Source organism: Coregonus clupeaformis, unplaced genomic scaffold (genome assembly GCF_020615455.1).
Source record: "Coregonus clupeaformis isolate EN_2021a unplaced genomic scaffold, ASM2061545v1 scaf0291, whole genome shotgun sequence".
Classification (NCBI taxonomy): Eukaryota; Metazoa; Chordata; class Actinopteri; order Salmoniformes; family Salmonidae; genus Coregonus; species Coregonus clupeaformis.
The window spans coordinates 84,422-156,510 of NW_025533746.1; positions in this window are offsets into that span (position 1 = coordinate 84,422).

Here is a 72,089-nt window from a genome sequence, read left to right on the forward strand (position 1 = left end):
GTATACCAATGCAGCAGCTCTGGATTAAGGTTAGGGTTAGAGCTGAGGTTAAGGTTAGTAAATAGTTAGTTGAAATGTCCCCTTAGGGATCACATTTGTCTTTACTGTCCCTTCAAGGAACTGAATTGTCCACACACTGCAGCTCTCCTATCTATAAGAACCATGATGCTGCTCCACTCTCAGTTCTAATCCTGCCCCCATCTGGATCCCTGTTGGTCCTCTTCCTCCTCTCCCACTGGAACTCTGACTGGTAGTCCAGCCGGCTCAGCCTGATATTTCTCACCGCACTCCTCACCAGTGTCTTTCCCCGGGGCTCCCCTTCACTAAACCTCGGGCGAGCTTGGAAATGTCATCCTGCAAGGGCTCCAGCAAAGAGTGTGACAATGTCAGGCCCTGGCTTCAGTATATATTGGCAGGTGAGGAGGATGAGAGTTCAATCCTGCTTCAGTATCGCCATCCTACGGATAATTTCCCCCAGTAACCTCAGCACCGAGAAGAGACCCAGAGAGATCGAGGAAACAACTGTTCTCGATTATAACCTAACCTGCGTGTTACTGGCCTTTAAAAATCACAGATTCTCCTGCTAAATAAAAGAGACAAATGTTTGGTCACATTACTGTGCCATTTACACATTGTCCCTTTTTCTCACCATGCCTCAGAAGGACACACTGTTAAATGGTTTGCTGCCTGACCCAATAGGATTCAGCCAGCCACGCTGGTGTGGACATAGATGTTGTGTCCATGATTAGGCAGAGAGCTCAGCTGTGGGCTGGGGATTACTCCCAGTCTCTGTGTATTGCAGCAACCTTTGGGGGATTAGAGTTAACAGACTCCACTGGTTTAAATCCTTTAACCATGCACACAACGTTGGAGGGAGTTTTTTTAGGGACAGACCGATTTTTTAAACTCTTAGAACATTGAGAAAATGAAGTTCTTGGCTCACATACAGTATCACCAAATGTGCATGTTGTATGCACCAGAGAATACTGGAACCTGTTTGTCTTTGTAAAGTCACTTCCAAACATGTTGGTGAAATCATATAATGACAGATAGTCTTGCGTTGCCATACCTCCAAAATCACGTTATTCACGCCTCCCTTGGAGTTCTGGAGAATTGTGTATTGCAAAAACGGTTTGAATGGTCCGCTGGCTCCTAGCGGCAAGATTTTGATTGGATGTTACCTTTCAAGAACCCTCCTCCCACACGCCCGTAGAAGCGGTGCTGTGTGTTATGTGCGTCACTGTTTTCCATCCGGGTAGTTGATGCTTATGCTAGTTTTAGTTTTAGTTTTCAAGTTATTAAGTGTGTCTGACAGTCTGCGATTTATATTTATTGAAATTGAAAGTAATCTACTTTCAATTTCAATAAATATAGATCGCAGACTGTCAGCCACACTTGATAACTTGAAAGTGGATTACGCTGGTCAAGTCAAACATCACAACATGTTCTAAACTGCTCTGGTGACAAAAACTTTTTGCCTTGTCTTCATTTGTCAACATGGCTGCTGGCTGTGCTTTGCTACCACCAGAAATATCGGGAAGTATGCCCATTATTTCATTTTTGTAAGGACCCAAAAAAATGGAGGCAGTGGGGGAACCTATTCAAGTAAGTAAATAAAAAAATGTAATGTAAAAAAACATATTATTATCTAGCTAGCTAGCTGGCTACAGTAGGCCACTTTGTAGGCTAACTCAACTGAGCTGCTAGCTAGCTAGCCAACTTTACACACTCTCTAGCTAACTTTACACACTGTTTAGCTAAGTGAATTAAATGTAATCAGCTAGCTATTAGCTAGCTATCTTGATGTAATCATTGTAAATCATTGTAAATTAAAAATACAGTCTCCAAATGCATTTGCAGATAACAGCCATGGAAGAGGGTGACATTGTAGCTCCAGCAATATTTTTATTTAACCTTTATTTTGACAGGGAAGTCATACTGAGACAAGGGTCTATTTTACAGATAAGCCCTGCGTAACTACATCAGACACATACAATATACAAAATTACAAAACATATTAAGAAAAACAGGCACAGTTGTCAGTAAAGGGAGAGTGTAGGCTACTGGATAGGGCAGGTCATTTGGTGGGAAGACATTATGAAAAGATTCTCTAGTTCCAGTCCCTAGAGGGGAAAACTTTGAGGACAGAGAGATAATAGCAACAGAATATTCAGTGCTGTCTGATTTATCAGAGAAAGCTTTGAAATCTAGGTCTAATTGCTGCAGAAAAATGTATAGCCATCAATTGGAAAGCCTCATATTTAACCTTAATAGCAAACTGGAGGGCCACACTATCTAGCTAGATACCAATGGATTGTGCATATTCTAAAGTTAAACAAAAACTGGAAGTGTTTGATGAAACCATATGTTGATCACCTTGGGGAATGTATAGTATAGTGGGCGTTTTGTTTTTGTGTTGTTTGTGGGGTGCTGTGATAATTTATTTATATACATAAATAAATTGTCATCAGTGCTTGTTTTGTTGACATTCTTCGTCCTCACGCACTGTTTCTCCTACAGCACTAATCTGGTATGACGTGTTGCAAAGCGTCACTGATTTACAACGGTTTCCGAACCCACTTTAGCTGATTTCTGCCATGGAACTTCCCCAGGCATTTTAGGGAACCTTGGTTCGTGACGAGGCTAAATCACTGACGGATGACAATCACTTCTGATTGGTTATGCTCTGCGGGCTGCAGTAACAAGAAAGTGTAAGCCTCACAGAAGGCAGAATCCTATCTTGAAATATAGAGCCTACAGCAGGTCTGATCAAACTTCAGTGCAAATTCCCCATGAACATCAATGCGTTATTTAAAAAAATTCCAGTACACTGTTTTGTGTTACTTTTCAATTCAGTACACAGTTATTCTCAATGCAACCAGTAATACGATAGATGGGTGTTATACATTTTTCTATTCAAGAATAAATGTTTCAAATATCATTTACACTTTCATGACTGTTTATATTAACATAATTCATCATTTTTGTACACTGAACAAAAATATCAATTCAGCATGCAAAGGGTTGGTCCCATGTTTCACGAGCTGAAATGAAAGATCCCAGAAATGTTCCATACTCACAAAAATATTATTTCTCTAAAACGTTGTGCACCAATGTGTTTACTTCCCTCTTAGTGAGCATTTCTCCTTTGCCAAGATCATTCATCCACCTGACAGGTGTGGCATATCAAGAAGCTGATTAAATAGCATGATCATTACACGGGTGCACCTTGTGCTGGGGACAATAAAAGGCCACTCTATAATGTGCCGTTTTGTCAAACCACACAATGCCACAGATGTCTCAAGTTTTGCGGGAGCGTGCAATTGGCATGTTGACTGCAGGAATGTCCACCAGAGGTGTTGCCATAATATTTAATGTTCATTTCTCTACCATAAGCCGCCTCCAATGCCAACCGTGTGTATGGCATTGTGTCGGCAAGCGGTTTGCTGATGTCAACGTTGTGAACAGAGTGCCCCATGGTGGCGGTGGATTTATGGTATGGGCAGGCATAAGCTACAGAAAACGAACACAATTGCATTTTGCCGAGGGCAATTTAAATGCACAGAGATACCGTTACTTGATAAAGTGTCTCACGCTCCGTGGTATGAGGCCAGTGAAACAGCTAAAAATGTGGGGACAGACGCTGGGAGACTAGAAGCAGGTACAGGGAGTGAATATTTAATATAAACAGACATGAAACAAAACACGGACAGCGTCTAGACAGGGGAAACATAACGACATTAATGCAGACACTGGGATCAAACTGAGGAACAGACATATATAGAAGGGGCAATCAACCAAGTGAAGGAGTCCAGGTGAGTCCAATGAGTGCTGATGCACATACTGATGGTAACAGGTGTGTGTAATGATGGGCAGCCTAGCGCCCTCGAGCGCCAGGGAGGGGGAGCGGGAGCAGGTGTGGCAGTACATTCCTATCCCCCCCTAGCCTGATGGGCTGGCCGAGGTGCGGGAACCTGTTGAGCCTGAGGCGTGGGAGCCTGATGAGCCGGCTGAGGCGTGGAAGCCTGACGATCCGGCTGAGGCTTGGAAGCCTGGCGAGCCGGCTGAGGCGTGGAAGCCTGACGAGGCGGCTGAGGCTTGGAAGTATGACGAGCCAGCTGAGGCTTGGAAGCCTGATGAGCCGGCTGAGGCGTGGAAACCTGACGAGCCGGCTGAGGCGTGGAAGCCTGACGAGCCAGCTGAGGCTTGGAAGTATGACGAGCTGGCTGAGGCTGGGAAGCCTGACGAGCTGGCTGAGGCGTGGAAGCCTGGCGAGCCGGCTGAGGCTTGGAAGTATGACGAGCCGGCTGAGGCTTGGAAGCCTGATGAGCTGGCTGAGGCGTGGAAGCCTGACGAGCAGGCTGAGGCATGGAACCTGACGAGCCGGCTGAAGCGTGGAAGCCTGACGAGCCGGCAGAGGCGTGGAAACCTGACGAGCCGGCTGAGGCGTGGAAACCTGACGAGCCGGCTGAGGTGTGGGATGTGAGGCTGGTCTCGGATTGCTCATCATGGGTGTATTTTGTTTTCTTTGTTCATGCTACAAGAGCTGGCCTCCCAGATGATCTGTTTAAGGACACTTTTTAGCCACATGGGGCAAATGTCTGCTATTTTTAGCCTCCGTTTTTTTTTCTCTTAATCCGGGGGGAAAAAATTAGATTTTGGGGGGATAATTACTACACAGCCTTTTGTAGTAACGGGGTGGGAATACGACAGTTCCTTTCTACATGTGGTTAAATAGGTGGCAGTGTGTAATCATTATCTCACACTTAGTGTTTCACTAACTACATTTTAGGAACAATACCATAGCTCGAGAATGGTTTATAATTATTAGTATTTTCTTGTTATCCTTTGTGTACAGTGGCAATAGGTAGGTAAGAAATATATTCCGTTCTTATTTTGTTTTCTTAATTGGTTCGTTGTGTGTCTACCTCATGTACGCTTGCAAAATGTTGAATTCTGGTCGTCATTACCTCAATAATATCCCCTTTCAGAACCCAATATCAGAGAGTAGCCTTCGCTTTAACTTCTAATCAGTGTATTGGTGAATTATCCCCTTGACTTAGTGGAGAGCTGTAAGCATGCAGGGAGGAAGACTATTGCTCTTCATCATCCTTGGTCAGTGAAAAGACCAATAAATCCCTTTGAGGTTGTCTAGAGAGCGAGGGGGGCAACGAACACAAAATGTCACATTAGTTTAAGTCCACTTTCCCATAGAAGTTGCACTCTCTCGTCCACCTGCTATCCTGCTGATTTTCCCAAGCTGGAGCTACCGAATGGAAATAATAAAAAAGACATCAGTCTCTGCCTGGATAGACCATTCTACTTTACCTCAGGAGTCATCATTAAAAGCCAATTCATCTGTCCTTCTTCACAGTGTGGCCTCCATCCCACACACCCCTTTAGTCCCTCTCTACAGATGTAGTTTACACCACTCCTGAAGTGCCCCAGGCAATCACAGGTTTCATGGCGAAAAGGCTTCGGTGCAGGCTCGCTACCAGGCTCTATCTTACTACACTGGCACTGCAAACACACACACACACACACACACACAGTTGCCCAGCGTGAATTTTTTTATGTGCGTGATGTCAGATTGTTGTGATTGTTACGCAACTGGACAGTTAATCCGTGCTGCCCTCAAACAAAGAAACGCACGCTGCCTGCTAATTATATATAGGCTATATTTCAACTTGAACATTTTAAATTATTTTCGAACAAGTTTTATTTTCTAACAAAAGTTTGAATTGAGGTGTGTTCCGCCTCCTCATTAATTCACATAGACGTAGCCCATTTCGCAGTTGCAGACAATTAATGTTTGAGGCTTACTGGTCCTCTGTAGCTCAGCTGGTAGAGCACGGCGCTTGTAACGCCAAGGTAGTGGGTTCGATCCCTGGGACCACCCATACACAAAAAATGTATGCACGCATGACTGTAAGTCGCTTTGGATAAAAGCGTCTGCTAAATGGCATATTATTATTACTGAACTAGACAAAGTTCTCTCTTCAATGAGAGCCCAAGCACCTAACCAGTGTTTCCCCAGATCAAGTATGCAGACATTTGTGCAGTCTATCACAAACTTTTCCCCCCTGGCACTTTTTCTGGCTGGCGCTCGCATTACCTTCATTGTTGTTTTCCTTACAAATAATAACTTGTGTGCGTTCCAATCAAAGTAAGTGCCTTACTTTCTGTATATCGTGTTGTCGTTTCTACTTTAGCATACCGTATGTACGGAGTATGTATGGAGCATAATGTATTTACTGTTTTATTCACATGTTTTCAAGTACTGGTGACAAATCATGAATTCTGATTATTGCATTGATTCTAATGGACACATATGATGTGTGTAAAATTATTTTTGAAGGTTGTACTGATTATGATGAGCTAATGCTAAGCTATTTGCTAGCTATGTGTGGCGTCATGTTTGTTGACATTATACAATGCATTCTGGGTGTCACGTAAACATCTGTCATACCAAAGATGTAACATAATGAGGTGAGGGATGATTCACTCATCTTTTTAGTAAACTTCCGGAAGTGAATGAAGGGAAGTGAATGATGGTAGACGACAAACCCCCTTCAACATGCATACTGCAAACAGACCGAACTCATCTTGTCTCCTCTTCTTAACTTTGGTTGATCCGAAAAAAAAAAACTAACATGGCAGCATGCACAAACTACCCATTGTCAGGTTACTTTTGACTTTTAGAAAGCGTTTTACTGAATTATGGTAAGCTCACCTGTGATGTGATGAATTGTAAATAGTCATTTCTGTTATCTAAATTATATTATAGTTTCTGTCAGCCGAGAGTTAGCTAAATATGACTGCTTGTGTTAGGTCAATCTTTCCTCAGTTAGCGCTAGGACTAATATAGCCTACATTTTTTTCTGACCAATTTGTTCATCAAAAGCTATTTGCGGGCCAGAAAAAGGATGTTCTTTTAAAATAAAGGCTATAGGTCCATTATCGTTTCTTCTACCTCAGGAGGCTGAATAAATTTGGCTTGGCACCTAAAACCCTAACAAACTTTTCAGATGCATAATTGAGAGCATCCTGTAGGCTGTATCACCAGAGGGTGGTGTGGTCTGCCCAACGCATCACCGGGAGCAAACTACCTGCCCTCCAGGACACCTATAGCACCCGATGTCACAGGAAGGCCAAAAAGATCATCAAGGACAAGAACCACCCAAGCTACTACCTGTTCACCCAGCTATCATCCAGAAGGTGAGGTCAGTACAGGTGCATCAAAGATGGGACCGAGAGACTGAAAAACAGCTTCTATCTCAAGTCCATCAGACTGTTAAACAGCCATCACTAGATGGCTTTCACCCGGTTATGTAACCCTGCACCTTAGAGGCTGCTGCCCCATATATACATTGAAATCACTGGCCACTTTTATAATGGAACACTAGTCACTTTAATAATGTTTACATATTTTTGCTTTACTCATCACATATGTATATACTGTATTATATTCTACTGTATTTTAGTCTATACCACTCCAACATTTCTCATCCTAATATTTATATATTTCTTAATTGCATTCTTTTACTTTTAGATTGTGTGTGTTATGTGTATTGTTGAATTGTTAGATTTTACTGCACTGTTTTGCTAAATATGTGTATGTGACCAATACAATTTTGTTTGATTTTATTTTATGTTTACATACCAGTGGCGGTCAGTGCCATTTATGATAAGGGAGGACCATTTTTTTTTCTTCATGAGGGTGGCCTTATTTCTATTACAGCATGTTGGATGACTGTCATTCATATTCCATTCACCCAGTTCAATGTAACATCGATAGGTCTAGGCTACTACATGATACTAACATTTTCCCTATACTCATGATGAGGTTGCTACAACCTAGCCTATGAAAGTTTACAACGTAGGTGCACACAGGTCGAGAAAACATTTTGAGATGACAGACAGTGACACATTCAATACCACCTTGCACACTCTTGCCTGCATCTAGCTTATCTAGGATGTAATCATTAGTCCAACAGTTGCAAACAATCGTTTTTTTGGGACAAATTCAGGTATTTTTATCCCCGTTTTGTTTGCTTCCGTTTAAGAAATATCTTTCAACAGAATTGGCGGAATGAATACATCCCTGATCACGTATAAACACAGTTCATTTTCATAGCAGCCACATTGTATTCATTCTAGCCTCTATGCACTCTCCTCCTCTCACCTTTTCAGTGGTGGAAAAAGTACCCAAATGTCATACTTGAGTAAAAGTAAAGATACCTTAATAGAAAGTTACTCAAGTCACCCAGTAAAATACTATTTGAGTAAAAGTCTAAAAGTATTTCGTAAAAAAATAAACGTAAGTATCAACAGTAAAAGTAAAAGTAAAAATCATTTCAAATTCCTTATATTAACCAAAGCAGACGGCACCAATTTTATGGATAGCCAGGGGCACACTCCAACACTCCAACACATTATTTACAAAAGATGCATTTGTGTTTAGTGAGTCCACCAGACCATAGGCAGTATGACGATAGACAATTTTCCTGTCCTGCTAAGCATTCGAAATGTAATGAGTACTTTGGGTTGTCAGGGAAAATGTATGGAGTAAAAAGTACAATATTTTCTTTAGGAATATAGTGAAGTAAAAGTTGTCAAAAATATAAATAGTGCAGTAAAGTACAGATACCCCAAAAATCTACTTAAGTAGTACTTTAAAGTAATTTTGCTTAAATACTTTATGCCACTGCACCTTTTCCCAACGTTTGTGGACTTCAATGAGCAACACATCAGCTGTATGTGACCAGACAAGAAAAAGGTTACAAGCCAAACCATGTCATAACTGCTACACATAGCCTACATCGTTGTCCCCATATTAGCTAAAGTAATGACCGAGTCAACGTAGCTAATATAACTAATGCGTTAGTAAACACGCTACAATCATGCAGTAACGTTACAGTGTATAGTCAGTAAGCAGTTCGACCGGCGGGCCCCGGTGGCAATAAATTAATAAACCAAAACCTTATCTTGACATGGAAGATTTCCAGTGTTGTGTTGGATAGTCATACCCAGCTTGCTAACATAGCATCCCTCTGTTTGAGCCAGGTGTTTGAGTAACTAAACTAGCCAGCTGCATTTGCTAGCTAAGTAAGTGAAACTGAAAGTGAAAAAAATATCGAAATCTCTCTCTCTCTCTCTCTCTCTCTCTCGCTTCTCCTTCATTTTTGAATAAATTAATTTGTTGAAAACTGTTTAACTATTGTCTTTCTCTCTCTTTGAGTCAACCACTCACCACATTTTAGGCACTGCAGTGCTAGCTAGCTGTAGCTTATGCTTTCAGTACTAGATTAATTCTCTGATCCTTTGATTGGGTGGACAACATGTCAGTTCATGCTGCAAGAGCTCTGATAGGTTGGAGGGCGTCCTCCGGAAGTTGTCATAATTACTGTGTAAGTCTATGGAATGGGGTGAGAACCAAGAGCCTCCTAGGTTTTGTACTGAAGTCAATGTACCAAGAGGACGACGGAAGCTAGCTGTCCTCCAGCTACACCATGATGCTACCCTACAGAGTACTGTTGAGGCTACTGTAGACCTTCATAGCAAAACAGTGTGTTTTAATCAATTATTTGATGACGTGAATATATTTAGTATAGTTTTATCTAAAAAGGATAACATTTTCAATGTTTTACCATTTTTATTTTTATGCAATTCACTGAGGAGGATGGTCCTCCCCTTCCTCCTCTGATGAGCCTCCACTGCTACATACAGTACTTTCTATCTGGTTTAAGATATTTAGGGATGCACTGATGTGGAAATTCTGGGCCAATACCTATATATGATATTTTCCTTGCAATATCGACCAATTATAGGTATACCTACAGTTGAAGTCGGAGGTTTACATAGACCTTAGCCAAATACATTTAAACTCAGTGTTTCACAATTCCTGACATTTAATCCTAGTAAAAATTCCCTGTCTTAGGTCAGTTAGGATCACCACTTTATTTTAAGAATGTGAAATGTAGTAATAATAGTAGAGAGAATGATTTATTTAAGCTTTTATTTCTTTCATCACATTCCCAGTGGGTCAGAAGTTTACATACACTCAATTAGTATTTGGTAGCATTGCCTTTAAATTGTTTAACTTGGGTCAAACGTTTTGGGTAGCCTTCCACAAGCTTCCCACAATAAGTTGGGTGAATTTTGGCCCATTCCTCCTGACAGAGCTGGTGTAACTGAGCCATTTTGCCACAACTTTTGAAGCATGCTTGGGGTCTTTGTCCATTTGGAAGACCCATTTGTGACCAAGCTTTAACTCCCTGACTGATGTCTTGAGATGTTGCTTCAATATATCCACATACATTTCCATCCTCATAATGCTATCTATTTTGTGAAGTGCACCAGTCCCTCCTGCAGCAAAGCACCCCCACAGCATGATGCTGCCACCCCCGTGCTTCACGGTTGGGATGTTGTTCTTCGGCTTGCAAGCACCCCCTTTTTCCTCCAAACATAACGATTGTTATTATGGCTAAGCAGTGGCTTCTTCCTTGCTGAGCAGCCTTTCAGGTTATGTCGATATAGGACTCGTTTTACTGTGGATATAGATACTTTTGTACCTGTTTCCTCCAGCATCTTCACAAGGTCCTTTGCTGTTGTTCTGGGATTGATTTGCACTTTTCGCACCAAAGTACGTTCATCTCTAGGAGACAGAACGTGTCTCCTTCCTGAGCGGTATGAAGGCTGCGTGGTCCCATGGTGTTTATACTTATGTGCTATTGTTTGTACAGATGAACGTCGTACCTTCAGGCGTTTGGAAATTGCTCCCAATGATGAACCAGACTTGTGGAGGTCTACAATTTTGTTTCTGAGGTCTTGGCTGATTTCCTTTGATTTTCCCATGATGTCAAGCAAAGAGGCGCTGAGTTTGAAGGTAGGCCTTGAAATACATCCACAGGTACACCTCCAATTGACTCAAATGATGTCAATTAGCCTATCAGAAGCTTCTAATGCCATGACATAATTTTCTGGAAATTTCCAAGCTGTTTAAAGGCACAGTCAACTTAGTGTATGTAAACTTCTGACCCACTGGAATTGTGATACAGTGAATTATAAGTGAAATAATCTGTCTGTAAACAATTGTTGGAAGAAATACTTGTGTCATGCAAAACTATAGTTTGTTAACAAGAAATTTGTGGAGTGGTTGAAAAACGAGTTTTAATGACTCCAACCTAAGTGTATATAAACTTCCGACTTCAACTGTATATTTTCTTTTTCATTTTATGGCTTTTTTAACCATTCTAGCACAGACACAAACTGAAACCAAGTTTCTATGTTCGTAACGCTAATAAGAATATATGTCAAATTACTTGAATATGGGAAAGGTGTAACAATTTTAATTTGCATCATAAAGTGTGTGAAATTCATCAGAAAAGTATTGGAAATGTGGAAAAGCTTTAGGGAAGATCATGAGGAAATAATTTTGTGTCGGGAAAAAAGCATGTATTGTTTTCAATTGCGTATTTTTCGCAGTCCCTTCTAATGTGTCCAGCATAGCTTGTGAGCCTCGTAAAAGTCACACAATAGAAGACACATACGTGTTCCTGGGAGTCTTCGCTTTCAGGAACATGTTATAATAGTTAATAGACTGAACCTTTCAAAAGCTAGAGCCAAATTAGGAGGAAGAAAACATAATCCGCACCATTTGTCACAAACAGAGACGGTCACAACCCCTAAATAGTGCACATCGGAGGAAAAGTTCAACGTTAAGCGGAAAAGAAAGGCAAGATAACAGAGAAATTATGCTAGGTTCACGAGGCCCCTGATTATGTGATGCCCCAGGCAATTGCCTGAGTTACCTAATGGTAAGTCCGCCACTGCACACACACGCTAACAGGCTGCACACAAATGGACGCACTCAAACTTTGAGGTAGAGTCACACACGCTCACTCAGAGTGTTCTTTCTGAAAAGATTTTAGATTAAAAAGAAAAATGGAGGTCACTGAAACAACAGGAGAAAACATATCATAAGTAGACTTGTCACATCATTGCACCCACACACATTGTAGGAAGAAATAATACATTAAAGTTAGTGAATGAAGGTCATGCATTGAGCAAAGACAAGACAGTGAGTCACAATTCAAGGGCTGATGATGGATGGTGAAACAAAAGTGAGTTCAGTGGTGAAGGCCTACATGACAATTGTCAAAAGATAAAGAAACAAGTACAGTACATTTTTGATATCCACTAACAGCTGTTTCTATTAACCTGCCCAAACGATTACAGAACAAAGGCTATGTCAATCACTTTGACAGCCAATAATATGGTATTAACAGAAGTTAGGAACTATGGTTCTACGAATATCTGGAAGATACCTCCTAAGAAATAAGAAAGTGTGTGGTATGACATAGGGTTTTATATGAACCATGGGTGAGGTCACGTCCTCCCACACTGTCATGTCACTAAGTGTCACTAAGTGTTGTTATATTTTCTCGACCTGCGCAGAACGCGAGGAATATAGTCCATACTTTCAACAAGGTCTGAAAGGTATGAAATAGAATCAATAATAGTGCAATTACTCACAACAACTATCAAGAGGTTTGTTTTCCAGTTGGACATGAGATAACCTCCATGTCCTACCTCAAAGCACACTTTTTTTTTCTACATCCAAGTCAGTAATACCGTACAACATGTTACAATGAAACTGCGTGCATCCAAAGAATTGGCATATGCTTCAGTCAGATACTGAAGTACAGTATAATGAGTTTGCTATTTATTTCACCACCCGATACATTGAGTATGTACGTCTATCCATACAAACAGATCATATAGGACTCAAAAGCAGATTTGATCATCCTCACCGCACTCAGAGTGCACCTCTTCACATCCTCTCAAATCTCTGTCTCATTGTGCTTCATCTCTCTCTATCGCTCTCTCTCTCTTATTCTCTCTTTCTCGCTCCCTCATTCTCTCTCTCTCATTCTCTTTCTCTCATTCTCGCAGTCTCTAGTCTCATTGCAGTGAAGTCAGTGGAACGAAGAGCCATACCATAAAACATCACTTAGGGCCCCCCTGCCAGCTGCGTGGTTCCAGGCAGAGATAACATATTGGAGCTCTTTGGAGTAAAGCTCCTGTTTAATGAGCTCTAATGTGGCACTGGCTGGAGCAGGGGAGCCCCCGCTGTGATCTGCAGTCTCTCCCCAAAGCACCACTCCAGAGTGACAGCTGGGATGCACAGGGTGCATAGTAAAGCAGGGATACACTGGGCCACTGTGTGGGAATGGGAAACGCCGGTGTGTCGCCAATGTATGTGTGTGTACCTGTGTGTTTGTGCTTTACAATTAGCGTGAATATGGATGTATGCAGAGTGTGTTGTGGGTATTCACAAATACTTTAATGTGCTTATTTGTGTGTGTGCATGTGTATTTGTGTGTGTGGTCTGAGGGATGGTGTAGGCTCTCTAATCCATTCATCGCTGACTGATTCCGTGACCAGGAGGCGAATCCTTCTCTCTCTCCGCCATGGAGGTGCTCTGCCAAGCTGATAAAATGTGAAATGCATCCGCCCAGCTTTCTGTGAAGACACATACACGCACACCCTGCATCCATTTCTCAACCACTGAAGCAAAAGCCTCCCTCACTCACTTTCTTTCCCCCCTTTTTAAAAGGCTTTGCATTAGTGTGATCGCATTTGCGACTCTCTCCTCTCCGAATGATAACCTGTGACATTAGCTGGCCAACTGCTGAAAGATTCAGAACGTAATGGAAGGATGAACACCTGTGGAAACGCACGTGGAAACCAGAGGAATGCTGGTGGGAGTAGCTATAGGAGGATTGTCTCATTGTAAAGACTGGAATGGAATAAATGGAACATATCAAACACATCAAACATATGGAAACCACATGCTTGACTCCGTTAAATTTATTCCATTCCAGCCATTACATTGAGCCCATCCTCCTATAGCTCCTCCTCCCACCATCCTCCTCTGGTGGAAGCTCCTTCTATCTCCACTCAGTAGTTAACGACACAAGCTTTTCTGAGATTTGCCTCGCCTATTTATGTCAAATACAAAATAACCCACATAAAATGGCATCAACAAAATACTTAATGTTGTCTAATGGCGTCATGTTATAAATTAAACTAGATGGATGTATTACATTCACAGAAAATTGCGCTTTTGTTTTTCTCATAAAATGGCTTAAGAGATCCAACTCTTCAAGAGGATTTCACGAGATGGACTACAAGCTAGTCAAGCTTGTAGAGTTTTTCAAACATTCTGATTGGATTTCACCCAAATAAAGGACTGTCTTTATTTTTTATTTTTTTAATCCATAAAAGCCTGTTCGGCAGTTAAGTAGAGGACCCATAAATAGCAATAATGAGTGCTGCTAATTTGCTATAATGCCAGTTGATGGAGCTAATCCATCCTTAGTCTCAGAGTTAGCAGGAAACTGAATTTCATGGAGGACATTCATGTTTAATTGCATGGCACATTCACTTCTTTTGGTACTCAAACGTTATTGGCACACACAGTTGCATTGTCTCTTCTCTTCCCACAGATAGTGGTCGAGTTCCAGGTTGACTATTGCAGACATTTCATTGTATCAACCAATAGTTGCATGCCACGTCATCAACTGTGCTGTCAGGAATCAGATTCATATACTGTATCATATGATGTGGTTATCTTATACACTACATGACCAAAACATCTCATTCCAGAATCATGGGCATTAATTTGGAGTTGGTCCCCCCTTTGCTGCTATAACAGCCTCCACTCATCTGGGAAAGCTTTCCACTAGATGTTGCAACATTGCTGCGGGGACTTGCTTCCATTCAGCCACAAGAGCATTAGTGAGGTCGGGCACTGATGTTGGGCGATTAGGACTGGCTCGCAGTCGGCGTTCCAATTCATCCCAAAGGTGTTCGATGGGGTTGAGGTCAGGGCTCTATGCAGGCCAGTCAAGTTCTTCCACACTGATCTCGACAAATCATTTCTGTATGGACCTCACTTTGTGCACGGGGCATTGTCATGTTGAAACAGCAAAGGGCCTTCCCCAAACTGTTGCCACAAAGTTGGAAGCACAGATTTGTCTAGAATGTCATTGTATGCTGTACCGTTATGATCTCCCTTCACTGGAACTAAGGGGCCTTGCCCGAACCATGAAAAACTGTCCCAGACCATTATTCCTCCTCCACCAAACATTACTGTTGGCACTATGCATTTGAGCAGGTAGCCTTCTCCTGGCTTCCATCAAACCCAGATTCATTCATTTGACGAACTGACTTGTTGGAAAGGTGACATCCAATGATGGTGCAACGTTGAAAGTCACTGAGCTCTTCAGTAGGCCATTTAACTGCCAATGTTTGTCTATGGAGATTGCATGGCTGTGTGCTCGATTTTATACACCTGTCAGCATTGGGTATTGCTGAAATAGCCAAATCCACTCATTTGAAGGGGTGTCCAAATACCTTTGTATATATAGTGTATGTTAAATACCTATCAAGGCTTTGTGAGACCTGGCATGCGTCTGCATTGTAGTCAGCCTAGAACACAGACAGTCCCTTAGACCTGCAGCGGTTGACTCCTATCCAACCATTACATGGTTGCTTCAACCTGTTTACAGCTTTGAAACCGTGACATTACAGTTTACTGAAACATCAAACCTGTGATGTTGTACCATGACAGATAACTGCATTTGTACACACGATTTGAGATGAGAGGTTTTGAAACAACAAACAATATCTGACAGTGTACAAATGAGCCAAGACAAAAAAATTAAAAAATATATTGCCATCATTTGTCTACTCTCTGGATCTAATTATGAGGGGGACAGATTGAGAGATTGTGTGCTCTCGTGAGATGAAAGGGACAACAACATTTCCTGCCGGTTCTGACTGGAAGCTTCTCTCCTCCAGTGTGTCTACGAGAGGGAAATTTGCTCTCAACCATCTAGTGGTGTGCCTCTCCGAGGAAGATCATGGGGGGAGACGGAAAAAATGACATACCCATATCTAACTGCCTGTAGCTCAGGACCTGAAGCAAGGATATGCATATTCTTGATACCATTTGAAAGGAAACACTTTGAAGTTTGTGGAAATGTGAAATTAATGTAGGAGAATATAACACATTATATCTGGTAAAAGATAATACAAACAAAAAAAACATGAGTTTTTTTGTTTTGTTTTGTTCCATCATCTTTGAAATGCAAGAGAAACACTACAATATAATATTGCAGTTTAGGCACAATTTAGACAAAGTTTCAGATTGATCAAGTGAAGCTTTGCAATACTGGACTATTTTGTATCAAGTCTGCCCAAATGTGCCGAATTGGTCAATTGATACATTGTCAAGTACATAACTATAGAGAACATACAAAAATGATATGGCAATACATGATGAATCATTAGCTTATACACTAACTTACACATATCTAGATGGCCGGGCAGGGTGGGTGTGGAGCCAGAGACAGCAGGGGATCAAACTGTAGAACCCAGTTCCTACATTTGAATGTAAAAATTGATTTTTTCAAACAAAACTATGCTACATTTTATCTCTGGGACCCTTAGAATGACAATTCAGAGCAAGATTACTGAATGTAAGTACGTTATTTACCTTCAGAGGTGAATGTATCAAACCAGTTGCCGTGAAACGTTTTTTGTTGTAGTGCACTCTCCTCAAACAATAGCATGGTATTTTTTTCACTGTAATAGATACTGTACATTTGACAGGACAGTACAGTTAGATTAACAAGAATTTAAGCTTTCTGCCCATATCAAATTAAATCAAATCAAATTTTATTGGCCACATGCGCCAAATACAACAGGTGCAGACATTACAGGGACATGTCTATGTTCTGGAAAGTTTGCTGTTACTTACAACAGTCATGCTAATCACATTAGCGCACATTAGCTCACGTATACGGGACACCGATCCCGTAGAGGTTAATACATAGCCTACATTCATATGTAAATGTAGTTCCATGGCCTGTTTATTGCTTCAAACATGCTCAAATTGAAGCCACAGTCAATGTTACAACTTACAATGTAAATTTCAATGAATAGCCTGCATTGATAAACTTTAGGAACCCATAGCCATTTCATTTGGGGATGTCAGCCTTTTGAACCTTTGAATTACAAACGTTTTACCCTCCTTTGACAAGTAATGTTATTTACAGTAGGTATAGTGCCTTGCAAAAGTATTCCAACCCTCCTATTTTATTGCATTACAACCTGTAACTTAAATGGATTTTTATTTGGATTATATGTAATGGACATACACAAAATAGTCCAAATTGGTGAAGTGAAATGAAAAAATAAAATTACGGAAAAGTGGTGCGTGCGTATGTATTCACAACCTTTTGCTATGAAGCCCCTAAATAAGATCTGGTGCAACCAATTACCTTCAGACGTCACATAATTAGTTGAATAAAGTCCACCTGTGTGCAATCTATGTGTCACATGATCTCTCACATGATCTCAGTATATATACACCTACTCTGAAAGGCCCTGGAGTCTGCAACACCACTAAGCAAGGCGCACCACCAAGCAAGCGGCACCATGAAGACCAAGGATCTCTCCAAACAGGTCAGGGACAAAGTTGTGGAGAAGTACAGATCAGGGTTGTGTTATAAAAAAATATCTGAAACTTTGAACATCCCACGGAGCACCATTAAATACATTATTAAAAAATTGAAAGAATATTGCACCACAACAAAACTGCCAAGAGAGGGCCGCCCACCAATACTCACGGACCAGGCAAGGAGGGCATTAATCGGAGAGGCAACAAAGAGACCAAAGATAACCCTGAAGGAGCTGCAAAGCTCACTTTACGACCACTTTAAGCCATACACTCCACAGAGCTGGGCTTTAAGTGGCCAGAAAAAAGCCCTTGCTTAAAGAAAAAAATAAGAAAAAAACTTTTGGTGTTCGCCAAAAGGCATGTGGGAGACTCCCCAAACACATGGAAGAAGGTACTCTGGTCAGATGAGACTAAAATTGAGCTTTTTGACCATCAAGGAAAATGTCTGGCGCAAACCCAACACCTCTCATCACCCCGAGAGCACCATCCTGCTCGTGCTGTGGGGATGTTTTTCATCGGCAGGGTTGGAAACGGGTCAGAATTGAAGGAATGATGGATGGTGCTAAATAAAGGGAAATTCTTGAGGGAAACCTGTTTCAGTCTTCCAGAGATTTGAGACTGGGACGGAGGTTCACCTTCCAGCAGGACAATGACCCTAAGCATACTGCTAAAGCAACACTTGAGTGGTTTAAGGGGAAACATTTAAATGTCTTGAATTGGCCTAGTCAAAGCCCAGACCTCAATCCAATTGAAAATATGTGGTATGACGTAAAGATTGCTGTACACCAGCAGAACCCATCCAACTTGAAGGAGCTGGAGCAGTTTTGCCTTGAAGAATGGGCAAAAATCCCAGTGGTTAGATGTGCCAAGCTTATAGAGACATACCCCGAGACTTGTAGCTGTACTTGACTTTTGGGGGGGTGAATAGTCATGCATGCTCAAGTTTTCTGTTTTTTTAATCTTATTTCTTGTTTGTTTCACAAGAAAAAATATTTTGCATCTTCAAAATGGTAGGCATGTTGTGTAAATCAAATGATACACCCCCCCCAAAATCAATTTTCTTTCTTTCTCTCCTGTCTTTAGATCATTAAGTTTGCCGTAGTTCAGTTCCTGGATGAAAAGAACGATGATGTATGTTATTGGCCACCACTCAGCCTCTGAGAAAATAACAAAAACAATATAGCCATCGAGTGTACGCCACCAGACAGCACCTGGGAAAGAAGTTGTTTAAAGTTCATGAAGGGAGCAGGTAATTTATGTTTCTCATATACCCCCATTTTAACTGTTAGTGTAATTGACTTGCCTGATGTGAAAGTCAGTGTTTTGCGGGATAATCCATGCCTGTATCTTATTATTCACTGGTCTAGACAATTGGGAGAATGCACAGATGTAACGTGAAAGCATTGAGGTGCCAGTGGACGATAGAGTTGGTGGGTTAAAAGCTTCTCTTCTAGACGCACCGCCAGTCCCACCGTATCAGGAGCTTCTATCGAACCATGAAAACATTGCGGTGCCAGCGGACATTAGAGCTGGTATGTAAAACAGACATTTCTGAACCATAATCAGCTTTCATGTTCAATTTCCAAATGTACTTACGTCTTTTTTCTTCTTAGAATTAGTTGTCTCCCCTATAACACAGGAACTACTTCAAGGGGCCAAGAGTCTGAATACAAGTTAGTGATACATTATTCATGAAAAAAACCTGCTAAATGCTGATGGAATTTCAGAGGAGAAACAAGCCCTTTAATTTATATAATCTGTCTTTTAATTAGGACAAGCGTCATATATTCCCCAGAATCATATTCACCACAGCAGCATGTGGAGGACAGCCACAGTATTTCATTTCAATGTATTGTTTAAAACAGGGCCTACAATGAGATTCTTCAACAGGCCAAATTATGGCTGTAGATATGAAGGTAAGAACATACAGACTTAAAATATGAACAGTAACTTTTTTGCACCATGTATGAATGTGACTATATGTACATTCAGAGGAGAAATGAGACCCTTTATTCGTGTAATTTGTCTATCAATTAGAACTCTGGACAGCCCAGCATTATATTCACCACAGCAGCATGTGGAGGACAGCCATGGAGGTATGTAATGAAAATCTAATTTCAAATCAAATTTCATTTGTCACATGCGCCGAATACAACAGGTGTAGACCTTACTGTGAAATGCTTACTCACAAGCCCTTAACCAACAATGCAGTTCAAGAAATAGAGTTAAGAAAATATTTACTAAATAAACTAAAGTAAAAAATTAAATAAAATAAAAAAATAAGATAAGAAAATTAATGTGTGGGGGTAAAGGTTAGTCAAGGTCATTTGTAAAGTTACTATGCATAGATAATAAACAGTGAGTAGAAGCTGTGTAAAAACAGTCTATTACTACTATGGTGACCAATGAGCTAAGATAAAGCGGGGATTTGCCTAGAAAGGATTTATAGATGACCTGGAGCCAGTGGGTTTGGCGACGAATATGTAGTGAGGGCCAGCCAACGAAAGCGTACAGGTCACAATGGTGGGTATTATATGGGGCTTTGGTGACAAAACGGATTGCACTGTGAAAGACTACATGCAATTTCCTGAGTAGAGTGTTGGAAGCTATTTTGTAAATGACATCGCCGAGGTCAAGGATCGGTAGGATAGTCAGTTTTACGAGGGCATGTTTAGCAGCATGAGTGAAGGAGGCTTTGTTGCGAAATAGGAAGCCGATTCTAGATTTAACTTTGGATTGGAGATGCTTAATGTGAGTCTGGAAGGAGAGTTTACAGTCTAACCAGACACCTAGGTATTTGTAGTTGTCCACACATTCTAAGTCAGAGCCGCCGAGAGTAGTGATTCTAGACAGGCAGGCGGGTGCAAGCAGCGTTCGATTGAAGAGCATGCATTTAGTTTTACTAGTGTTTAAGAGCAGTTGGAGGCCACGGAAGGAGTGTTGTATGGCATTGAAGCTCGTTTGGAGGTTTGTTAACACAGTGTCCAATGAAGGGCCAGATGTATGCAAAACGGTGTCGTCTGCGTAGAGGTGGATCTGAGCGTCACCAGCAGCAAGAGCGACATCATTGATATACACAGAGAATAGAGTCCCCCCCCGTGCTTCATGGTTGTGATAGTGGTCTTCGGCTCCAAACATAACGATGGTCATTATGGCCAAACAGTTCTATTTTTGTTTCATCAGACCAGAGGACATTTCTCCAAAAAGTACGATCTTTGTCCCCATGTGCAGTTGCAAACCGTAGTCTGGCTTTTTTATGGCGGTTTTGGAGCAGTGGCTTCTTCCTTGCTGAGTGGCCTTTCAGGTTATGTCGATATAGGACTTGTTTTACTGTGGATATAAGATACTTTTGTACCTGTTTCCTCCAGCATCTTCACAAGGTCCTTTGCTGTTGTTCTGGGATTGATTTACACTTTTCTCACCAAAGTACGTTTATCTCTAGGACACAGAACACGTCTCCTTCCTGTGCGGTATGATGGCTGCGTGGTCCCATGGTGTTTATACTTGCATACTATTGTTTGTACAGATGAACGTGGTACCTACAGGCGTTTGGAAAATGCTCCCAAGGATGAACCAGACTTGTGGAGGTCTACAATTTTTTTTTCTGAGGTCTTGGCTGATTTCCTTTGATTTTCCCATGATGTCAAGCAAAGAGTCACTGAGTTTGAAGGTAGGCCTTGAAATACATCCACAGGTACACCTCCAATTGACTCAAATGATGTCAATTAGCCTATCAGAAGCTTCTAAAGCCATGATATCATTTTCTGGAATTTCCCAAGCTGTTTAAAGGCACAGTCAACTTAGTGAATGTAAACTTCTGACCCACTGGAATTGTGATACAGTGAATTATTAGTGAAATAATCTGTCTGTAAACAATTGTTGGAAAAATTACTTGTGTCATGCACAAAGTAGATGTCCTAACCGACTTGCCAAAACTGTAGTTTGTTAACAAATTTGTGGAGTGGTTGAAAAACGAGTTTTAATGACTCCAACCTAAGTGTATGTAAACTTCAGACTTCAACTGTAGCTGCTCTGTCCTGCCGATACACGGAGAAGCCTGCTAGCGCTATATTATCCATGTCGTCGTTCAGCCACGTCTCAGTGAAACAAAAGATATTACAGTTTTGAATGTCCCGTTGGTAGGATAGTCTTAATCGTAGATCATCCAGTTTGTTTTCCAATGATTGCACATTGGCCAATAATACAGAGGGAGGTGCTGGTTTACCTTCTCGTTGGCAAATTATTACAAGGCACCCCGCCCTCCTCCCCCTTTTCCTCCATCTTTTCTTCACGCTGATGATGGGGATTTGGGCCTTGTCTTGACAAAGCAGTATATCCTTCGCGTTGGACTCATTAAATAAAAGATCTTCATCCTGTTCGAGGTGAGTAATCGCTGTTCTGATATCCAGAAGCTCTTTTCGGTCATAAGACACAGTGGCTGCAACATTATGTACAAATGAGTTACAAACAATGCAAAAAAAAACTAACAAAATAGCACAGTTGGTTAGGAGCCTGTAAAATGGCAGCCATCCCCTTCGGTGCCATTATTCCCCTTATCCCAGATGAGACTTTGCCTAGCTGTTATTTTTTTGCACAGCATTTACATCATTTCGATGCATTTATTGTAGCTGGGGATTTTAGCAAAGCAAATTTGAGGAAAACGCTAAAGAAGTTCTATCAACACATTGACTGTTGTACTCCCACTGAAAAAACGCTTGACCACTGTTACTCCCCCTTCCGGGATGCCTACAAGGCCCTCCCCAACCCTCCCTTCAGCAAATCAGATCACAACTCCATTTTGCTCCTCCCTTCCTATAGGCAGAAACTCAAACAGGAAGTACCCGTGCTATGGTCTATTCAACGCTGGTCTGACCAATCGGAATCCATGCTTCATGATTGTTTTGGTCACGCAGACTGGGATATGTTCCGGGTAGCCACTGAGAATAACATTGACGTATAAAACGGATGACTGAGTTCATCAGGAAGTGTATAGGGGATGTTGTTCCCACTGTGACTATTAAAACCTACCCAAACCAGAAACCGTGGATAGATGGCAGCATTCGAACCACCGCATTTAACCATGGCAAGGTGACTGGGAATATGGTCGAATACAAACAGTGTAGTTATTCCCTCCGTAACGCAATAAAACACGCACAACGTCAGTACAGAGACAAAGTGGAGTCGCAATTCAATGGCTTAGACACAAGACGTATGTGGTAGGGTCTAGAGACAATCACGGATTACAAAGGGAAAACCAGCCATGTAGCGGACACCGACGTTTTGCTCCTGGACAAGCTAAACACCTTCTTCGCCCGCTTTGAGAATAGCACAGTGCCACCGACGCGGCCCGCTCCCAAGGACTGTGGGCTCTCGTTCTCCGTGGCTGACGTGAGTAAGACATTTAATTGTGTTAACCCTCAGAAGGCTTCCGGCCCAGACGACATCCCTAGCCGCATCCTCAGAGCATGCGCAGACCAGCTGGCTGGAGTGTTTACAGACATATTCAATCTCTCCCTATCCCAGTCTGCTGTCCCCACTTGCTTCAAGATGTCCACTGTTGATCCTGTACGCAAGAAAGCAAAGGTAACTGAACTAAATGACTATCGCACGGTAGCACTCACTTCTGTCATCATGAAGTGCTTTGAGAGGCTAGTTAAGGATCATATCACCTCTACCCTACCTAACACCCTAGACCCACTTCAATTTGCATACCACTGCAATAGATCCATGTGGTCCTCTGTAGCTCAGCTGGTAGAGCACGGCGCTTGTAACGCCAAGGTAGTGGGTTCGATCCCCGGGACCACCCATACACAAAAGAAAATTATGCATGCATGACTGTAATTCGCTTTGGATAAAAGCGTCTGCTAAATGGCATATTATTATTATTATATTATTATCCACAGACGACGCAATTGCATCGCACTGCACGCTGCCCTATCCCATCTGGACAACAGGAATACCTATGTAAGAATGCTGTTCATTGATTGTAGCTCAGCTTTCAACACCATAGCACCCTCCAATCTCATCATTAAGCTCGGGGCCATGGGTCTGAACCCCGCCCTGTGCAACTGGGTCCTGGACTTCCTGACGGGCCGCCCCCAGGTGGTGAAGGTAGGAAACAACACCTCCACTTAGCTGATACTCGACACAGGGGCCCCACAAGGGTGCGTGTTCAGCCCCCTCCTGTACTCCCTGTTCACTCATGAAATTTGGCTTGGCCCCTAAGACCCTCACAAACTTTTACAGATGCACAACTGAAAGCATCTTTTCGGGCTGTATCACTGCCTGGTACGGCAACTGCACTGCCCGCAACCGCAGCGCTCTCCAGAGGGTGGTGCGGTCTGCCCAACGCATCACCGCCTGCCCTCCAGGACAACTACAGCACCCGATGTCACAGGAAGGCCAAAAAGATAATCAAGGACATCAACCACCCGAGCCACGGCCTGTTCACCCCGCTACCATCCAGATGGCGAAGTCAGTACAGGTGCATCAAAGCTGGGACTGAGAGTCTGAAAAACTGCTTCTATCTCAAAGCCATCAGACTGTTAAATAGCCACCACTACCTGGCTACCACCCGGTTTCTCAACCCTGCACCTTAGAGGCTGCTGCCCCAGTTTGGACACACATACTCATCCAAGTGTTTTTCTTTCTTTTTACTATTTTCTACATTGTTGAATAATAGTGAAGACATCAAAACGATGAAATAACACATATGGAATCATGTAGTAACCAAAAAAGTGTTAAACAAATAAATATATATTTTACATTTGAGATTCTTCAAATAGCCACGCTTTGCCTTGATGACAGCTTTGCACACTCTTGGCATTCCCTCAACCAGCTTCAACTGGAAATGCTTTTCCAACAGTCTTGAAGGAGTTCCCACATATGCTGAGCACTTGTTGGCTGCTTTTCCTTCACTCTGCGGTCCGTGTCATCCCAAATCATCTCAATTTGGTTGAGGTCGGGGGATTGTGGAGGCCAGGTCATCTTACGCAGCACTCCATCACTCTCCTTCTTGGTAAAATAGCCCTTACACAGCCTGGAGGTGTGTTGGGTCATTGTCCTGTTGAAAAACAAATGATAGTCCCACTAAGCCCAAACCAGATGGGATGGCGTATCGCTGCAGAATGCTGTTGTAGCCATGCTGGTTAAGTGTGCCTTGAATTCTAAATAAATCACAGACAGTGTCACCAGCAAAGCACCCCCACACCATAACACCTCCTCCATGCTTTATGGTGGGAACTACACATGCAGAGATTTTCCGTTCACCCACAACGCGTCTCACAAAGACACGGCGGTTGGAACCAAAAATCTCCCATTTGGATTCCAGATCTAAGGACACATTTCCACCGGTCTAATGTCCATTGCTCATGTTTCTTGGCCCAAGCAAGTCTCTTCTTCTTATTGGTGTCCTTTAGTAGTGGTTTCTTTGCAGCAATTCGACCATGAGGGCCTGATTCACACAGTCTCCTCTGAACAGTTGATGTTGAGATGTGTCTGTTACTTGAACTCTGTGAAGCATTTATTTGGGCTGCAATTTCTGAGGCTGGTAACTCTAATGAACTTATCCTCTGCAGCAGAGGTAACTCCGGGTCTTCCATTCCTGTGGCAGTCCTCATACGAGCCAGTTTCATCATAGCGCTTGATGGTTTTTGCGACTGCACTTGAAGAAACTTTCTTGAACTTTTATGTATTGACTGACCTTCATGTCTTAAAGTAATTATGGTCTGTCATTTCTCTTTGTTTATTGGAGCTGTTCTTGCCATAATATGGACTTGGTCTTTTACCAAATAGGGCTATCTTCTGTATACCACCCCTACCATGTCACAACACAACTGATTGTCTCAAACGCATTAAGAAGGAAAGAAATTACACAAATTAACTTTTAACAAGGCACACCTGTTAATTGAATTGCTTTCCAGGTGACTACCTCGTGAAGCTGGTTGAGAGAATGCCAAGAGTGTGCAATGCTGTCATCAAGGCAAAGGGTGACTATTTGAAGAAAATATTTTTTTTTTTTGTTTAACACTTTTTTGGTTACCACATGATTCCACATGCGTTATTTCATAGTTTTGATGTCTTCACTATTATTCTACGATGTAGAAAATAGTAAAAAATTAAGAAAAACCCTTGAATGAATAAGTGTTCTAAAACCTTTGACCGGTAGTGTTTATTCAGAGGAGAAACAAGCCCCTTTATTCAAGTAATCTGTCTTTCAAAAAGTACACTGGACACCCCCAGAATCATATTCACCACAGCAGCATGTGGATGACAGCCATGGAGGTATGTAGTAAATTCAGTTATCCCAAAACAGACTATGCTTGTCTGTCCTGTTTTGCGTAGTATGTAACCTGTAATTTTCCACGAGGGTAACTTTGAACCTTTTTAAATGTTGTTTTATTTTTCGAGGTAGAAATCCGGCAGGAAAACAAATCACTGAAGGTAGACAGGGCAGAAATGCAAAACAGAGCCCTGAGGGAAGATGTTAAGGTGCTAAGGAGTGGGCAAGCAGGTGAGAACTTAACTTGCACATCTATTTATGCCTATCAACAGGCCAATGGGTTGGTTGGAGAATTGTTCTTGCCCGCTCTCAATCTCCCGATGGTGGACCGGCACGGGCTGGAGCTGCTGGACACCAGGCTGAGCAGGTGCACAGATCTCCAGGAGAGACTTGTAAGTGTGCTCAGAATTTTATATAGCCATTGCCTTTTCCGGAAAGGAGCAAGAGACATTCAACTTTGACCCTGTTGTTGGGACCGTTGTAACCTGATGTGACAGCAGCATGTTCTAAATTCTTCCGCTCAGGATTTTAACATAAGGCATTTATATTACATGCAAATACTTATTGGAAATCTGACATCCGTCTTTACAGACTATCACAATAAATGTATATAAAATATAGGGGGTTGGGGAGGGAAATACACTACATGATCAAAAGTATGTGGACACCTGCTCGTCGAACATCTCATTCCAAAATCATGGGCGTTAATATGGAGTTGGTCCCCCCTTTGCTGCTATAACAGCCTCCACTCTTCTGGGAAGGCTTTCCACTAGATGTTGGAACATCGCTGTCGGGACTTGCTTCCATTCAGTCACAAGAGCATTAGTGAGGTTGGGCACTGATGTTGGGAGATTAGGCCTGGCGTTCCAATTAATCTCAAAGGTTAGGGCTTTGTGCAGGCCAGTCAAGTTCTTCCACACCGATCTCGACAAACCATTTCTGTATGGACCTCGCTTTGTGCACGGGGCATTGTCATGCTGAAACAGGAAAGGGCCTTCCCCAAATTGTTGCCACAAAGTTGGAAGCACAGCATCGTCTAGAATGTAATTGAATGCTGTAGCGTTAAGATTTCCTTTCAATGGAACTAAGTGGCCCAGCCCGAACCATGAAAAACAGCCCCAGACCATTATTCCTCTTCCGCCAAACTTTACAGTTGGCACTATGCATTCGGGCAGGTAGCGTTCTCATGGCATCCGACAAACCCAGATTCGTCCGTCGGATTGCCAGATGGTGAAGCGTGATTCATCACTCCAGAGAACGCGTTTCCACTGCTCCAGAGTCCAATGGCGGCGAGCTTTACACCACTCCAGCCGACACTTGGCATTGCGCATGGTGATCTTAGGCTTGTGTGTCGTTGCTCGGCCATGGTAACCCATTTCATGAAGCTCCCGACGAACAGTTATTGTGCTGACGTTGCTTCCAGAGGCAGTTTGGCACTCGGTAGTGAGTGTTGCAACCGAGGACAGGCGATTTTTACTCGCTACATGCTTCAGCACTAGGCGATCCCGTTCTGTGAGCTTGTGTGAGATGGCATCCCATTACGGTGCCACGATGAAAGTCACTGAGCTCTTCAGTAAGGCCATTCTACTGCCAATGTTTGTCTATGGAGATGTGTTTCAATTACTTGTTTCTAAAGTCTTATATTTTTTTAAATGCTACTTAAAAAAATATAAGACCTTGTGAAATTTAAATATAACTCAATGTTTTTTCTTTGTGTATAGGAGCCATTCGGAAGAACCCTGCAACCCGGGATGCCATGGCTGAAGGGGTCCAGATTCAGGTCACGCACTACCTCAAAGGGCAGATCGTGAAGGTGGGAGAAGGCGGCGCACAGGGGAAAGGTATCTGCTGCAGTGAGAGTCAACATCAAGTTTCGGATAACCTATCTCAAGCCAGCCTCTACCCCCAAGCAAGAAGACTGATCCAACAGCTGAACCCTGGTCTGAGTACCACACACTTACCATTTTTTCATAGACACACCTTAAATCGCTTTAGTCACATAACTGTACTATGTAGATAGATATATCATTATAATAATGTAGCATAGAATTATAATTATATGCTGCTAATGCACTGTAGTTTTTCTGCACATGGGCAAACAATGTCCTTAATATATAGATCGGGAAAGTAGATAGGTAGGGTACAGTGCGCAGCAGAGGGCTCTGAATGAGTGTGGGTGTTCGATACCTGGGGTGATGCGAGAGTGCCCTGCCTGCCGCCTCCAGACCCAAAAGAGCGTTGACGACTACGTGTGGTGTATTGCCCCTTCGTGCCACCAGAGTGGCACTGTCGCTGTCGTCCTCCGCTCTCTCGGACGGCGGCTCCACCCAGCTCCATCGGCTCGGGATCCGAGTCATCCGGGGTGGAAACGGGCAGACCCCTACCAGGACGTCCTCTGGCTGCCAGCAGGTTGTCCAAACGGATGGGCATGTCCAACAGTTGCGTAAAAGACAACATGGTGTCCCGGCAGGCTAGCTCCCATTGGACGTCCTCCCGCAGATGGCACCGGAAAAGGTCGATCAGGACACGCTCGTTCCACCTGGACCCCGCTGCAAGAGTCTGAAACTCCAATGTGAAGTCCTGCGCGGTCCTCGTCCCCTGCCTCAGGTGGACCAGCTGCTCGCCCGCCTCTCGACCCTCGGGCAGGTGATCGAAGACCATCCGAAAGAGGCGAGCGAACTCACCGTAGTTCTCCAACGTGGCTCCTCCTTCGTTCCAAACCGCGTTGGCCCACTCCAGGGCTTTCCCCGAGAGGCAGGAAACGAGGACGGACACCTTCTCCAGCTCCGATGGGGCCGGCCTGATGCTGGAGAAGTAGAGCTCCAGTTGGAGAAGGAATCCTTGGCAGAGCGCCGCCGTCCCGTCGAACGCCCGTGGTCGGGATATCTGGATCCCTCCGGGTGCTGGGGTGTAGGTGGCTGAATCCGGTTGGCCAGCTGGTCTCGACAGATCGGGTCCTCTCCTCACCAGGCGTTGGACGACCTGAAGAACCCAAGCTGGCCAGCATCGTGGAATGCTCCTGGACCCGTGCCACGACTCCAGGCATGCGCTCCTCTCCCGCTGACTCCATAGCGGGTGGGTGATTCTGTGATGAGTGTGATAGAAGGAGTCAGGCGCAGGAGGGAAATTCACAGAATACATAGTTTATTCCATCGTACACAATAGCGCTGGATAGCGACACACGAAAACAGGCACAGGGGAAACTATCTACCCTGGCAATACACGGTACGGGATACTCCATCAATATACAGGCACAGGGGAAATATCTACCCCGGCAATACAAAGTGCGAGTAGCTCCACCGAGCTACACTACTCTCACAAACAACAATCACCCACAAGGACAAGGGGGGCAGAGGGAACATTTATACACGGACTAATGAGGGGATAAGAACCAGGTGTGTGTAATATACAAGACAAGACAAATGGAATGATGACATATGGAGCGGCAGTGGCTAGTAAGCCGGTGACGACGAATGCCGAAGCCTGCCCGAACAAGGAGGGGAGGCAGACTCGGCGGAGGTCGTGACAGTTGCCATTTCACTTGGTGAGAAGCCTGTCAATAAAACATGACATTTGATTTGACTGTGATTTATTTTTTGTCACCTGTTGAACCTGGGAACCAGGACCAGCCCTCATTATCTGATATATTTTGCACACACATAATCATTTACAGTACTTGAAAATACTAGTAGGACATGTTCATTCTCTTTATCTATGTACACGTCAACTGGAAAGGGTAATTGTTTAGACAGAAGGGTAGTAAGTTGTCAGTTGCTGAAGGAAAAGACTATACTTGTCAGCAGGATGGATCCTCGTTATAACCTACATGAGGACTTTTGTAGAAGAAAGAGTTGCCTTAGTATATGGCTTGTCTAACATGGAGAGGTTGAACAGGAGCAAGTTGTTGGTAATCCAGCAGGAGATAAGGGGAAAGAAACCTGAACATGGTACACATCCCTATAAAACCCACTTCTCTACCTTCACAAAAAAACCTCTGTTATGAAAGTAATATGCATGAAACAGTCTTGATATGCCTGAGGCGGACCAAACTGTTCATGCTAGTTTATCCATGAAATCTGAAACTGTTTTTGTTTAAACAACACCTTCATGACAAGCAAGTGTAAGGTAGTGTGAACACATACTATACAATGATTAAGGAGGCACCAGTCCAGTTATTGGACAAAAAGGTATTCTAAGAAGACCTGACCTATGAGTTATTTAAGTGATAATGCCAGAGAAGCCGGTGTTTGGAGGATATATTGGCACGGGTATTGTTAGGCCCGAGACAAAGTCAAGGGCTGGCAAACCGTGCCAATATATCCTCCAAACACCTGCTTCGAGGGCATTATCACTTTTATACAATGGGTTAACAACATATTCAAATAATGATTGATATACAGTACCAGTCCAAAGTTTGGACACACCTACTCATTCAAGGGTTTTTCTTTATTTTTACTATTTTCTACATTGAAGAATAATAGTGAAGACATCAAAACTATAAAATAACACATATGGAATCATGTAGTAACCAAAAAAGTGTTAAACAAATCTAAATGTATTTTAGATTTCAGATTCTTCAAATACCCACCCTTTGCCTCGATGACAGCTTTGCACACTCTTGGCATTCTCTCAACCAGCTTCACCTGGAATGCTTTAACAACAGTCTTGAAGGAGTTCCCACATATGTTGAGCACTTGTTGGCTGGTTTTCCTTCATTCTGCCGTCCAACTCATCCCAAACCATCTCAATTGGGTTGAGGTCGGGGGATTGTGGAGGCCAGGTCATCTGATGCAGGGTTAGTGTCACCAGCAAAGCACCCCCACACCATAACACGTCCTCCTCCATGCTTTACGGTGGGAAATACACATGCGGAGATCATCCGTTCACCAACACCGCGTCTCACAAAGACACGGCTGTTGGAACCAAAAATCTCAAATCTGGACTCCAGACCAAAGGACACATTTCCATTGGTCTCTTCTTATTATTGGTGTCCTTTAGTAGTGGCTTCTTTGCAGCAATTCGACAATGAAGGCCTGATTCACACAGTCCCCTCTGAACAGTTGATGTTGAGATGTGGGGTCGGCCTGCTGGAGAAGGCAGTCCTTCTCCCTCCTTTGGGTCCAAAATTAAGAGAGTTAGAGAGAGGGGAGCAGTACTGTTCTAGTCCTGCTAGGTCATATGGTAACACCTAGGTGTGGAGAGCCATTTTTATGACCAATTTTCTTGGAGATAGAGAAAGTATTTTAGGGAGAAAACCTAAAGCTGGTTAATATCAATTCAACATAATGTTTAGCATTTTTCAACATATGACATTGAAATGACACTTCGCTTAACATGGGTTAGATGAATGTGGATTGAATCCACAAATTAATCAATCCACAATGAGCTTTTTAAAAATGGACTGAGAACACATTGTCATTTACATAACATGAGGGAAGAGTTGCAGGTATTGTAGTTGAATACAATCAAGAAAGAGATGTTGACAGAACTTTCTCAATCTAGGACACACAGGCTTGGGATTTATAATCACTTTCCTCCCTCAATATAGAAAAAACAAACATCATTGTTTTTTTTGTGGTGTGAACCCAATTGATCACGGATAGGCCTGAGCCAAGGCTTATCCATACATGGCCACAGGGCCTCCTTTGAGCACTCTCAAGCCCAACGCTCCCACCTGCTCCTTAGCTAGACCCAGCTGCCTCCCACTCACCTAGGCTTCACCGCTCAGAGAGCTAGCCTGTTGGGGCCCACTGTGAGGGTGCTCCCCAACATCGCAACCACCGTGCACGGCTTCAGTGCGCCCTATCTAGGAAGCCAAGCTGAACCCTGGCTACTGTTAGCCCGGTGATGTAAGCTCTATCTCTAGACATCTCTGTGAGGTGATGCTGTTGACTTTGGGGAGTAAGTGTCCCTTGGGGTATTCTGATGAGGCAGCTGTGAGGTTTCACCTCAAAATGGATGCCATAACTAACTCCATTATGGCCTGGCTATGAAATCATGCCAAACTTCTTTTGGACTAACCTTTTACTTCAGTCGGCTAAATCAGGGTCACACAGAGTGATTCTTGGTAGTCTTAATCAAATGTACTTTGAAACAAAAATATACCCCTCACACACATGGTTATGGGCTTTAAAAAATAAGAGATCTGTACCATGTCAGAAATATAGTTGAAATGTATTCAATTTTGAATTTGCATCCCAATATTACACTTTATATACATCACAGAACACTGAAATATAACAAAACCGTTTGACATAGAAACACCAGATTTATTAATTATGAAAGTATGACAAATATTTACAACATTCCACCCATGAGGCCAAAGAGGACGCTTTTGGTCATTGACTGCAGGAAAGGGCTACCAGGGAAATATCAGCGCTGACATGAGGAGATTGTATGGTCTTTCTCGGCCATACTTTCCTGGCCTCTTTCACCTCTCACACTCTTGCCTGAAGCTATCATCCCAGCCCTGCCTTGCCTTCTCTGTATGAGTTTTGTTATATCCAGTCGAACACACTCCAAAATCATAACTAATAGACAAACACAACAACAAAGCTTGAAATACTGAAGTTCAATGACCATATCTCATAGAAAAGAAACAAAACATACTGGTGTAAGACATTATATCCCAAACTGAACTTTCATTTTACAGGTCCTGGAGAAACACTGCGAACAAAAAAATCCAATATACAGACTTCACATATTTTACCCTTAGGCTGTTTCAATCTCTTGGTCATAGCGTCGGGTTGGATATTATACAATGTAATTCAGCCGGGGAAAAAATTGACCTGTCAAATGCCTGACGCCAGAAATCCCATCACTCCATAGTGGCAGGAGGGGGGCTAGCTAAGAACAGATAGCTCTGCTTGCTGCGAGATGACTGTTGTGCTTTAGATTGCTACATTTTGTTTCCCACACCCGCCTTATAAGACATATTAAAATGCTTGAGGTCTTTTTTCTTATACACTATATATACAAAAGTATGTGGACACCCCTTCAAATTAGTGGATTCAGCTATTTCAGCCACACCAGTTGCTGAAAGGTGTATAAAACTGAGCACACAGCCATGCAATCTCCATAGACAAACATTGGAAGTAAAATGGCCTTACTGAAGCGCTCAGTGACTTTCAACATGACACCATCATAGGATGCCACCTTTCCAACAAGTCAGTTCTTCAAATTTCTGCCCTGTTAGAGCTGCCCCGTTCAACTGTAAGTGCTGTTATTGTGAAGTGGAAACGTCTAGGAGCAACAACGGCTCAGCCGCGAAGTGGTAGGCCACACAAGCTCACAGAACGGAACTGCCGAGCGCTGAAGCGCGTAGTGTGTAAAAATCGTCTGTGACTGAATGGAAGCAATTCGACCATGAAGGCCTGATTCATACAGTCTCCTCTGAACAGTTGATGTTGAGATGTGTCTGTTACTTGAACTCTGTGAAGCATTTATTTGGGCTGCAATCTAAGGTGCAGTTTATTGCCGATTTCTGAGGCTTATCTAACTTATCCTCTGCAGCAGAGGTAACTCTGGCTCTTCCTTTCCTGTGGCAGTCCTCATGAGATCCAGTTTCATCATAGCGCTTGATGGTTTTTGCGACTGCACTTGAAGAATCTTTCAAAGTTCTTGACATTTTCCAGATTGACTGATGGACTGATGGGCTGTCATTTCTCTTTGCTTATTCGTGCTGTTCTTGCCATAATATTGATTTACTTTTACCAAATAGGACTATCTTCTGTATACCACCCCTACCTTGTCACAACACAACTGATTGGCTCAAACGCATTAAGAAGGAAATCAATTCCACAAATTAACTTTTAACAAGGCACACCTGTTAATTGAAATGCATTCCAGGTGACTAGCTCATGAAGCTGGTTGAGAGAATACCAAGAGTGTGCAAAGCTGTCATCAAGGCAAAGGGTGGCTACTTTGAAGAATCTCAAATATAACATATATTTAGATTTTTTTAACACATCTTTAGTTACTACATGATTCCATATGTGTTATTTCATAGTTTTGATGTCTTCACTATTATTCTAAAATGTAGAAAATAGTATAATTAAGAAAAACCCTGGAAAGAGTAGTTGTGTCCAAACTTTTGACTGGTGCTGTATACTCTAATACACTCACACATATCACTCCCACTCCCACATCCTTTCTCTTGCTCTCTCTCATACACATATGCAAACTCTCCCATTTACATAAGTATACGCCTCTCTCTCTCTCTCTCTCTCTCTCTCTCTCTCTCTCTCTCTCTCTCCTCCACAATAATTTTATAGCATCTTTGTATTTGCAAAACGTTCCCCTTGGTGTCTGAGGGGCTCGCGTTGTGTGACCCACTGTATTGAGAGAACAAATGGGTGGGGTTATTGTCTGAGGTGGTGAGTGCAGTGCCTCCTAGGACCTCATATTGGGTTTATAAAAGCAGCTGAAAGGTAGTTTAATCTGAAGGCTACATAATGGAGACCTTTCTTTTTTTTGTGCAGGTGCGGGAGGAAAAACATACAGCCGCTGCCTTTCCCCTCACGGTCATTCTAAATCAGTGGAGATGAGAGAACCTCTCAGTCAATGGAAATGAGGTGATGGAAGATGAAAAACCTTACATTAAGATTATTGCTTGAATGTTCTATTTAGAAGTTCACGGTCAAATTCTTTGGAAAGGGAATGTATTTAATGACAAAGGCATCAACCATGTTGTATAGGGCACTTGTGGCTTCCCTTGAGTCTGTGGACACAGAACAGTACCAATGCAATACTGTATGTATGTTTACTATCAAAAATGTCCATTCAATCATGTTCTGCTCATTATTTTTGGACTGGATTCAAGAGCCAGAGGTTATGTTTTTTCCGCATAACATACTGTATCAATGTGGATATGCATACCGATATCTCAATAGCCCCTTCTCTCTCCCCCACACTGGTCTCATATGGTTCAATTACATATTGGCACTCTGGAAGGGATAGTATGTTGAGATTGTTGTTAATGCTTTCACCCTCCCCCCCACACACACAACCCCTTTTCATCCCTTTCTAGGCCTGGGGCATGTTACCCCTCCCCATAGCCTCCATTGGGTGATTAATGTATTTAGTCAAGGTTTTATTTTGGTGTGTGTGTGCGCGCGCGTGAGTGTGCATGTGTGTCTGTCTGTTTATTTGTGCGTGAGTGTCCATGGGCATAAATCGCTACTTCTTTGTAATACCGATATCTCAATAGCCCCTTCTCTCTCCCCCACACTGGTCTCATATGGTTCAACTACTTCCATCCAATACTAACTGATTTTCAAACACAGTTTGTCAACACCCACATGGTGCTGTTGAAAGGTCAAATGATAGGACACAATCTTCTGTTATCATCCTTTGAATTTTGCTTTTGGCTATCTTTCCCAACGCTATCAGAGGTCTCTCTGTGTGTGTGTGTGTGAGTGTGTGTGTGTGCATGGGTGTAAGGAGGGGAGGGCGGTGTTGTCTGAGATGATTGATGCTGGCAGAAAATTATCAAACTTCCTCGTGCACCTGTTTCCAAGAACAAAACTGACACTTCCAATTACAGCTCTTAATCAGGGTCTGGGCTTACAGGCCATTTATGCCTTCTCTTGAATGTTTTCCTCTCATGAGAATCATATAGTAGATGTATTACACTTACTTGGGGTGGGCTGCACTAAATGTCCCCCTCAAAACCAAAATATTTTCTCAACTCTCATATTTTGCTATGTTGTGCCTTTATGTTTACTATGACACTATTTAGGACCATATTTTCAGATGCTAAGAACATTGATAGTCCCAAAATGCATGATTACTCCTATTTGAAGGGAAATATTTCATATTATGCTGTCTGATCTTCCGTTTTCTCAATATTTTCTTCTGTTATACAGTATGCTTTGAAACAACTCAAAGATCTGCAGTCCATTACTTGCAGGCTCATGCTGTTTTAAACATTAGATCACAGGTCATTTTGAGAGAACCTTAAGTTCAAACATCATAGAACCATGACGTTATACAAAAGATCCTCACACCTGCATCTACAGTACTACCACCTGTGTTTGATTGAACACCTCAAATGTACACCTCCCCCCTCATTCCCTCCACACCAGACTGGCTACCCCTGAGCAAGACCGTAGGTTGGTTTGGCAGGTGGCAGCGGCAGTTGTAATGCTGGTGTGCTTGGTTGGCCTGCGGCGTGGGCCGTGGGAACACGGGCAGGGTGGGTTGGCAGGTGGGGGTTGGCAGAGTTTGGGCTCTCCTTGGCTGGGGCGTCTCTGGAGTCTCCCATGGTGTGGACCGGTCCCCGGGTCGGCGTGAGGTAATCTAGGCTTAATCACATCCAGCTGGGTTCACTGGCTGAACAGCAGCCTCTGATTGCACTCATTAGTGGAGGAGCAGTCCGGTACGGACAGGGGGTTGTTCTGCCTTCACCCGACAATCTCCAATATGAGGAACCAGGAGTCCTTCGCTTGGCTGTCCCTAACACACACGTACACACACATGTGCTCACATACACACACATCTTAGTCCATTTCCTATAGATTGAATTATAATTACAATCCTATAGGTTTCAATGCTATATCATCATGTCAAATATCCCACATACAAATGCTGTTGTTGGAGATAGGGGGATTAAAATGAGGCTGCCAATTGGTCCTCATTGACTTGTATGTCTTTGATCATGTGAAAATGTCAGCTGATGGGTGAAGTGAGCAGTTTGACACAATCACACCGTCTCACACACAAACACACTGAATTGAATTTGAGCATTTCATTGGATTGTTGAAGCTTGAATGCTAGCACTCTAAGCGCTAGATTCAATCCGATCGCACCTTTTCGGCTATGCACCTTTTAAAGGCAATGTTTCCACGTCTGCAGTCATGATAAATATTGGATCTTGTCCTCGCATTTCACGGCTGTGGTGAGACATTGATTTATCAACACCCCAAGTCCCGCTCAGGTAATCCCAACCATAAATTATCAGCATTATCATCATACTGCAGGCCCGCAGCAACTAACCATCATTGACTCTGACTCTTACTCCAATTCAAGCCAACCCCATGATATTTTCTAGTAGGGGGTTACCTGTTCAACATGGCATGTTTGTATTAGAAACTCTGGCTTCTCAAACCAATGTGGACATTCTGGTTATAACTGAATCTTGGCTAAATAAGTCTATGCCGGACTCTGATGTGTATCTGACTGGTTATAATGTTTTTAGATCTGATAGAGTTGGCCTCTGTCACCACCTCTGTCCCTAAGCAATTCTAGTTGGAATTTATCACCCTCCCTCGGACCTCCATATGTGCTCTTCGCAAATTGTCTGACCTGCTGTCTAACTATGCTCAATATGAATTACTGATAGTACGTGATCTTAATCTAGATTGGTTGATGCCAGTATCTGATGGGCTAAAAGGTATGTGTACTGAGCTAAATCTAACTCAGCTGATAACTAAACCAACTCAACTCAACTTTAAACATCCTGAAAAATCAACTCGATTAGATATTATTCTAACAAATGCCCCGCATAAATTTACAGCCAATGGTATATTTTCCAACGAGTTTGTGACCATTGTTACCATTTCCTGTATAAGAGATGTTAAACTACCTAAATCTCACTCACGCATTATTACAAAGAGACATTTTTTTAATTTTGTTGAGCAACATTTTTTGTCTGAGCTGGGGTTGAATGACTGGGGGGTTGTGTCAACTATCACTGACGTGGATCAGGCCCATAATTGTTTAATTTCCCTGTTTAATGCTGTTGCAGATAAACATTTGCCATATAAAAAACTAAGGGTAAAAGACTGATGTAATCCTTGGTTTCCAGATGAATTGTCTGAGCAATTACAGGAAATAAATGTAGCTTGGGCAAGGCTAGACGGACTGATTGTACGTCTGATTGGCAGTCCTTCAGACATTTGAGAAATAGATGTCTATCCCTGCTTAAAAAAAGAAAAAACAACATATACTTCACGACCAAAAATATGTGGACACCTGCTCGTCAAACATCTCATTCCAAAATCATGGGCATTAATATGGAGTTGGTCCCCCCTTTGCTGCTTAACAGCCTCCACTCTTCTGGGAAGTCTTTCAACTAGAAGTTGGAACATTGCTGTGGGGACTTGCTTCCATTCAGTCACAAGATCATTAGTGAGGTCGGGCACTGATGTTGGGCGATTAGACCCAGTAGGCATTAGGTGTTCCAATTCATCCCAAATGTGTTCGACGGGGTTGAGGTCAGGGCTCTGTGCAGGCCAGTCAACTTCTTCCACGTGATCTCGACAAACCTTTCTGTATGTACCTCGCTTTGTGCACGGGGGCATTGTCATGCTCAAACAAGAAAGGGTCTTCCCCAGACTGTTGCATAAATGTTGGAAGCACAGAATCGTCTAAAATGTAATTGTATGCTATAGCGTTAAGATTTCCTTTCACTGGAACTAAGGGGCCAAGCCCGAACCATGAAAAACAGCCCCAGACCATTATTCCTCCTCCATCAGACTTTACAGTTGGCGCTATGCATTTGGGCAGGTAGAGTTCTCCTGGAATCCGCCAAACCTAGATTTTTCCATTGGACTGCCAGATGGTGAAGCGTTTCCACTGATCCAGAGTCCAATGGTGGCGAGCTTTACAACACTTCAGCCGACACTTGGCATTGCGCATGGAGATCTTAGGCTTGTGTGCGGCTGCTCGGCCATGGAAACCCATTTCATGAAGCTCCCGACGAACAGTTATTGTGCTGACGTTGCTTCCAGAGGCAGTTTGGAACTCGGTAATGAGTTTTGCAACCGAGGACAGACGATCTTTACGCGCTTCAACACTTGCCGGTCTCGTTCTGTAAGCTTGTGTGACCTATCACTTCACGGCTGAGCCGTTGTTGCTCCTAGACATTTCCACTTCACAAGAACAGCACTTACAGTTAACCGGGGCAGCTCTAGCGGACATTTTACGAACTGACTTGTTGGAAAGGTGGCATCCTATGATGGTGCCACGTTGTAAGTCACTGAGCTCTTCAGTAAGGCCATTCTACTGCCTATGTTTGTCTGTGGAGATTGCATGGCTGTGTGCTCGATTTCATATTGTTATTTTGCTGTATTATTGATTTTGTATTGTAAATATGTTATGGTAGAGTAGTGTGTAATAAGGTGTTGTGTTATGTATTATTTTATTGTATGTAAATTGTGGTTGGACCCCAGGAAGAGTAGCTGCTGTCTTGGCAGCCGCTAATGGGGATCCGTAATAAATACAAAATACAAATACACCTGTCAGCAACGGGTGTGGCTGAAATAGCCGAATCCACTAAATTGAAGGGGTGTTTCTGGTGTTATGCCTAAGATCTGGAAAGCGGCACATGTCCTCCCCCTACATAGTTGAGATCCATTTTACTTCTGGCTGGGACAGGGCCCACCCAGAACATCGGACCTGAGACTCGTTCAACTGTCTTATTTATCATTACCAATGAACATTGAGGACAACCCCAATGAAAACATCAAGAGGCCTTTCAGGTTCTAAACGAAACCCCAATTCATCTAGTATTGACCATATTAAATCTGACTCAATTTCACTAGGTTTTATAGAAAAGGTAATGGGAAAGAGTAATGTTGTTTATCAATTATATCCATAATAACTATAATCCCTAAGTAATCGTAGAAGCAAATGCATTCTTTCCCTCTTCACTTCTCAGAAAATGCTTATTTTTAGTTTATTTTCATCATTAAGACATAAAAATGTATAATAACAGTCAAAGTAATAATAATCCATTGATGCTTAAGAACGAGTGGGATACTGTTTAGGGAGAGAGAGAGTGAATGGGAAAAACAAGGACCTTGAGGAGCCTTAGCCGAGAAACATAATCTGTGCTTACCAGTTCTCCTTGATAGTCACAACGAGCAAATAGGATTTGAGAAACTTCAAAAACGGAGACATTCAACTCTGTTTTTTTCTTCTCTCTTCCCGCTCTTGTAGTAATAATCCATGTGTTATCTCTCCTCTTTCCTGATTCCCATATCTGCATTCCCTGTCCCACTAGGATAATTCTACACCTCTAATGGAGGAATTAGTGGGCACAGTTTCATCATAGCGCTTGACATTTTTACTGACCTTCATGTCTTAAAGTAATGATGGACTGTCGTTTCTCTTTGCTTATGTGAGCTGTTCTTGCCATAATATGGACTTGGTCTTTTACCAAATAGGGCTATCTTCTGTATACCACCCCTACCTTGTCACAACACAACTGATTGGCTCAAACGCATTAAGGAGGAAATACATTCCACAAATTCACTTTTAAGAAGGCACACCTGTTAATTGAAATGCATTCCAGGTGACTACCTCATGAAGCTGGTTGAGAGAATGCCAAGAGTGTGCAAAGCTGTCATCAAGGCAAAGGGTGGCTATTTGAAGAATCTCAAATATAAAATATATTTTGATTTGTTTAACACTTACTACGTGATTCCATATGTGTTATTTCATAGTTTTGATATCTTCAATATTATTCTACAATGTAGAAAATAGTAAAAATAAAGAAAAACCCTTGAATGAGTAAGTGTGTCCAAACTTTTGACTGGTACTGTATATAAAATATGTGCTAGTCTCAGTTTTCCAATCTAATGTGCGTTGTATTTCAAGCTCTCTTGAGTCTCCTGTAGCAGGTATTTGCTAGCTGCTTTGTTGTGGATCAGAAGAAGATGATGTCTTGATTTCAGCAGATATGTCTTTCATCCATTGTTTGGCTCTATTTCTTAATCAAGTCTCCACCTCTTATACCTCTTATCTTCCCCCCATTATCCTGCACCTTTTCTCCCTCTGCGTAATCTCTGTGCATCTATGACAGCCAAAAAGCAGGTACTGTATTTTGTATTTGTATTTATTATGGATCCTCATTAGCTGCTGCCAAGGTAGATTTCACATAACATTAAGTGTGCCCTACTATCACATATCTAGAACACAAAATCCATGTGTAGGTGAGTGTATATATATATATATGTTATCATGTGTGTGTGTATGTGTGTGTCTGTGCATGTGTGTGTCTCTTCACAGCCCCCAATGTTCCATAACTTGTATTTTATCAGTTTTTTAAATCAGATTTTCCTGCTTGCATTTCATAAGCTACCCAGTGCATCAATGACATACACCGTCAGATTTATTTAGAGCCCTGGGGGATAAAAATAGTGTCTATCCTCGAATAGGTAGCACTCTGCAAATTGATACTCATTCTCTCTCTTTCTCTTTCTCTTTCTATCTCTATCCCCTTTCAAATTTTTGCTCCACTAGCATTCGGGGAAACTGACAAGACAATGAGAAGGACCACAGTCTCTTAGTCAATTTATTTGAAATCTGCTTTAGACAGACAATGGCCCAGCCTCAGAGCTTAATTCTTCCTCCCTCCCTCTCACGCTCCTTCTATTTCTTAGGTGAGTCATTAGACAGTTGAAACAGTGGGCAGATTATTAGTGTTAACCTTTTCAACAGACTTCACATGAGAGGAGAGCTCATTATGGCTACTTCAAAACAGCCCGGATTCAAAGATATCCTATTTCATTTAGGTTCTGGCTAGACAGACATGTCCAAAATATGATGTACAGTCATGGTCAAAAGTTTTGAGAATGACACAAATACTAATTTTCACAAAGTCTGCTGCCTCAGTTTTGATGATGGCAATTTGCATATACTCCAGAATGTCATGAAGAGGGATCAGATGAATTGCAATTAATTGCAAAGTCCCTCTTTGCCATGAAAATAAACTTAATCCCAAAAAACTTTTCCACTGCATTTCAGCCCTGCCACAAAAGGACCAGCTGCCATCATGTAAGTGATTCTCTCGTTAACACAGGTGAGAGTGTTGACGGGGACAAGGCTGGAGATCACTCTGTCATGCTAATTGAGTTAGAATAACAGACTGGAAGCTTTAAAAGAAGGGTGGTGCTTGAAATCATTGTGCTTCCTCTGTTAACCATGGTTACCTGCAAGGAAACATGTGCCATCATCATTGCTTTGCACAAAAAGGGCTTCACAGGCAAGGACATTGCTGCTAGTAAGATTGCACCTAAATCAACCATTTATCGGATCATCGAGAACTTCAAGGAGAGAGGTTCAATTGTTGTGAAGAAGGCTTCAGGGCGCCCAAGAAAGTACAGCAAGCGCCAGGACCGTGTCCTAAAGTTGATTCAGCTGCAGGATCGGGGCACCACCAGTGCAGAGCTTGCTCAGGAATGGCAGCAGGCAGGTGTGAGTGCATCTGCACGCAACAGTGAGGCGAAGACTTTGGAGGATGGCCTGGTGTCAAGAAGGGCAGCAAAGAAGCCACTTCTCTCCAGGAAAAACATCAGGGACAGACTGATATTCTGCAAAAGGTACAGGGATTGGACTGCTGAGGACTGGGGTAAAGTCATTTTCTCTGATGAATCCCCTTTCCGATTGTTTGGGGCATCCGGAAAACACCTTGTCCGGAGAAGACAAGGTGAGTGCTACCATTAGTCCTGTGTCATGCCAACAGTAAAGCATCCTGAGTCTATTCATGTGTGGGGTTGCTTCTCAGCCAAGGGAGTTGGCTCACACAATTTTGCCTAAGAACACAGCCATGAATAAAGAATGGTACCAACACATCCTCCGAGAGCAACTTCTCCCAACCATCCAAGAACAGTTTGGTGACAACCAATGCCTTTTCCAGCATGATGGAGCACCTTGCCATAAGGCAAAAATGATAACTAAGTGGCTCGGGGAACAAAACATTGATATTTTGGGTCCATGGCCAGGAAACTCCCCAGACCTTAATCCCATTGAGAACTTGTGGTAGATCCTTAAGAGGCGGGTGGACAAACAAAAACCCACAAATTCTGACAAACTCCAAGCATTGATTATACAAGAATGGGCTGCCATCAGTCAGGATGTGGCCCAGAAGTTAATTGATAGCATGCCAGGGCAGATTGCAGAGGTCTTGAATAAGAAAGGTCAACACTGCAAATATTGACTCTTTCCATAATTGTCAATAAAAGCCTTTGACACTTATGGAATGCTTGTAATTATGGTTCAGTATACCATAGTAACATCTGACAAAAATATCTCATAACACTGAAGCAGCGAACTTTGTGAAGACCAATACTTGTGTCATTCTCAAAACTTTTGACCATGACTGTAAGTAGTCTTCGAGCCATATCATAGTCATATACCAAATGAAGACTTTATGGGATTAAATTACTACACCATTTAGGCCTCGAAATGATGTGATGTTTTATCATTATTACTGTCATCAATAATGTATTGTTTTTCAAATGGATTCCCAGTAAAATATCCTATGCTCTCCAGCCTTAATGTATTGTTTTGACTTGGTTATCAAAGCCAATTGTGCCTTTGTTGAAAGTATTATTCTTGGATATCGTGTTTCACCATTTCCCATTCATCCAAAAATATTGATACTAAATGTCAGAGACAGCTGCTGCTGCAGACTGCCTTAACTGTAATGTAAGGATGTTGTTTAAAAAATGTCAGGATATGGTTGATTGAGTGGTTTAAACCTAAAAAAAAATTATATAAATTGAAAAGGAAATTGTAGCCTTACAAACTTTGTGATATCTTTTTAATTACATGTATTTTCTAATGTGTGACGGGGATGTGATCTGTGTTGCAATAGGCACGGTTCAACGGCACACAGTTTGTTAATTAAAATGAGGATCATCAAGAATGTATTGCTAATTAAAATGCAGTGAAAAAACTGCAATACCTACACAATTACTTTTGCACTTCAGGGGGAGCTCTGCATTCCTATGATGTTCAACATTGAAATCAAAACATAGGGCATGAGCATGTGGAAATGTAGTGGATGGGAGGCACTTGAATTTTGGCTTTTCAATGTTATCGTGAGCTTTCAATGTAGCCTTAACTAAAATAGCACTTGTCAAATCTGGACTCACTACTGTGCATTAGCAAAGACCTTGGTATTTAATCGAAAGCAGTTTGATAGAGCTGTGGCAGATTCTACTTATATGAAAATATGTGTAACCAGTGTCACATTGCCACTTCAACAGTATTATAGGGCTTCCTCCCTCACGAGTGCTCATTCACATGATCTTGGATCATCTGTCTTGCAAACATACAGAACATAACCACCCTCGAAAACACCATGCACTACCAAAAAGCTAGCAATTCGATTGGCTTTTTTCCCTCAAATGAGTTTAGAGTACTGTCTGTATGTGTTCAAGACTAATAGGAGGGCCATCCTTAACATCATCTTTGAAACATGAAAGCCAGTCCGTCTGACCCATCATGAAAGCCAGTCCGTCTGACCCATCCTGCACAATTAAAGAACGCTTGGACGACAAGTCCGGTCATACGTTTGATGTTGGCACCAAGCTGACTTGGTGCCAAACCTTTTGATGTGCCCCTCTGATGTTCTCATTGGTTCTACCACCCCATCCACTTGACAATTACATTTAATGGTCTTGCAGTGAAAGAGAGGATATTGATAAAAAGAGATGGAGTCCAACTCGAGTAAGTTTTATGTTTAATTAGGCACCAAAAAAGAAAAACAGCCACGATTAAAGCCACTCTCCAGAACGTGGAGTGAGCCACCATCAAACAATGATACAGATTGGTGCTACATATATAATTTGTTTACATTTACATAGGCCGGGATGAAATCTGATCCGCATTAGATCTGCGTTATAGCACACATGACATTTGAAGGTAATTTCCATTTGAACAGACATGCCCACAGTGAATGTGAATATCGGGGAAAATGCTGCATTGCAGGATGTCCAACAAGCTGCGCTATGAATTGAATTCCACGCAAATTCTCCAATGAAAAAAACATAAACAATGGTGTTCTAGGGCATTTGTTGAGAGTTTTACTTCTAGTTGTGCTAAGGCAGGGATTCAAACATACATCACTGCACTTGGTTTTTAAAGCACTTTCCCTGACCAAATGCTGCGATGTCAGTTCAAGTGTCAATTACCTTCTAAAGTGAACTGCAATTAGCATATAGAGGTTTGTTTGAATCCTGCCTTAAGTCAATATCTTCAAAACAAGGGATATTAAATGTTTACAAACTTTGCCCTCCCATAAAATTACAGACTGTGGCTTAAAGGTGGGGTTGATGTTGATTGTGGCAGTCTGACATTTTTGTATAATCTGCCTTAATTGAAAATGTACTTACACTAATGACTAAAATTCTAATTGATTCACAAGTTTGCCAATTAAGCCAGAGAAAGAGGGGTAAAAAAAGCTTTGTATTTGGGGTGTTTAAACAACACATCATGTTTTTCTTTAGTGTTAAGTATTTTTTCTTTCTCCAGGAAATGTTTCCTCATTCTCCTAAAACACTGGCATCTGTTGACAACGTTGGAAGGGTTAATGAAGAGTAAGGTTGCAATGAATTGAATGACAGATGAGAAGAAATAAGTGTTTCTCGCTAAAAGCCAGAACACATAATTACAAGTGCTGAATGGCCCATGCACGATGAGGAAAACAGCAGAAACAGTTGGTATTGAGGACTAAATGAAAAATGATTTAAAGCCAGGCCTGGTTATAGAAATTGATGAAAATCTGTTGCTACCATAAACTGACTGGTCATAGGGCAGTTTGGGCAAATGCCAGATGGGGTAGTCTATTTTTAGGCGAGTGGGCCTGTCTAAAAAAAAATATGTTTTGTACATAATTATCATTATTTGGCTAATGGGCCTTGAGGGAAAGAATTGACTGGTGTGTTAGAATTGCCTGGGCCAGTTTCTGGTCCCAGTCCGTCCCTGGTTGCTCTATATGTTGTATGTCTTTACTGTGACTAACCCATTTAAACAACATACATTTGTGTGTGTGCATGTAACAAAGAAGTATTGAGGGGAAATAAAGTGTGTCAATCATTGCTCCTTCATCTGTGGCAAGTGGAAAGGGGCCCATGGAGGCTCCTGATCCAGGCCTCTGAGGGGAGTCAGTGGTGCCAGCCACAGGAGAACCAGCCTCTCTCTCCTTCAGACCCAGGGTCATCTCCAGGTCACCCCATGGCTTCAGACTAGCCAGCCAACTCTTCACTCCTCATTACTGAGGATGTGTATGTGTTTGATGTATTTATGCAAGGCTCATCTCTAAAAGAGATCCTAGTCTCAGTATGACTTCCCTGACAAAATAAAGGTTAAATTAAATTTAAAATGACATTGTTACACAGACTGGAGGTGTGCTAAAGTGAGGCAAATTACTGGGTTGCGCCAGAATGAGACATAAATTCATACAGTATATGAGCCATGATATCTTAGTGTTTGGGTTGTGGCATGAACATTGAATAAAAAGTAGATGTTTTATGTGCCGGCACTACTAAAATGCTTCTATGGAATGGGGTGCTCATGTGGGTAAAGTCACTTAGTCCAAACAAGGAAGGATGATGGCATCCCCATAAAAGACCGCAACAACAAGCTCGTATTTATTAAAACATGTATGCGTTTCGACCTCAATCAGGCAATTGATGTAAAAACGCGGCAACTTTTGTAATAAATAAGAGCACTATGAAATAAAAACACAGCAAATTTGAAAGTGTTCATTTAACACAAGGTGTGTTAATTTTAACACTCGCCCAGTGTTTATATAGGTCCACTCTCATCAGTGTTAATTTAACACTTTTTGTAGTGTTAATATTGAAACACTGAGTGTTAAAATATAACACTTAAGATGTTGTTCAAATGACTCATGGGAGTGTTTTTTCAACACCCTCAGTGTTAAGCAGCAACACCTTTCAGTGTTGAGGATCAACTCTAGAGAATGCATCCTGTAGCTGAATTGACACCAGGAAGTGCTAAATATTCACACTAGGAAATAACAATTTTTTGGCTGGTTCTCTCCCTCTCATAAATCAAGCCTGCAAGTTGTAGGGGACTTAAAAAGGAGCAATAAAGGATTCCTTACAAGAGTAGTGACTCTGCTTTGTTTAATTTATTTAGGCCAAACTGAAAACAGTGCATCACAGGCATATTAAAATGAGAAAGGCGCATCACAGTGGAAACAGTGCCTCACAGGCACATTACAATGAAGAAGGTGCATCACAGGCGCATCACAGTGAAAAAGGTGCATCACAGGCACGTTGAAAATGAAATCAGTGCATCACAGGCGCATCAAAATGAAATCAGTGCATCACAGGCACATCAGAATTAAATCAGTGCATCACAGGCGCATCAGAATTAAATCAGTGCCTCACAGGCACATCAGAATTAAATCAGTACATCACAAGCGCATCAGAATGAAATCAGTGCATCACAGGCGCATCAGAATGAAAACAGTGCATCACAGGCACCTCAGTACATGTACTATATGAGAACAAGAGTATTTGCAGAGTTGCTATTTAACACAAGTGGAAGTCCTCCTAAGACTAGGTATGCAATTTTCTTGACAAAGTTGCCAATAGTCTGCCTATTATTCAATCATGTCAAACAAAGGAACAACATAAAGGCTCTCATAAGCACCATAAGCGCTTCTTAGGACAAAAGGCGTATAAAATTTCAGATCATCAACTTTGACAACAACTTCGTCATCAACACCATCAAACACTGGTGGTGAGGAGTTGGCAGCGTCACTTCAGGTCACTATGCAGAAAGCCATTTTTAAGATGGATGGCACGGAGTACAGAGAGGGACTGTTAGTTTGCAGTAAGAAGTATTTTGTAAAGTAACTAAGATCATTGTGGTTGACAATATTGTATACCTATTGCTGGACAAGTTGTATACTGATATTTTCAGTGAACGCATGGTAATATTCACTGAAAATATCAGTATGCAACTTGTCCAGCAATAGGTATACAATATTGTCAACCACAATGATCTTAGTTACTTTACAAAAGACTGGCATTTCATGCAAACTAACAGTCCCTCTCTGTACTCCGTACCATCCATCTTAACCCAGCTGGTAGAGTAAATGGCTTTCTGCATAGAGACCTGAAGTGACGCTGCCAACTCCTCACCACCAGTAAAATCACTCAGGAAAAATGCTTTCATCGGTCTGTACTCAATATGTCGCAATGGTGATGTCTCCCAGTGATGGCCTATAGCAAATTTGTGTTTTTTGGCACGGGACTTAGTAATGTTCTTGAAGTTTTTGAGGGTTTTCTTAAAGAGTTTGTGCTTTGCCTCAAACCTCATGCTCCATATATGTAATAAAGGACCGATTTATCTTATGCATGCTGGGTAATGTATCATAAAGTGATGTTTGGGCATCAAGTTTTTATGTGGGTGCAACTGTTTGAAAAGTGTGCGATGTTTAATTATCAAATGGTTCAGATACACAGTCATGCCCTGGCTAAGAAAAGGGGAAAAACCATTTTGATTATTTCCAGTAAGATGAGCAGCACATTCCAGTTCTCATTTCCTGGTGGAACAACATCACCCAAAATCAAGGGAGCATTTCTCACAAGACACAGTTTGAATAGACTTAAGTGCTATGCTATTTCTACTGTTCTCTAGGTTTACTTTAGTTGGACGGTTTTTGCACTCCAAGTACCCATAGTCAAACGAGTAGATTCTAGAGAGAAGCGCACGTTTCCAAATAAAAATTTTGGAGACATATTCAAACAAAAGTTTTAACTCAAACTGAGCCACCCCTTCAAGAATGTCATGCATTATGTCCACAGAGAATGTACTACAAACATGGAAGTGCTGCAAACTGTTTAGTTTAGAATTTGTTTTTACCCACTTTTACAGGCAATGTATGGACTGGCATCCATATGAATCAGTGGAATATACAGATGGGAGCTGTGGGTCTGATTGAAACGGATTCAAATGCATTTCAAGTTTATCTTTACCACGCAAGACAATCTTAGGGTCATCCTCACTGTAAACCGTCTGAGCATTAGACTTTTCTATCAAACAGGACCGGCAAAAGTAATGACCACTGAAGGACTCTGTGAAACCAAGGACTGCATGCATCCCCAAATTGATTTGAAATTGTCTCCAGTTATTTGGTAGATAGTGCCATGAACTCTATCAGTTGAAAAAAGAAAATTTACACCACCACTCTCCAGTTTTTTAACATCATTAACTAAGGGCTCTAGAATGGCATCAAAGCCATATTTCTTTAGATCTTGATAATGAAATAATGACACTAAATGAATATTCATCACAGCAGAGTTACACTTGGGTGGCAGATTCATTGATGCTCAATATATTTTTATTCTCAGCCATATCTAAGCCATTTTCAAAATTGAAACAAGACAGATAGACTACATTATTAAAATTGTATCTGTTTCGTTAGTTGACGTTGTAACGTCAGTTTCTAGCTAGCTAGCTTGCTAGCCAGGATACCGGGTTCACGTCTCATCCGAGCAGCCCATTTATGGCACAAGTATGCTAGCTGGCTAGCTAACTTGTTGTACCTTGACAACATTGACCCTCAACATACTTATTTTGTTCAATTATTTCAGCCATAGTAACAATTCAATTCAAGGCAGATGAACTATCTAACAGGCATGAGCTCAAATCAGCTACAAACGTAAATTTTCTTGAATCTAACCAGCCTCTCCACTGTACGTAGCTAGCTAGTTAGCTACGTTAGCTAATCAAAACAATTCTCTATAATTACATATAATAGCATAATTGCACAACTGTTTCACCAATCATAAGTAGAATGTTATAGCTATGTCTATTCTTACCTTGATCAACAGTATTATCTACACTTTGGCCATATCTACAATATTATTTGGAGTCTCAACACAAAATCATACATACAGTGGGGGAAAAAAGTATTTAGTCAGCCACCAATTGTGCAAGTTCTCCCACTTAAAAAGATGAGAGAGGCCTGTAATATTCATCATAGGTACATGTCAACTATGACAGACAAAATGAGAAAAACAATATCCAGAAAATCACATTGTAGGATTTTTTATGAATTTATTTGCAAATTATGGTGGAAAATAAGTATTTGGTCAATAACAAAAGTTTCTCAATACTTTGTTATATACCCTTTGTTGGCAATGACACAGGTCAAACGTTTTCTGTAAGTCTTCACAAGGTTTTCACACACTGTTGCTGGAATTTTGGCCCATTCCTCTATGCAGATCTCCTCTAGAGCAGTGATGTTTTGGGGCTGTCGCTGGGCAACACGGGCTTTCAACTCCCTCCAAAGATTTTCTATGGGGTTGAGATCTGGAGACTGGCTAGGCCACTCCAGGACCTTTGAAATGCTTCTTACGAAGCCACTCCTTCGTTGCCCGGGCGGTGTGTTTGGGATCATTGTCATGCTGAAAGACCCAGCCACGTTTCATCTTCAATGCCCTTGCTGATGGAAGGAGGTTTTCACTCAAAATCTCACGATACATGGCCCCATTCATTCTTTCCTTTACACGGATCAGTCGTCCTGGTCCCTTTGCAGAAAAACAGCCCCAAAGCATAATGTTTCCACCCCCATGCTTCACAGTAGGTATGGTGTTCTTTGGATGCAACTCAGCATTCTTTGTCCTCCAAACACAACGAGTTGAGTTTTTACCAAAAAGTTATATTTTGGTTTCATCTGACCATATCACATTCTCCCAATCCTCTTCTGGATCATCCAAATGCACTCTAGCAAACTTCAGACGGGCCTGGACATGTACTGGCTTAAGCAGGGGGACACGTCTGGCACTGCAGGATTTGAGTCCCTGGCGGCGTAGTGTGTTACTGATGGTAGGCTTTGTTACTTTGGTCCCAGCTCTCTGCAGGTCATTCACTAGGTCCCCCCGTGTGGTTCTGGGATTTTTGCTCACCGTTCTTGTGATCATTTTGACCCCACGGGGTGAGCCCCAGATCGAGGGAGATTATCAGTGGTCTTGTATGTCTTCCATTTCCTAATAATTGCTCCCACAGTTGATTTCTTCAAACCAAGCTGCTTACCTATTGCAGATTCAGTCTTCCCAGCCTGGTGCAGGTCTACAATTTTGTTTCTGGTGTCCTTTGACAGCTCTTTGGTCTTGGCCATAGTGGAGTTTGGAGTGTGACTGTTTGAGGTTGTGGACAGACATTTACATTTTACATTTTAGTCATTTAGCAGACGCTCTTATCCAGAGCGACTTACATGAGCAAATAGGGTTAAGTGCCTTGCTTAAGGGCACATCGACAGATTTTTCACCTAGTCGGCTCGGGGATTAGAACCAGAGACCTTTCGGTTACTGGCACAACGCTCTTACCCATTAAGCTACCTGCCGCCCCAGGACAGGTGTCTTTTATACTGATAGCAAGTTCAAACAGGTGCCATTAATACAGGTAACGAGTGGAGGACAGAGGAGCCTCTTAAAGAAGAAGTTACAGGTCTGTGAGAGCCAGAAATCTTGCTTGTTTGTAGGTGACCAAATACTTATTTTCCACCATAATTTGCAAATAAATTCATTAAAAATCCAACAATGTGATTTTCTGGGTTTTCTCCCCTCAATTTGTCTGTCATAGTTGACGTGTACATATGATGAAAATTACAGGCCTCTCTCATCTTTTTAAGTGGGAGAACTTGCACAATTGGTGGCTGACTAAATACTTTTTTTCCCCACTGTACACGTAGCTAAATAACTTGGCATACGATACACATTTTAGAAAGATAACTCAATCTGAATATGTATAAATATTTACATGTCAAAGCTAAGGCATTGAAAGGTGATGATGAAAGTTTTCATAATAACTGAAAGTGTACCCATGTTTTTTGTTTGATGTTATCTGTAATGAAAATGTGTGTCCCAATTAGTTTAATATTGATGCATACATTGTAACATTTGACTCTATTTAGCTGTTGTAAGATTACACATAGCCAACAGGGATAGCTGTCAAAAAGTTAATGGTCCACAATTCAAAATAAATGTTTGCAGATTGTGCAAAATGCCCCCGTCAGAAGACTCGAATTTTGATACGCTAAAGCTTGACAACATTGAGCTGTTTTCGTGATATGTATTATCTAACGCTTACAATATCTTTCAGTTTTGGTAACATAGCAGTTCTATCAACATTTAGCAACTAAGCTAGCAACATTAGTAAATTCGTTAGCTATATTACAGAGGTAAAAAGTTGGATATTCAATTATGTGTGGTTTGTTGCGCAGTTGAATTTCCAATATACAGCGTGCCCTACAAAATGTGTATATATATAACTTTTTTGAAAACTCTCAAAACCTAACTTAACTTACATACATTTCAATGAATATCGATGGTCAGCTAGCTAGAAGGGTGTCTTTAGTCGCAAAAGTACCGTTATTTTCCAGTCCATTTACATGTTGAGCTCGAGGTAATTTAGTTCTCCAACTGCTAGAAAGTGTCCAAAATTAGGGGGTGTCCGATGTTGGGGAAAAATTGGCTAAACACAAAAAAACATTTGATTTATAAAATATTTAAATCAGACATCTTCCTCAAATGAAGGGCACAATGACACAATCTTTGCCAGAGAGCTGTATTCTGATTTTATTGGTCCTCAACTAGTGGCTCAGACAATTTATTCAGGATAATGGAGTTAGTCTTGAGTTAGCCTGCCCTGGAGCAGATTAGTTCTGAAGGATTCGTTGCCATAGAAATGTACATGGCTAAAAGGTGAGCCACTTTCATGTTACCGGTTATCCCGAATTGAACTCAGAGTTGACCAAAGTTACCTCGCTAACTCCTCAAACCTGATTTGTATTATTGGGCCCTCTCTGTTGCCGTCTCCTCTGTCCCACCGCTACAGCACTGTGCTCGTAGTTCACCCCCAACAAGCTGATCGCTGGGTCTGTGAATGCATCCATCCACACACACAGAGACAGAGGAGACACAACTTTAAGTCATCCATACACTAGCACTATCTACAAACAATTAACAAACCAATCAGTAATTAGGAATTGATGATTCATCATAATGACATGGCAAGTGAGTACTGAATGATAGTTGTACTAGAGCATGGGTTCATAAAGACAGATGGAGACATGCTCACCTCTTTTGTGCCTTGCTGTACCTCTAAATCTTTAATTCCCTTTTTCGCTTTTCTTTTCTGGTGCCCACTCCTGAAAGACAGGTTTCATTAGACTCCACTGAACAACAAGGCAGGCCGGTCCAGTATATTACCCTCTAGCAGTCTGTAATAATGGTCACATTGTTGGACCATACACTACTGTTATACACTCTGCTATATTAGCTTGTAACACTGTTCACTACATTAGGCTAACTTTGAAAATAAAAAAGAGGCTGAAGTCTACGTCATCCCATATTACAGTTCACTCTATTAGGCCCCATTAACTTCCATTAGCACACTGTGTGTGTGTTTTAGCCTTATTCTAAAATGTATTAAATTGTTATTTTTTTCCCTCATCAATCTACACACAAAAACCCACAATGACAAAGCAAAAACAGGTTTTTAGAAATGTATTAAAAATAAAAAACTGTAATATAACATTTATATAAGTATTCAGACCCTTTACTCAGTACTTTGTTGAAGCACCTTTGGCAGTGATTACAGCCTTGAGTCTTCTTGGGTATGACGCTACAAGCTTATACCTGGTGCCGACGAATATGGAAGCCTCGCGACTAGCTCTTAGCAAACTTTGCAGTATATTGTTTTTTTATGTATATTTTTTTTTACAGTATTAGCTCAGAAAGTGTTTTGTATCATTACATACAGCTGTGGAGAACTATTGGATATCAGAGCGGCGGTAACTCACCAGCATTACGACCAGGAATATGACTTTCCTGAAGCAGATCCTTTGTTTGCTCTCCCCAGGGCAACTGAACTGATTCCAGCGGCTGACCCAAAACATTGCTGGCGGAGGAGAGGCACTTGGAGCGGCCTGTTGGTTCGACGGCGCGCACACCACCCACCGCTTCCAAGTATACTACTCGCTAATGTTCAGTCTCTGGTTAACAAGTTCGACGAACTCCGAGCAAAGATTTATTTCCAGAGAGACATAAAGGCCTGTAACATACTTTGTTTCACGGAAACATGGCTCTCTTGGGATATTCTGTCGAAATCGGTCCAGAGGGGTTCTCAGTTCATCGCGCAGACAGGAATAAATATCTCTCCGGGAAGCGGAAGGGCGGAGGTGTGTGTTTCATGATTAACGACTCATGGTGTAATTGTAGTAACATACAGGAACTCGAGTCCTTTTGTTCACCCGACCTAGAATATCTCACAATCAAATGCCCACCGTATTATCTTCCAAGATAATTTTCTTCAGTTATAGTCACGGCCGTGTATATCCCCCCTCAAGCCGATAGCACGACGGCCATCAAAGAACTTCACTGGACTTTATGCAAACTGGAAACCACATATCCTGAGGCTGCATTTATTGTAGCCAGGGATTTTAACAAAGCAAATTTGAGGGCTAGGCTGCCGAAGTTCTATCAACATATCGACTGTTGTACTCGTGCTGCCAAAATCCTTGACCATTGCTAATCGAACTTCCAGGAGAGTTATAAGGCCCCACCCCGCCCTTCTTTCGGCAAATCTGACCACGACTCCATTTTGCTCCTCCCTTCTATAGGCAGAAACTCAAACAGGAAATACCCGTGCTAAGGACTATTCAACGCTGGTCTGACCAATCGGAATCCACGCTTCAAGATTGTTTTGATCACGCGGACTCGGATATGTTCCGGGTAGCTTCCGAAAATAATTTAGGTGAATACACTGAAACGGTGACTGAGTTTATCAGGAAGTGTATAGGTGATGTTGTGCCCAATGTGACTATTAAAACCTACCCTAACCAGAATTTGTGGATAGATGGCAGCATTCGCGCAAATCTGAATGTGCGAACCACCGCAATTAACCATGGCAAGGTGACTGGGAATATGGCAGAATACAAACAGTGTAGCTACTCACTCCGCAAGGCAATTAAACTGGCAAAACATCAGTATAGAGACAAAGTGGAGTCGCAATTCAACGGCTCAGACACGAGACGTATGTGGCAGGGTCTACAGACAATCACCGACTACAAAAGGAAAACCAGCCACGTCGCCGACACGACGTCTCGCTTCCAGACCAGCTAAACACATTCTTCGCCCGCTTTGAGGATAACACAGTGCCACTAACGAGGCCCACTTCCAAGGACTGTGGCCTCTCCTTTTCCGTGGCCGAAGTGATTAAGACATTTAAGCATGTTAACCCCCGCAAGGCTGCTGGCCCAGACGGCATACCTAGCCGCGTCCTCAGAGCATGCGCAGACCAGCTGACATATTCAATCTCTCCCTTTCCCAGTCTGCTGTTCCCACATGCTTCAAGATGGCCACCATTGTTCCTGTACCCAAGAAAGCAAAGGTAACTGAACTGAATGACTACCGCCCTGTAGCACTCACCTCTGTCATCATGAAGTGCTTTGAGAGACTAGTCAAGGATCATATCACCTCTACCTTACCTGTCACCCTAGACCCACTTCAATTTGCTTACCGCCCCAATAGATCCACAGACAATGCAATCACCATCACACTGCACACTGCCCTATCCCATCTGGACAAGAGGAATACCTATGTAAGAATGTTGTTCATTGACTATAGATCAGCATTCAACACCATAGTACCCTCCAAGCTCTTCATTAAGCTTGAGGCACTGGGTCTGAACCCCGGCCTGTGCAACTGGGTCCTGGACTTCCTGACGGGCCGCCCCCAGGTGGTGAAGGTAGGAAACAACATCTCCACTTCGCTGATCCTCAACACTGGGGCCCCTCAAGGGTGCGTGCTCAGCCCGTTCCTGTACTCCCTGTTCAACCATGACTGCGTGGCCAAGCACACGTCCAACTCAATCATCAAGTATGCAGACGACACAACAGTAGTAGGCTTCATTACCAACAATGATGAGACCGCCTACTGGGAGGAGGTGAGGGCTCTGAAAGTGTGGTGCCAGGAAAATAACCTCTCACTCAACATCAACAAAACAAAGGAGATGATCGTGGACTTCAGGAAACAGCAGAGGGTGCACCCCCCTATCCACTTCGACAGGGCCGGAGTGGAGAATGTGGAAAGGTTCAAGTTCCTTGGCATACACATCACCGAAAAACTGAAATGGTCCACCCACGCAGACAGTGTGGTGAAGAAAGCACAACAGAGCCTCTTCAACATTTACATTACATTCACGTCATTTAGCAGACACTCTTATCCAGAGCGACTTACAAACCGGTGCATTCACCTTATAGCCAGTGGGACAACCACTTTACAATGTTTTTTTTTTTTTTTTTTTTTTTTGGGGGTAGAAGGATTACTTTATCCTATCCCAGGTATTCCTTAAAGAGGTGGGGTTTCAAATGTCTCCGGAAGGTGGTGAGTGACTCCGCTGTCCTGGCGTCGTGAGGGAGCTTGTTCCACCATTGGGGTGCCAGAGCAGCGAACAGTTTTGACTGGGCTGAGCGGGAACTGTGCTTCAGCAGAGGTAGGGGAGCCAGCAGGCCAGAGGTGGATGAACGCAATGCCCTCGTTTGGGTGTAGGGACTGATCAGAGCCTGAAGGTACGGAGGTGCCGTTCCCCTCACAGCTCCGTAGGCAAGCACCATGGTCTTGTAGCAGATGCAAGCTTCAACTGGAAGCCAGTGGAGTGTGCGGAGGAGCGGTGTGACGTGAGAGAACATGGGAAGGTTGAACACCAGACGGGCTGCGGCATTCTGGATGAGTTGTAGGGGTTTAATGGCACAGGCAGGGAGCCCAGCCAACAGCGAGTTGCAGTAATCCAGACGGGAGATGACAAGTGCCTGGATTAGGACCTCAGGAGGCTGAAGAAATTCGTCTTGGCACCTAAAACCCTCACAAACTTTTACAGATGCACAATTGAGAGCATCCTGTCGGGCTGTATCACCACCTGGTACGGCAACTGCACCGCCCGCAACCGCAGGGCTCTCCAGAGGGTGGTGCGGTATGCCAAATGCATTAACGGGGGCAAACTATCCGCCCTCCAGGACACATACAGCACCCGATGTCACAGGAAGGCCAAAAAGATGATTAAGGATATCAACCACCCGAGCCACTGCCTGTTCAACCCGCTATCATCCAGAAGGCAAGGTCAGTACAGGTGCATCAAAGCTGGGACCAAGAGAATGAAAAGCAGCTTCTATCTCAAGGCCATCAGACTGTTAAATAGCAATCACTAGCACATTAGAGGCTGCTGCTGCCTATTGAAATCACTGGCCACTTTAAGAAATGGAACACTACTCACTTTAATAATGTTTACATATCTTGCCCGACTCATCTCATATACAGCTGGGGAAAAAAGTATTTAGTCAGCCACCAATTGTGCAAGTTCTCCCACTTAAAAAGATAAGAGGGGCCTGTAATTTTCATCATAGGTACACGTCAACTATGACAGACAAAATGAGAAAAAAACATCCAGAAAATCACATTGTAGGATTTTTTATGAATTTATTTGCAAATTATGGTGGAAAATAAGTATTTGGTCAATAACAAAAGTTTCTCAATACTTTGTTATATACCCTTTGTTGACAATGACACAGGTCAAACGTTTTCTGTAAGTCTTCACAAGGTTTTCACACACTGTTGCTGGTATTTTGGCCCATTCCTCCATGCAGATCTCCTCTAGAGCAGTGATGTTTTGGGGCTGTCGCTGGGCAACACGGACTTTCAACTCCCTCCAAAGATTTTCTATGGGGTTGAGATCTGGAGACTGGCTAGGCCACTCCAGGACCTTGAAATGCTTCTTACGAAGCCACTCCTTCGTTGCCCGGGCGGTGTGTTTGGGATCATTGTCATGCTGAAAGACCCAGCCACATTTCATCTTCAATGCCCTTGCTGATTGAAGGAGGTTTTCACTCAAAATCTCACGATACATGGCCCCATTCATTCTTTCCTTTACACTGATCAGTCGTCCTGGTCCCTTTGCAGAAAAACAGCCCCAAAGCATGATGTTTCCACCCCATGCTTCACAGTAGGTATGGTGTTCTTTGGATGCAACTCAGCATTCTTTGTCCTCCAAACACGACGAGTTGAGTTTTTACCAAAAAGTTCTATTTTGGTTTCTTCTGACCATATGACATTCTCCCAATCCTCTTCTGGATCATCCAAATGCACTCTAGCAAACTTCAGACCTGGACATGTACTGGCTTAAGCAGGGGGACACGTCTGGCACTGCAGGATTTGAGTCCCTGGCGGCGTAGTGTGTTACTGATGGTAGGCTTTGTTACTTTGGTCCCAGCTCTCTGCAGGTCATTCACTAGGTCCCCCTGTGTGGTTCTGGGATTTTTGCTCACTTTTTCCCCACTGTATATATATACTGCATTCTATTCTATAATATTCTACTGTATCTTTGTCCTTGCCACTCTGTCATTGCTTGTCTATATATGTATATTTTCTTAAATACCATGCCTTACTAGTTTTGTGTGTATTGGGTATATGTTGTGAAATTGTTAGATATTACTTGTTAGATATTACTGCACTGTCGGATATAGAAGCGCAAGCATTTCGCTACACCCGCTATAACATCTGCTAAACACGTGTCTGTGACAAATATAATTTGATTTGATTTGATTTGATACCTGTATCTGGGGAGTTTCTCCCATTCTTCTCTGCAGATTCTCTCAAGCTCTGTCAGGGAGTGTCGCTGCACAGCTATTTTCAGGTCTCTCCAGAGATGTTCGATCGGGTTCAAGTCCAGGCTCTGGCTGGGCCACTCAAGGACATTCAGAGACTTCTGCATAGTCTTGGTTTTGTGCTTAGGGTCGTCCTGTTGGAAGGTGAACCTTTACCCCAGTCTGAGGTCCTGAGCACTCTGGAGCAGGTTTTCATCAAGGATCTCTCTGTACTTCATCTTTCCCTCGATCCTGACTAGCCTCCCAGTCCCTGCCGCTGAAAAACGTCCCCACGGCATGATGTTGCCGCCTCCATGCTTCATCGTAGGGATGGTGCAAGGTTTAATCCATACGTGACGCATTCAGGCCAAAGAGTTCGATCTTGGTTTCATCAGACAAGAGAATCTTGTTTCTCATGGTCTGAGAGCCCTTTATGTGCCTTTTGGCAAACTCCAAGCGGACTGTCATGTGCCTTTTACTGAGGAGTGGCTTCCGTCTGGCCACTCTACCATAAAGGTCTGATTGGTGGATTGCTGCAGAGATGGTTGTCCTTCTGGAAGGTACTCCCACCTCCACAGAGGAACTCTTAAGCGCTTTCAGAGTGACCATAGGGTTGAGGTCACCTCCCAGAGCAAGGCCCTTCTCCCCCGTTTGCTCAGTTTGTCCGGGCTTCCAGCTCTAGGAAGAGTCTTGGTTGTTCCAAACTTCTTCTATTTAAGAATGATGGAGGCCACTGTGTTCTTGGGGACCTTCAATGCTGCAGACATTTTTTGGTACCCTTCCCCAGATCTGTGCCTCGACACAATCCTGTCTCGGAGCTCTACGGACAATTCCTTTGTCCTCATGGCTTGGTTGAATTGACCAATCAATTGAATTGACCAAAGGTGGACTCCAATCAAGTTGTAGAAACATCTCAAGGATGATCAATGGAAACAGGATGCACCTGAGTCTCATAGCAAAGGGGCTGAATACTTATGTAAATAAGGTATTTCTGTTTTGAAATTTGTATTAATGTGCAAAAAATTCTAAAGACCTGTTTTTGCTTTGTCATTATGGGGTATAGTGTGTAGACTGATGATTATTTTGTTTTCTTTAATCCATTTTAGGAAAAGTCAAACGGTCTGAATATTTTCCGAATGCACTGTAAGTAAAGGAATGTTTCCAGTAGAACCTCATGTTAATACAACATTACAATATTGAGAAAAGGGTAAATGTGCCAAAATATTCTGTACCTACTTTGGTTGGGGTTGTACTGTATTTTCAAATGTGTTTGCGGATTACAGGTGGATATTCTTGATCTAGAAAATGATTTTTAAAAAGTCATATCAGATCTAGACTGCCAGAAACAAATAAAGCTTTCAAATACAAACGTTAACTAACTAGCTAGCTAGTTATTCTACTTATCAAGGCCTTTTAAAATAGGAAGTAAACTCAGCTGTTTACAGCTAATGTAGACAACTAGCTAGGAATCATAGCTAAGAACTGAATATCTCTCTGGTTGATAACTTTAACTAGCTAGGTTTCTCGATAGTGATGGAACTTAAGCTTACGAGTGTTTTAACGATGCATCATTCCTACACCACGCAGAGAGAACGTTCGCTATGTGTGCCATTGAGGCCTGTGTCCATACTGATAAGATCAAAAGAAAGAAAGCAGTTTCTGGAGGCCGGCGCGCCTGGCACCGACAATCATACCACGCTCAGAGTCGCCTAGGTCACTCGTTTTGCCCACTCCAACATTCAATCGAACAGTGACTGAATGCCTCTATACCTGTCTGCCTGCTATATATAGCAAGCCACGGCCATGTGACTCACTGTCTGCAGGAGCGAACCATTTTTGTGAACGGGGTGGTGTACCTAATAAAGACAAAAATTACAAACAGTAGCGTACAAATAGCTAAATAAAACGTTTTGTCATATACATCAACATTATCCAAACCACAAGCTCATTTCACAGACTTCCTGTGTTTTTGTCTGCTCATAGTGAACCACAAAGTCCAGCATTCATAGCGAATGCAGATACCGAGTGGCGAAGTGGTCTAAGGTACTGCATCGCAGTGCTAGCTGTGCCACTAGAGATCCTGGTTCAAATCCAAGCTCTGTCGTAGCCGGCCGCGACTGGGAGACCCATGGGGCGGCGCACAATTGGTCCATCGTCGTCCAGGGTACGGGAGGGAATGGCCGGCAGGGATGTAGCTCAGTTGGTAGAGCATGGCGTTTGCAACGCCAGGGTTGTGGGTTCGATTCCCACAGGGGGCCAGTATGAAAAATAAAATTAAAATAATGTATGCACTCACTAACTGTAAGTAGCTCTTGATAAGAGCGTCTGCTAAAATGACTAAAATGTTTAAAAAATACCGCCCAGCTAGGTAGATTGGGGAATGCCAATCAACTTCGTTGACAGCGTTGTTTACTTCGAAAGACCAACACTCAGAACTTCTCTAGGCACATTATTTTCAAAACTTTTGTTTTCACTAACGTTTGTCATCATGCCCATGTGGTGTTCTGTCTGGCTGTGCTAATTACAAACAAGCACGAAAAGGAGTTATCTTTCACTGTTCTACCTACCAGAGATTTACAAGATGCTGCAGTGGTTTGCAGCTATCAAGAATGATGCTTACGGTGACCAACAATCTAATTATCAGAGGGATGCGATACCATCGGTTTCTTCCTTCACAACAAAACAGAAAATTCTCGATTAGAGGTAACATATCGTTAGCTGGACTAGGTAAATGTAACAGTCCTGTATTAAAATCTGAAAACCATCAGCTAAATCATATAGCTAGCTATCTTTTGAATAAGACTGTCAATCAATTTCTCCAATGCCCTGGAAGTCACTGCTAGACTGGTAGCTAGCTACCTTCAGCAGAGTAAATATGTTTGTCTGTTTGTTCTATCTTTGACTAACATTAGCTAGCGTAAGCTAGCTATAATTAGCAAATAAGAGTAACTCAATCTATTCCACCCTTGTCTGGAAAACACTCTGTTACTAAAAATAAAATTGTAGATATAGCTAACTCACACTACATGTGTTTGTATTAATTATGAATGTGTATAAATTGTCTGTAGTTGGTTAGTTGGTTCTCAGCTGGCTAGCAATCTTGCTGCAAATTTAGTGACGCTAACTAGCTAACAGCAAGCTGACAATATTGAAATGTCCTTGTTAGGTGTGCTAAGAGCTAATAGAGATCAATACAATTAGTGGGGTGGTTAAATTGTGTATTGTTCTGTTTTATTGTAGGTGCTACATAATCTGATTCCACCAGCATCTGTTTCCAACCTCTAGCTCTGCACAAGGTGAATGTAAGTTGGCAAAAATATTTACACGCTGACAGCTCAATTTACAGTAAGCATGGCATAAACATGAATTGGGTAGTGTTTTTATGGGTTTCTGTTTGTGTTATGGGGTTACAGGTGGTTAGACTACAGAGTACCTTCTAGACCCTGTAATCAATTTAGTCTACCCCTTTTCTATTTTTACCTTTTCTCTTTGTAAAACTCAGGTTATCTGGAGTCCTTCCACAGGCCCTGCTGAAAAATACCCCAAAGCGGTGGCATTTTGGGTACACGAGCATGAGAGAGGGGACACACCTTGTGATTATGGAGCACAACAAGATTGTGGGACAGAAACCAGCAAAGGACACTGAAAGGTGTAAAATCAAGACAATAACATTAATGACACAACCACCTCATTCTTCTCTCTGCAGATTCTCAAAACACAAAACAAAGACAAGTCTACAAAAATCCCCTGCTACTATTGACAAGAATGATCTGTCAAAGTCAATGGACTGGGGGAGGTTTACAGATAGCTCTTTGAGATGAGGAAGGGGGTTTTGGTCATGCTTAGAGACAGTAAATGTATTGTTGTGTATAAGAACGATTGAAAGGTGCCATTTCTCCTCAATATCCAATACACAACAATACATACTGTATAAAAACTGCCCTCTTAAGACTTTTCACACCTGATCTTTGACTGATCTTTCCTCTCAAAAGCAGCTCCCAATGTCCCTTAATTGAAATGGATTCCAGGTGACTACCTCATGAAGCTGGTTGAGAGAATGCCAATACTGTGCAAAGCTGTCATCAAGGCAAAGGCTGGCTACTTTGAAAAATCTCAAATATATAATATATTTTGATTTGTTTAACACTTTTTTGGTTACTACATGATTCCATATGTGTTATTTCATCGTTTTGGTGTGTTCACTATTATTATACAATGTAGAAAATAGTAAAAATAAAGAAAAACCCTGGAATGAGTAGGTGTGTCCAAACTTGACTAATATATATATATATATATATATATATATATATATATATATATATATACAGTGAGGGAAAAAAGTATTTGATCCCCTGCTGATTTTGTACGTTTGCCCACTGACAAAGAAATGATCAGTCTATAATTTTAATGGTAGGTTTATTTGAACAGTGAGAGACAGAATAAAAACAAAAAAATTGATTTGCATTTTAATGAGGGAAATAAGTATTTGACCCCTCTGCAAAACATGACTTAGTACTTGGTGGCAAAACCCTTGTTGGCAATCACAGAGGTCAGACGTTTCTTGTAGCAGGCCACCAGGTTTGCTCACATCTCAGGAGGGATTTTGTCCCACTCCTCTTTGCAGATCTTCTCCAAGTCATTAAGGTTTCGAGGCTGATGTTTGGCAACTCAAACCTTCAGCTCCCTCCACAGATTTTCTATGGGATTAAGGTCTGGAGACTGGCTAAGCCACTCCAGGACCTTAATGTGCTCCTTCTTGAGCCACTCCTTTGTTGCCTTGGCCGTGTGTTTTGGGTCATTGTCATGCTGGAATACCCATCCACGACCCATTTTCAATGCCCTGGCTGAGGGAAGGAGGTTCTCAACCAAGATTTGACAGTACATGGCCCCGTCCATCGTCCCTTTGATGCTGTGAAGTTGTCCTGTCCCCTTAGCAGAAAAACACCCCCAAAGCATAATGTTTCCACCTCTATGTTTGACGGTGGGGATGGTGTTCTTGGGGTCATAGGCAGCATTCCTCCTCCTCCAAACACGGCGAGTTGAGTTCATGCCAAAGAGCTCCATTTTGGTCTCATCTGACCACAACACTTTCACCCAGTTCTCCTCTGAATCATTCAGATGTTCATTGGCAAACTTCAGACGGTCCTGTATATGTGCTTTCTTGAGCAGGGGGACCTTGCGGGCGCTGCAGGATTTCAGTCCTTCACGGCGTAGTGTTACCAATTGTTTTCTTGGTGACTATGGTCCCAGCTGCCTTGAGATCATTGACAATATCCTCCTGTGTAGTTCTGGGATAATTCCTCACTGTTCTCATGATCATTGCATCATTGAGATCTTGCATGGAGCCCCAGGCCGAGGGAGATTGACAGTTATTTTGTGTTTCTTCTGTTTGCGAATATTTGGACCAACTGTTGTCACCTTCTCACCAAGCTGCTTGGCGATGGTCTTGTAGCCCATTCCAGCCTTGTGTAGGTCTACAATCTTGTCCCTGACATCCTTGGAGAGCTCTTTGGTCTTGGCCATGGTGGAGAGTTTGGAATCTGATTGATTGATTGATTGCTTCTGTGGACAGGTGTCTTTTATACAGGTAACAAGCTGAGATTAGGAGCACTCCCTTTAAGAGTGTGCTCCTAATCTCAGCTCGTTACCTGTATAAAAGACACCTGGGAGCCAGAAATCTTTCTGATTAAGAGGGGGTCAAATACTTATTTCCCTCATTAAAATGCAAATCAATTTATTACATTTTTGACATGCGTTTTTCTGGATTTTGTTGTTGTTATTCTGTCTCTCACTGTTCAAATAAACCTACCATTACAATTATAGACTGATCATGTCTTTGTCAGTGGGCAAACGTACAAAATCAGCAGGGGATCAAATACTTTTTCCCCTCACTGTACATATATATACAATTTTTAACTGACACATTTTTATGGCAAAAATAAACAATACAATATAATGGACTAGGCAATAGCACTTGAAGAAATCTCTGGAGTGATGCAGTGCCTGCTGTGATTGGTTGAAATTTCACAACGCAGTGGACCACTCACATCCTTTGAACCCTCCCCCACACCTACAGCACCGATTAGATGTCAATGCCATCACTCAGCAAAATGCCTCACTCAGTCAGAATCTGCAGCATATCACACAGCAAATATGGATATTTGGAACTTCTTCCGAAAGAGTGGCAAATAAAGCGAGCAGGTTGAGCAGGTTGAGTTAGCAGTGAAAGAGGTGGAGAGGGAAGAACAGCCAGAAAGCAGAGTTAGCCACAGGTTTGTGCAGGGTTGGTGGAAGCTAACTAGCTATTCTACCTCAGCATAAGGGTTGGCTAATGCTAATAAGCTAGTGCTAGCGCTCAGCATCCTTCAGATATTGGGTGTTAGTCAGAGTTCTTTAACAGTACATTTAGTTTAAAACTAACTATTGACATGTTGCACCTCTACCTTGCTACCTTTCAGATGAGGAGGTGGACAGATGAGAACAGCAGGCCAGTGGAGCACTTAGAACAGCAGCAACCCCAGACACAGGCCCAAAACAAGTTAAGCTACCCCAGTATCCCCTTGACCAGACAAGACACAAAGACAGCAACAGAAGAATAGGTGATGGAGAGAGACACCAGACAAGACACAGAGACTGCAACAGAAGAATAGGTGATGGAGAGAGACACCAGACGAGACACAGAAACAGCAACAGAAGAGTAGGATATGATGGAGAGAGACACACCAGACAAGGCACAGAGACCTTCAACAGAATAACAGTTGATGGAGAGAGACACCAGACAAGTCACAGAGACAGCAACAGAAGAATAGGATATGACCGAGAGAGACACCAGAAGAACAGAACAGACCATAACAGAAGAAGATAAACAAAGGAGACAGTTACAAACAAGAACCTGAGACAACAACAGACAAGACACAGAAAAAGTGACAGAAGAGGGCAGATGGCGAGAGAACAGAGGTGGGTTGACCACACAGTAGACAGTATCACTTCAAGCTGCTCTATAGATTCCAATTTGTTTTATTTATTTGCACAAATTATAAGAGGTGAAATACAGACAGTGAAAAAGGAAATATGGTTTACAAAGAATTTGCAGATGAGGTGAAAAAGCCTTTGAAATTACCACTAAAACGATTGTTTACCTTTACACTTTTTAAAACCAGGACAGGACGAGAGAGGAGGGTAGACAAGAGACAGCAAGATAGAATACGAAGAGACAGCAACAGAGTCTATGTTTGAAGTTTGTAGATTACTGTATGTGTTCCAGAGTAGAGAGTAGAGAGTGTTCCAGAATAGAAAGACCCACAGTAGCAACTTGTAATTGAGTACTCGCAGTGTCTGCCGTGGCAGGTGGTAATATGCAAGTTACCTGAAAAATATCTAATCTCTCAATGTTCATCTCAAATTGCACCAAATTCATGCATTTAGCAGTTGAAATTCAATTTTTTGGGCCAGGGACAATGCCCCATCGGACCCCCCTACTGGCTTTGGGCTAAGCCTTGAATGTCTTCAAATCCTAGAAACGCCCCTGCTAGGAGCTCCAGACCACAATAGGCAAGGGAGGTAATACCCAGGGGTTTGGCTGACTCTGTTTACATGTGTGTGTGTAATATCCACAAGCATGAATTTAAATCCATCTTTCACTACTACCCTCCTGTCCCACTGTGTGTAGCACTGGACTTCCCATACTCTTCTGTGAGAGAGATAATTACATTTATTCAAATTCAGATCTCTCAAAGAGTTCTTGGGCCTGTCTTGAAACTTTTAGTTGGTGACCTATGACATGTCTTGCCTGTCCAATTCTAGAGTCTGGTTGTGCTGTACTTTAGAATGGATGTTTAAATTTGATGTTAGAATATCACATTTGCTGAAGTTATTTCGTAAGGCATCAAGTGTAATACAAAGCTGATGTAAATGAATGCATTTGAAGACTTACACACGCATCCATTCAACCCAAAGTCATGAGCTAAAATGGAGTCCTGTGTTTGTTTAAAAATATCCACCCCCAATCTGTGTTCAAAATCAATTGTGTGTTTGAATGGACCAAACGTTGTTTCTGCACGCAATCACCTTCAAAAAAAATTCAGAGGTGCAGCTGTGCTGTAAACATCACCTACCCTCCTTTCCCTTAAAATGAGCCTCTCACCTGAAGGATAACTGCAAAGCCTCATTCATTTCCATAATTCACCGCAATGTCATGTCCTGATGACTTCCCAACAGCCACCCATCCATTATTCACTGTTTTCCCATCCATTATCCAGGTTTGTAAGCACCCCAACCCCTCAGTGAAGGGAGCTGTTAGCTCTATTTTGGTGAGACTGTAAATGAAGCATATTTTTATAAGGTATTAGGGGAACTGGCATAACACACATACAGTGAGGAGACGACTGCACCGTATTGAGGGGAGGATGGATGGGGCCATGTATCGCGAGATCTTGGCCAACAACCTCCTTCCCTCAGTAAGAGCATTGAAAATGGGTCGTGGCTGGGTCTTCCAGCATGACAACGACCCGAAACACACAGCCAGGAGTGGCTCCGTAAGAAGCATCTCAAGGTCCTGGAGTGGCCTAGCCAGTCTCCAGACCTGAACCCAATAGAAAATCTTTGGAGGGAGCTGAATGTCCGTATTGCCCAGCGACAGCCCCAAAACCTGAAGGATCTGGAGAAGGTCTGTATGGAGGAGTGGGCCAAAATCCCTGCTGCTGTGTGTGCAAACCTGGTCAAGACCTACAGGAAATGTATGATCTCTGTAATTAATAGATTCCGTCTCTCACAGTTGAAGTGTACCTATGATAGAAATTACAGACCTCTACATGCTTTGTAAGTAGGAAAACCTGCAAATCGGCAGTGTATCAAATACTTGTTCTCCCCACTGTACATGATTCGGCACGTTCAGTAATGATATAAAGGTGATCAAAGAGGAGTGGGGTTTAACAAACTTTTTGAAAATTGCTTCCTCATAGACAATAGACCGATCAAGCCATCTCTGTGGTCATGACCACTAATCTCTTATTATTATGAACTCAACTCTATGTGCAGATCGACTACTATAGAGCGGTTCTATTGTCACAGTGTTATGACATTCCTCTTATTTAAAAGAAATGGGGTAGCTTACCTTTGAAAATTACAAGAAAAAGATGGGATAGCAGGAGGTACATAAAGGAAAGTATACTAGGCATGCTCCCAACTGCCTCTGACTTGAAATTGTTTTTACCATCAAACAACAGTCAGGGAAAGGCTAAAGTGTGAGAATGAGGGGTGAATGTCCTGGACCACATAGTCACAGCAACTCAGGGTCTGGCCCAACTTGGTAATAGGCAAGGAACAGAGACATCTCTCTTTCCACCGCTCATCCGACAGTGTGCTTACTGGCCCCACTAATGTCGGCAAACTAAATGAAAAATCTAACATAAGTTAACAAACAGTTGGCTGTCTTTCATTTTGTGTGCTGTAAACATCCCATATAAAAATCTATTTGTTGGATGGCTTGTAAATTGAAAGCTTAAATATGGTTGCCTAGCAACTGGGGCCCAGTTGCCAACTGGAGCATTACTGCCAATTATGGTGTGCAGGGGAAGTGGCGTATCTGACTGGTAATTGTTTGATTTTTTATTAAAGGTAGTTCTGACAACACTGCAGCTATATGGAATCTTCCCAATGGCAGAAAGAAAGCAATGAAAACAACTAAGTTAAACAAAGCAGCATTTAAAAGATTAACAAACATATTACATATCCACAGCCATTAGAGGCTCGGGAGTCTCGCCTTAATGCTCATTTGGACTGTCAGTCAATTTGTGGCGACACTATACATTACAGGCACACAAGCTGCACAGCGCTGCAAAGCGGAAAGTCTACTGCAGCGATAGGAAGGGTAGTCCCATCATTTTATGATAACCACACATTTATAGCTAATTTAATTTATTTTAAACTCTAACACAATGTTAAGATGTGATACAAAACCACTTTGTGTTCATCACAGAGGGACAAACTTTATATTAGATTAAAGCTGAGATTGTGACAAATAAGTAGAGTGACAAATCAACTCCACAGTATCTGTGGTACATTCACAGGGGGATAGAGATAGCAATGAATGAGAGTAGTGCACCAGGATATGAGTCTGATTTTCCCTGACCACTAATTACATAAAATATTATTACAGTATTAAGGCAGTTGAAATCTTGTAACATGTCAATTGCAGAGTTGATTGTGAGTATGTGTAGATGATTTTTCTTTTTTAAATCAAGGCATATTCACTAACTTTTCATGAATAGGTTGTATATAGCATATGAAATTACAAAATTAAATCTACGATGCACTTTTTTCATACTATTTACTATAGAAGTGCATACTAGTGTAGAAAGTCCATACAAATCATAGATAAATAATAAATACCCCCAAAATCAGAAAGTCTGAGCTTTCTAACAGTATGAAAAATGTATTCACTCACTAATTGGAAGTCACTCTGGATAAGAGCGTCTGCTAAATGACTAAAATGTAAATATAAGGCATTACTAGGTACTGTTCATGGCCCACTCATGTTTTATATGGCCATCCACTTAACATTAACATTCAACAAACAGGTTGTTAAAAGGGGGCTGCTATTTATCATGATGCTTAATTTCCCATATAGTATAGTATTTACAAGATGGATGACGCACTGGGAATCTAAAGGTAGACATGTACTGATGTGATTTTGCTCCACTAATATAACCCATATAAGTCAGACAATCACCATCTGAGTGATGTGTTTCGACAGAGGAATAAGCAATGTAATTACCCTGTGAAATGCTAGTAATGATATACAGCCTTAGCAATCATGCAAACAAATCAAAAAAGGGTTTTATACCTGGGAGTTTGGCAATTATGCCAGAATTGTTTGTGGGGATTGTATTACTTATCCTGGTAATTCTGTGCATTAATAGGGAACTGCTTTGTTTCGTTTTCAGAAGAATAAAGGGAAAAAAGGGCAAAGTTATAGCAAGGTGCTTTCTCTCAATTCTCCTCTCAAGTGTGAATTTGAGAACGGGAGACAATCTTCCCCCAAACTATCTCAACCTTCCTGGAAGGCACTGACTTGGGATGAGGCAGATAAACACGGCACAGAAACGAGAGCGCGCCCGAAAGCATTTCCCCAAAGAAACACACCCAAGGTGGCAGCCTGGTGTTCCAGAAGTCAAACACCCTTTTTAATCTCTGATTTAATTGTGCTCGGAACTTGTGAAGTGAACGGGCATGGACTTGGGGGACAAGGATCGTGTTGTTTTTTTTTTATCTTCAAAGGCGCTGCTTGGAAAGGTACAATAATGCCAGTTTAATGAGATCTCTTATCATACGGCAGAGTGGGAAACTTGGCCCTGTTTACATCCTCAATACAGTCTAGGTAGTAGAGGTGGAGACTGGTCCACATGTGTCCCTATTAAGACAGGAAGTGAATCAATATATGGCATTTTCGATGGTGCCGTCTTATCCAGCCTGACAGTTGGCTCTTTCATACTTTGAGCTGGGTTGTGTTCGTTAGGGCAAAAAATGGAAAGCGGTTACAATGGAAAGCGAAACTGAGTGTTTTTCATTGTCAGTCTTTGTAGTCCATCCCTGTGCCGGTCCGTATTCTTTTGTTTGGTGCCTAATGAACACGACCGTGAAAGAAAGAAAGGAGAATGGATGACCATTGTGAAGGAGGGGTCGTCAAAGTGGGACATCTAATCAAAACAAAGGAATGTATCTGTGGTTCATGTTGGGTATAATTGTTCATGGCATGGCTCCATTAATTTCATCACCCACTAAATGTGTTGCACAACTTATATATTCTCTCAAATAATGCTAAATTTTCTGTCATAAAACAACATGACACAGGCCCTTCCCATAATCCAACTCACTACCACAATGACTCATTATAATCAAGAACACTTTTATTCAACATAAATTGAATCTTACAAGAATGAACTAATTAAGAGATTGGGAACTGATACTTTCCTTGCTATAGGGGCATCTCCATTTACTCTAGTTCTCGAATGTAAAGCTGGGAAACATTACACCTGACCTTTGTAAGGGATTAGCTCTCAGTTGCAAATGATGTACTTTTCAAATTCTGGAGACATTGACCCCCCTACCTTTCTTCCCTTTTGTAGCGGGTGATTTGGACAGAGTCAGGCGCAGGAGGTGTATATCACAGAATAATGGTTTATTCGGCCAATACAGCGGTTCATAACAATGCGTAAAACAACTACATTGCGACTTAACGGAGCACTGGGGAAAACAAAACACACGGGTGAATATTCCGCCGATAAAGTACAATATAATCCACCGAGCTATCGACACCTCCACATGGAAAAAAATCACACACAAAGACATTGGGGGCAGAGGGAATACTTATACAGGGACTGATGAGGGGATATGAAGCAGCTGTGTGTAAAAAAACAAGACAAAACAAATGGAATGATGAGAAGAGGAGGGGCAGTGGATAGAAGGCCGGTGACGACTAATGCCGAAGGCCCCCCCCAACCCCCCAGCAGCGCGCCAACACCGGCCTCGGGGACGGCCAGGAGGACGCGGAGCAGGGCGATCCGGATGGCGACGGTGGAAAACCCGCAGCAGGGGATCGAGGACATCCTTCACCGGGACCCAGCACCGCTCCTCCGGACTGTACCCCTCCCACTCCATGAGGTACCCCCCACCCGACACCTCGAATCCAGGATGGAATGGACGAAGTATGCCAGGGCCCCCTCGATGTCCAGAAGGGGCGGAGGGACATTCCGCACCTCAGACTCCTGGAGCGGACCAGCCACCACCGGCCTGAGGAGAGATACGTGAAACGAGGGGTTAATACGGTAATCAGGAGGGAGCAGCAACCTATACGTAACCTCGTTAACTCTCCTCAGGACGGCCCCATAAACTGCAGGCTCAGCTTCCGGCAGGGCAGGCGGAGGGGCAGGTTCCGGGTCGAGAGCCAGACCCGATCACCCGGTACAAAGACCGGGGCTTCACTGCAGTGGCGGTCTGCGTTGGCTTTCTGGCGACGCACGGCGCGCTGGAGGTGGACGTGGGCGGCGTTCCACATCTCCTACGCGCACCAAGCCAGTCGTCCACAGCAGGAGTTTCGATCTGGCTCTGATGCCACGGTGCCAGCTCCGGCTGATACACTAAATAAAACACATTGAAATGGTGACCGGTTAGTGGAGGAGTGGCGGAGAGAGTTCTGGGAACACCGACCACTCCCCCGGCCGGTCCTGGAAATAGGACCGCAGGAACCTACCCACATCCTGATTCACCCGTTCCACCTGCCCATTAGATTTGGGGTGAAACTCAGAGGTCAGGCTGACTGAGACCCCCAGACGTTCCATGAACGCCTTCCAGACCCTGGATGTAAACTGGAGACCCCGGTCAGACACTATGTCCTCTGGCACCCCGTAGTGCCGGAAGACGTGAGTAAACAGGGCTTCCGCAGTTTGCAGTGCTGTGGGGAGACCGGGCAGAGGAAGGAGGTGGCAGGCTTTAGAGAAGCGGTCCACAACGACCAGGATGGTGGTGTTACCCTGAGAGAAGGGAAGATCAGTTAGGAAATCAATGGATAAGTGGGACCATGGCCGTTGTGGAACTGGTTAGGGATGTACCTTACCCGCTGGAAGGTGCCTAGGTGCCTTACTCTGGGCGCACACCGAGCAGAAGGAGACATACACCCTCACGCCCTTAGCCAAGGTAGGCCGCCAGTACTTCACGGTCAGGCAGCGCACTGTACGGCCGATGCCTGGGTGACCAGGCCCACCTGGCCTGGCGAGGGTTCAGCCTCCACGCTGCCCGGATGTACTACAGGCTACGGTGGTCAGTCCAGACAAGGAAAGGGTGTTTCGCCCCCTTGAGTAGTGGCT